At 47.8% G+C, this 72,089-nt stretch overlaps 1 protein-coding gene across 2 annotated transcripts; it reads right to left on the reverse strand.

Moving 5' to 3' along the window:
- Positions 1 to 26,655: 26,655 nt before the first annotated feature.
- Positions 26,656 to 49,403, reverse strand: ALOX5AP (arachidonate 5-lipoxygenase activating protein). 2 transcript variants are annotated; one of them, XM_061434842.1, is made up of 5 exons: positions 49,261 to 49,403; positions 42,074 to 42,173; positions 35,455 to 35,525; positions 32,480 to 32,561; positions 26,656 to 27,094 (listed from the first exon to the last, which is right to left on the reverse strand). In XM_061434842.1, exons 1-5 carry the CDS (start codon positions 49,328 to 49,330, stop codon positions 26,932 to 26,934), a joined length of 486 nt encoding a protein of 161 aa, XP_061290826.1. In that variant the 5' UTR covers positions 49,331 to 49,403; the 3' UTR covers positions 26,656 to 26,931. The 2 variants fall into 2 exon arrangements, with proteins under 2 accessions (XP_061290826.1, XP_061290827.1); XM_061434843.1 differs by lacking the exon at positions 49,261 to 49,403 and adding an exon at positions 42,733 to 42,842.
- Between the last annotated feature and the right edge of the window lie 22,686 nt (positions 49,404 to 72,089).

A 72,089-nucleotide genomic window follows, 5' to 3' on the forward strand; every position in this document is an offset into this window, starting at 1 on the left:
CCCACGTCCAACCACCAGGAGAAATGCAGATGCTGTCCCGCCACTGCCACCATCCCCCCCACCATCGCCCCACCATCCCCACCACCACCACCCCCCCACTATCCCCCCCACCATCTCCCACCACCCCCCACCACCACCATCCCCCCCACCACCATCCCCCCCGACCATCATCCCCTACCACCACCATACCCCCACCACCACCATTCCCCACCACCACCATTCCCCACCACCACCATCCCCACCACCACCATCCCCCCCACCATCCCCCACCATCACCATCCCCACCACCACCATCCCCCCCCCACCACCCCCAACCACCATCCCCCCCACCACCATCCCCCACCACCATCATCCCCACCACCACCATCCCCCCCATCATCCCCCACCACCACCACCATCGCCCACCACCACCATCCACCCCCGTCTCCCTCTATCACCATCCCCCACCACCACCACCAGCCCACCCACACCACCAGCACCCCCACCAGCCTTCCCACCACCAGTCCCACCCCCACCAGCCCCCAACTCCCACCACCGGCCCCTTCCCCACCTCCACCAGCCCCCCTACCTACAAAGTCAGATTCTTCCCAGGATTGGAGAGCCCCAGGTCTGTGATACAGGGAAGAGACCTAAAGGGTTTCTGCACCGGCCTCCAGGCCCCTGAAACAGGCTGCCCTCCTGGATTGCCATGAGAGTCTGAGCAGACTTTCCTTCCAGGTGCAGAAATGTGGGCTCCCTGGGCTGCAGGGCCCCCAGAGGCGTGCCCTCTGGATGCAGCAGTCCGCAGGTGGCACCTGCCTCCCCTCCCAACTCTGAAACCTTCTCGTATGTTGTTTTCACTCGATGTTCCTGGATAGGCTCCAAGAGAGAATCGAATCCTTCCAGAAATCCCTCGATAGTGCAGATTTCGGTTACCCTGGCAATGGCCGTGGTCCCCCTGGCTGCCTGTTTGGCATTGGCTCTGGCCCTATCTTGTCCACCTCCCTGAACACACTGCTGTGACCATCTCTGAAGGAAACTGACAGAGAGGCCTGAGGATCGGGGCTGCTTTTAGTGGACGGAATTTCCTTCCTCTGACTGTCAAGTAAAACCAGGGCCTCTAGGCCACCCAGGTGGCTCTTGAGGCCTGTGTTCTCAAGGAGACTTTCGAAAGGATGTTGGGACGCTCTTCTTGTATGAGTCTTTCCTCTGTGCATGCTTTAAAGGCCAGGAGCCAAAGGCCAAACCCTGGCCCTGCCTCTCATTCTGGGTGGCCTTGGGTACATTACTCACCTTTTCTGAGCCAGAGACTTTCTTCTCTGTAAAAGAGAAATAAGAGGGCTTCTCTAGTGGTTCAGAGCTAAAGAATCTGCTGGCCAATGCAGGAGACACAGGTTCGATCCCTGATCTGGGATGATCCCACATGTGGACCTACTAAGCCAATGTGCCAGCAGGGAGTAGCTAGAGAGCAGCCCTACAGCAATGAAGACCCAGCACAGCCCCAAATAAAATAAATACATTTTTTTAAAAAGAGAAATAATAGTGATTACAAGAATGTTCCTGCAGCATTGAGATGATGCTGAATCATGTCTGTTCCTCCCCCTCCTTGCCTGTAGCATTCTCACCAGGCATCCACGCCAGGAACTTACGTTCTGGAATACTCAGTGAAATGGTACCAGGGAGCCATTCTAATTGCCTACGTTTGACATCCGATCTGTCACGCCTGATATTTATTCCTGAGTTTGAGGGGCGATAATTGTTGTTAGTTTTTTAAAGCAACAGTGGCCCCGTCTGTTGACAATGCCTCCCGTCAAGGCATCTGCTCCACCAGGCGAGGAGTGGTTGATGCCAAAGCTGTCTTGCTTCTTGGACTTTCTCCTGAGCCCCGCCGTGCTGGGGGGACTCTGTGCATAGTAAATATTTAAGCACATGTCTTGTGTAATGGTCACCAATCTGGATGCACATGGAGTCGTGGAGCCACACGCCGGCACCTGCCTGAGTGTCCCCACTTCGAGAGACCCTTCCAGAAGTCTGTTGGCTATCAGCAGCAGCTGAGAGGTGGCAGAATTCTGTGGCCTGTTAATTGTCTTGGAAGCAAATCCTTGAGTTGGGAGAGAGAAAAAGGAACTGTAATTAAAGCTTCCCTTGGGCACAATTTTCCAATGATTGGCACATTTCTTGTGTGCCTGTTAAGCTCCAGGCATGCACTGAGCTGGGAACTTTACATATACAGATCTTCCTTGACTTGCAGTGGGGTTACGTCTGGGTAAACCCATTGTAAATTGAAAATATCTTAAGACGAAAATGCGTTTAGTACCCTAACCTCACAGTTTTAGCCCAGCCTACCTTCAACGTGCTCAGAACACTTACATCACCTTCAGGTGGGCAAAACACTAAATCTGTCTCATAACAAAGTGTTGAATATCTCATGCAATTGATCAAACATTGTACTGACAGTGAAAAGCAGAGGGACTGTCTGGGTCTGGAAAAGTTGTGAGTCTGTCAGTCAGTGGATCGAATGGCTGACGGGGAGCTGTGGTCGCTGCCACTGTTCAGCATCATGAGAGAGGCCCGCACCGCATATCACTAGCTCAGAAAAATTTTGAGCCACGCTCAAAATTTCTACTGGTTTCTATGGAATGCATCCCGCTTTTGCACTACTGTAAAGACGAAAAGAGACTTGAAAGTCCCTTGGACTGCAAGGAGATCAAACCAGTCCATCCTAAGGAAATCAGTCCTGAATATTCATTGGAAGGACTGATGCTGAGGCTGAAACTCCAGTACTTTGGTCACCTGATGCAAAGAGCTGACTCCCTGGAAAAGACCCTGATGCTGGGAAAGATTGAAGGCAGGAGGAGAATGGGACGACAGAGGATGAGGTGGTTGGATGGCATCATCGACTCAATGGACATGAGTTTGAACAAACACCGGGAGATAGTGAAGGACAGGGAAGCCTGGCGTGCTGCAGTCCATAGGGGCCGCAGAGTCAGATGTGACTGAGCTACTGAACTGAAAGAAGAAAAATCATTAAGTTGAAACATCGTAAGTTGGGGACCATCTGTATTGGATCTTTTCATCCTTACAAGAGATGAGGGAATGCGTATTATTGTCACCAAGAAATGAAGGCTCAGAGAGGTTAAATGATCTGCTGAGAGAAGGGGCTTGAAGATGAGGCCAAAGTCGGGAGCTCTACTGACGGAGAGAGGGAACCGGTGCAGCCCTTTTTAACCCTGCAGCCTCATCAGTAACTTACTCTCAGAGACTTAGAGAGAAGGCTCGTGTTGGTGGGGACGCCTCCATGTGTCTCCCAGGTCAGTGCTAAACCTCTGATGCCTCCTGGGTACCCCTGGGCAAACACATTGTGTATTATCTCAGTGTATGCATTTATTAAGACTAAAAGGCTTGAAAGACATCAGGGACAAAAGCAAATAGGACAATGCGCAGTGTACAGAGCCGATGCAGTCAAACTGTCAGAGGTGGCACCCACTTCACCCTCATCTCCCCCACATCTTGCCCCCCATGCCCACTCCCTCCTGGGCATCTTCTTCTGCTCCTCACAGACCTCAGGGTTCGCCAGCCACAGGAGACCCTTCCACCTCTGTTCCCGGCATCGCTCACAGCCACACCTACCTCCACAGTTCCTTCTTACACGTCTTGGTACCTGGGCTCCCTGGACACCCCTGGTGAGGAGTACAGCCTGCAGTTCCCTCCTGGTTTATACTCCTTTCGTGTGGCATCATAATTGCATGTTTGTCCATTTGTCCTCCTCTGTGAACTGCAAGCTCGTCAGAGGATGGAACTTCTCATGTCCATCAGTGCTCCTCGCGTATGTCATCCAGGGCTTGGTGCATGAAAGACACCCTATAGATGCCAAACGGCAGATAAATGTATGCATGAAAGTGAAAACTGAGTGTTAGTCGCTTAGACTCTTTGTGACCCCATGGACTGTAGCCCGCCAGTCTCCTCTGCCCACGGGATCTTCTAGGCAAGAATACTGGAGTGGGCTGCCATTCCCTTCTCCAGGGGATCTTCCTGACCCAGGGAGCAAACCTGGGTCTCCAGCATTGCAGGCAGATTCTTTACCATCTGAGAACCAAGGAAGCCCAAATGCATGCATGCTGCTGCTGCTGCTAAGTCGCGTCAGTCGTGTCCGACTCTGTGCGACCCCAGAGAGGGCAGCCCACCAGGCTCCCCTGTCCCTGGGATTCTCCAGGCAAGAACACTGGAGTGGGTTGCCATTTCCTTCTCCAATGCATCAAAGTGAAAAGTGAAAGTGAAGCCACTCAGTCATGTCCAACTCTTAGCAACCCCACCATGGACTGCAGCCTACCAGGCACCTCCGTCCATGGGATTTGGCCTGGAAAGAGAGACTGTGTATTTTCAATCCATATTATGTGACAGAAAGTGTCTGATCATTGCTTTCATTGCAATCTTAATGCGGTATTGACTCACTCAAAGATAGAATGACTTTGCTTCTTCAGATGGTAAATAAGGTTACACTGCCTCACAGAGATCACCTAAGGAATAAGCAAGAACTAAGTGATAACCTAATGTTCACAAGATCATAATAAAATGAGAATAAAAAGACCCTAGAATTATAGAATTCAAAGATCATTTTGCAAGATTGGAAAACTAAATGTTAAAATCTTCAAACAGGCACTTTAATAGATGCTGGGACAATTCACTTTACTTTAAAGGAATCACTTCCACTTCAAAGTGTTAATTGAATATCTCCCAAGTGCTTGATGCTATGAGCAACACTATTATAATCCCCTGCTTACAAAATGCTTTACACTTAGCACTCTTCCACAGAATTGCTTCTGTATTTCTCGGTTTCCTCATTGTGGTTGGCAGAGTAATGGCTCCCATAAGATGCCCCTTTCTTAATTCCTGGAAACTGTGACTAGGTGACCTCACAGGGGAAAGGGGACTTCGCAAATATGATTAAGGATTTTGAGATGGAGATAATCCTGATTTATCCAGATGAACCCAGCATCATCACCAGGATCCTTGTAAGAGGAAGGCTGGGGGTCCGGGTCAGTCCCAAGAGATGAGGTGAGGGAAGCCGGCAGCTGGAGGGACATAGCTGGGAGCCGAGGAACACAGGCAGCTTCTAGAAGCTGGATAAAGCAAGAGATGGATTCTCCTCAGATCACTCATGACTGCAGTCCTGCCGACACCTTGCCTTTAGACTTCTGATGTCTAGGACCACAAGGTAATGGATGTGTATTGTTACAAGCCACTGGGTTTGTGATGACTTATTATGATTTACGGAGAAGGCAATGGCACCCCACTCCAGTACTCTTGCCTGGAAAATCCCATGGATAGAGGAGCCTGGTGGGCTGCAGTCCATGGGGTCGCTAAGAGTTGGATACGACTGAGCAACTTCACTTTCACTTTTCACTTTCATGCATTGGAGAAGGAAATGGCAACCCACTCCAGTGTTCTTGCCTGGAGAATCCCAGGGACGGGGGAGCCTGGTGGGCTGCCGTCTCTGGGGTCGCACAGAGTCGGACACGACTGAAGCAACTTAGCAGCAGCAGCAGCATTATGATTTAATCCAAGCATCTTTATGATGTAAGTAACAATGGTCCTTATCTCATGGACTGTGCTGTCAGATGAGACACGTAACAAATATGAAGCCCTTTTGTTACTTGCTATTCAGTTCAGTTCAGTTCAGTCACTCAGTCATATCAGACTCTTTGTTATTATCATAGAATTATTATTTCATTGTTATTTATTTGGGAGATCTTATTCTGTGAGGTTGGAGAGGAAATGGCAACCCACTCCAGTATTCTTGCCTGGAGAATCCCACGAATAGAGGAGCTTGGAGAGCTACAGAGTTGCAAAGAGCTGGACACGACTGGGCAACTAAACCACCACCATCATCCTGCGAGGTAAGCAGATTCACCTCATATTCATGAAATGAGCTGTGTTACATCTTTGCCGGATACCAGGCCCTGCAGCAACACTGGGGACCCAAGAGGAATCTGGGAGCTCTTGACAAACGGGGAGGCGGACAGCATAGCAAAGCCAGCCAGCACGGGTGACAAGACCAGTTAGGGGTGTGCCCAGGATGGGGGGGGACCCTGAGGAAGGAGACTGGAGCTTACTGGGAGGTCTAATGATGTGAGTCTTGGGCTATAAACAGCAGACAGCAGAGGCCACCAGGCAGACCAGGGGAGGGTGCAGCAGGTCGGGGAGCCAGGGACACCCCATAGAGTGGGGAATGGGCCCAAGGTCCCACAGCAGAGACTGGATCCTAGACCTTCTGCCCCTTGCCCTTTCTCCTGCTTTGAGGACACTGCCCACAGGACATAGCTGCTGGTGACCCTCAAGGAGTACAGTCTTCAAAGGGCAACCAGATACATGCCCAGTCTAAACGAATCGCAGAAGTTCCTGTTTGAGAGAGTTTAAATGTAAATGGTGGAGGGGACTTTCCTGGTGGCCCAGTGTTTAAGATTCTGCACTTTCAATGCAGGGGGAGTGGGTTCAGCCCCTGGTCAGGGAACTAGGATTCCCATATGCCAAGCAGTGCAGCCAAAAAAAGAAAAAGTAAATGGTGGAGAAATTCTACCATTCCACCAGGTTCATGCAAAAGAAGGAAACTGGGGAAGAAGTCAAGATGGAAGGAATGTGAGTTGGCCATTATGGGTGTATAGGATGTAGACAGCTGGGGGTAGGGGTTAAGGAAGAACCTTCTCAGCCTGGAGGCTGGTCCTCCCAGAGGCTGGCAGCTGGGGGATTGTAGGGAGCAGCTCAGCAGAGCCCCAGTGATTTCCGGGGATGGTGGGGATGGCAGGCTGGGTGCAGAGGTCCTGTAGGGCCTGAAAGCTACCTGAAGCCAAGGCTTCACACTGAGGGCATTTGGGTGGCCTGCTAAAGGGTTTTTGAGTAACAAGATGAGATCAGTGTGTTAGGATCACTTATGGGTCTGACTGTAAGACGGAGACTTGCCTTAATGGTACTTGCTCCATTGGACTGAATTAAGATTTGTAGGATGGACTTCAAGAATGGGGAAATCTGACATCTGATCTCAATCCTACATGCTAACTCCTTACTGGAAAAGGAAGCTCATGATTGTCAACCTCCATACGGACCGCAAACCCTAGAATTCCCAAGAGGTCATAGAGTCATCTCAGGTTTATCTTTCTTGTTGTTGCCTTTCATCTTTCCTGGTAAATACTAAATGTTTCACTAAGTGCAAATTGAAATAACACTCGTGATACTGAGCACTGGCTATTTATAACCAAGTATAACTGAGTCTTGACCCAGTTATAAAACAGGAGCTTGAATGTATTATTTCAATGTCGGATTCTGATGAGAAGAAGCAAAGTCTTGCCTGTCTTCTGAGCCTTCGCTTGGGATGACCCCTTCCCAAGCCCACCTCACGTGTTGGGAAGTGTGAATTGAATGGGTGCTCAGAGGCCGAAATATGCCCCAAATTGTGCACCAGAAATAATAGTGACATCTCCTAGATGTCGCCGCCTGGGTGTGCAGGTTGTGTCCTGTTGCCCTTGAGCTCTGCCAAGCGACCCCACTTACCCTCCACTTCCTTGAGTCAGTCTGCCTTGGAAATCCGGCCCCCTCCACGGAGATAACAGCTGACACAGCAATGCGAAACCACAACAGAGACAAATAAAGACCTCATACTCTGGTCAAAGAATCACAGAAACCTCTAGCTTAACAACATCCCATGTGGGTGAAATCAGAGGAGGAGAGTTATCAGTGGCCCTTCCGAAGCTGACAGATGCCTCCCCTAAATGACTGTGACTTCTGCACCCACGGCAAAGGGTAAGTGATGGAGTTGGTGGTCATTGTACGGACCAGTGGCTCAGACTTAGCCACAGGCAATCCTGCTCGTGGAGAAAAAGGCCTTGCAGGATAGGAGTGGGAGCAGGGGGAACGTTCCTTTAGGGACCGCACGATTGTACCCGTGTACTCTGCATTCCTCTGCTGTTACAGCAGAGCCTGCGCTGCTGTCTGCAATTGTTTTAGATGCTCTGGCACCATGGATCCCTAATTGACCCCAGATTCCTGAGCGCCAGGAGCGGCCCTGACTTGTGGCCGGCTGGCCGGCTGCGCATGTGTCCATTGGCTCAAAGGCCGCCCTCCGAGCGTGAGTCAGCCCAACCCAGGGACCACACAACCTCCTTGTAGCTCCAACACGCATCTCCTCTTTAGTGAAGCCGTTTAACACGCGGGCCTTCATTTTCTGGCTCTCTGACCGATAGAAATTCTCTCGGCTCTTCATTATGGGATAGCTGGCTGTTACCACTGGGTTGGCTGTAACCTAGAGAAGTGTTCACTGCACTCAGACAGACTCTTTCTTTCATGCCAGGGTGCACCCTGAACCCCAGCCAGTGAGCTTTCAGAGCCTCCCATGGGTGAGTGGATGCCTGGCTGGGATCTATAGCTCATTTGCCTCCCCATCCCTGGTGACAGGTGGTCCCCATGTCACCTGGTACACAGAGCAGAATGCTTACTGGAGAGAACCCACCCGGCACACGAAGAGCAGACTGTACCCGCCTCTGCTGCCTTCTGGGGCTTCAGGGAGTCATGTCTGTGTGGACCGCAAGCAGTGATGTGGTCAGAGGCACCCTGGCAGGCTGAAGCGGGCTACATTCAATCCCTGCCCTGAAACAACAGAGCCTTGAGGCCGGCGGTTTATTGGGTGTTTTCAGCAAAGACGCAGAGTCCTGCGCTCCCTGGGGAATCCACATGGTGCACATTCATCTGGCCACATCTGCATGTTTAAGATCGGAGGCAGATCCAAACTGGAGAGGTGGTGAGGGGAGAAGGGGGCCCCATGCCCCTCCCAGCATCCTGCCAGCCTGTGTCTGAAATCAAAGCCGGACCGTCAGGTTTAGACCGGAGGAGGAGTGGTGCTGAGCCTCAGAGAAGCATTAAACACCCAGAGGGGGACGGCTCCTCAATTATAGACAGAAGTGTGCTCTCCTCTTAAACCACGGGCCTGGAATGTGCCCTCTGACAATGATTACAGGCCGACTCAGCACTCCAGCGATGGGAACCAGGCCACTCTCTGCTCTTGCGTCCAGGCTGCCAGACAGCTGTGGCCTGATGAGATCCAGGAGGCCTGCCGGATGGAGGAGAGCACTTGGGGGAGAGGGGCTTCCAGGCACTGTCCTTGAGGGGCTCCCTGCTGGCCTGGGGGCTCGACACCTCCACTGCTTGACCCCAGGGCTCTGCCGGTGGGCACCAGAGGCAGCTGCGCCCACCCACGGACACCTGGCTCAGGGCACAGGCCCAGTGTAGTACTGAGGTCGGGACTTTCCCCAGGACCACCTCCCCAGCTCGAACCCGACCTTCTGACTCTCTCATCACACGCTAACTGTGTCTGCAAGATCTTCAGATAGAGTTTGCTCCATCTGCACTTGGCAGAGATGTCTTTATTCCATACATAATGAAGTCCCAAGATAACACGTCTCCCATAATGGAAGATCAGATGGCTATAGAGAGAGGGGTGATTGATTTCTTGCCCTTAGCACCAAGCTCGCCTGCTCATTCCACATACCCCATTATAACACAAGCCTGCATTTTATGAGACTGAGTTTGGGGGGCCCTGCTTGGGAATTTACTACATTTATTAAGAACCCAAAGTGTGCAGAGAAAAATGCAAAGCACACAAATCCACCTTCACCTGCTACCTGGGACGCTCTGGTGAGATGCTACCGTCAAGGACAAAGAACTCAAGCTTGAAATGCCTGTGGTCACTGTCCAATAAGTGGCCACTCCAGGCGGAGGCCCAGCAGGTGAAGAGGATGCAAGTGGCCCTAGGGATGACATTTAACCATCAGGGCCACCCAGGTGAGGGGTGGAAAGATGGCCCAGTGGAGAAGCCGAGCAGAACACTATTCCAGTCTCCGGAGGACAGAAGATCTGGACCTGGCCTTGTTAATAAGCTGTCTCTTCACACAGCCTCCTTGCAATGGCTTCTCTTGTTGCGGAGCACAGACTCTAGGGCACTCAGGCTTCCCAGGGTGCTCCAGCTTCAGTAATTGCAGCACGTGGGCTTTAGTAGTTGCGGCGTGGGCTTCAGCAGTTGCAGTTCCTGGGCTCTGGAACACAGGCTCAATAACTGTGGTGCACGGGCTTAGTTGCTCCACAGCATGTGGGATCTTCCCAACCCAGGGATCGAACCTGTGTTCCCTGCATTGGCAAGCTGATTCTTTACCACTGAGCTACCAGGGAAGCCCTGAAGGTGCTGTTTAGACCAAACCTTCCTCTTTCCTCCTGAAACCTATTCATCCTCTTGCCTCTCGTCTTCCCAGAGTCTTCCCACCCACTCCTTCCTGCCTGGGTCACATGGGCGCTGCTCCTCTGCGTGGAGGTTTGTCTAACAACCCCTCCAGGCCGGGAGCCCCGCCAAAAGGGCCAGTGACCATCTTCTTCTCAGTTCTGAGCACCCACAACAGTGTCTGGCATACAGATGCTCAGTAAATGTTTCTTTCAATGAGACAGAAACAGAGCTATTCAGGGCCTGCTGGTAATGGAAACAGCCTGGCTTGAAAGGCGCCCTGCACATTGTGGCCACAGGCGGCTCCGGGCTTACTCAGCTTCTAGCCAGGGCCACAGTTCCTGGCTGTTGTGAAGGCCACCCCACAGTTGCCATGGGAACCAGCCACTCACAAAGCTTTGGTGGTTGGCGGGGGTGGGGGGGACTCTGTACTCCACCCCAACTCCCTGCTGCTGAGCCTCCTGAGATGCTGCTATGGGAACTGCCCAGGTGCCAGGGCCTCCCTGCAGCCCACCCCTTAGGCCAAAAGATGGGGGCTGGGCTTTGGTGGGCATCTAACCACCCCACCTACAGCTGCTTCTATAGAGAAAGGCACTCAACGTTCCCAAGACACCAGCCAGTCAATGCACTGCTGGAGTTAGATGAAGGGTCTTCAGTCTCAGCAGCAGGTTGAAAAGGGCAGAACCAAGAAGCAGGCAGGATGGGGAAACAGAACAGGGCTCAGTTCTCCTTCACCCACAGAGTGGCTTTGGCAGGGTGTAGGGAGGTCTGACATCAGGGAAGGGATACCAGGGACTGTTGTCAGACCTGCAGACAGTGGGTCCCAGCAGAGATTTTGTCAACCAACTTTGAGGAACATCAGTGGAGTATTTCATAGATGAGGAAGCCAAGGTTTAGAGAAGTTAACCAAATCCATGTTCCAATCATCTTCCTGGGCACACACTGCCTGGCGTCCCCTGCAACTAGGCATGGCCATGCGGCTAGTAGCTAAGGGATCTGAGTAGAAGTGATGTGAGCCTCTTCCAAAGTGGGTCTTCAAAGTCTCCCATGCATGCCACCATGCTCTCTGAGCTGGCTGGAATGATGATGACTCTGGGCAAGCTTAGAAGTGACCACTGACCTGATAAAGAGGGAAGAACTCTGCCAAGCCAAGCCCCTGAATAACTGTGCTGAGTTGGGTTGCCCGTCAACCTCTGCCCCTGCCCAAGAGTATTACCTGAACAAGAAGCAAGCTTCTCGTGTGACTACACATGTTGAGGTCTGTTTGATACAAGTAGCCTTCCCTGACTGATACAATGGGATAGGGCGCTTTCAGGGTCTCTGTACTCCATTTCACAGGACCAGTGCCAGGGCAACTGGTAGCATCTGAGGTATGCAGACTCACCTGCAAAGGTCCAGAGATGCTGGGATCAGAGCTGCTCTGTTCTTCACAACAGCTGCATCCGAGAAGTTAGCTCCAAGACAGACCATTCATTGTTCACCTAATGTGTCCCCAGAGACATTACGGCTTTGCTGCATGACGCCTGGTACTTAGAAGATGTTCTGTAAATACTTATTGAATGGTTGGATGGATGGATAAATGGATGGATAGATGGATAGATTAATGAATGGATGGATGGATATATAGATGGATGGATGGATAGATGAATGGATGGATGGGTAGATGGATAAACAGATGAATGGATAGATAGATGGGTGGATGGATAGATATATAATGGCTTCTATTACAGGGCAGAAAAGGAAGGAATGTCCTAAATATAGACATGGGAGTCTGAGACACAAGAAAGATGGTAAAGAGAGAGAGTTGCTCACTCCAGTGACAACAGCCTCTTGCTGTATGTTGGCAAGACCAGCTGGGTAGAGAAGAGCAGGTGAGCAGAGATGGACAGGCTCAAGGAGGCAGCAGATACGTGGCATGAGTGTCTGCGGCTGCCGGGAATGCTTCCCACCCAGCTGCAAGCATGGCTCAAGATGCCACTTAATCAAATAAGAGCACAGACTGGGTGCCCAGTTCAATTTTAATTTCAAATAAATGACTATTATCTGCCCTTGTGATGTTGGGGACACACTTATACTAAAATACTATTCACTTTTTAAAATCTTAAATTCAAATTGAACTTTTGTATTTGACCTGACAACCCTCATCCTGGCTGCCCAATAAGTGATGTTATAGGGACAAACGGGGGAGACCTCTGACGTGAGCTGATCAAAGACCACTGCTTCGGAGATCAGCAGCGGTTCACTTTGTCTCAAGAGCCAGAAAGCAGAAGACGTCTAGAAACTCCACTGGACCTCTTCCCTGAATTTCGGAAAGTATTCTAAGTACCCAAAATGGCTGGTCTATAAATAGTGGTGTAAATTAGAACAGAAAAAAAAAACCTCATATGAAAGTGAAAGTCACTCAGTCATGTCTGACTCTTTGTGACCCCATGGACTGTAGTGTGGCAGGCTCCTCTGTCCATGGAATTTTCCAGACAAGAATACTGGAGTGGGTAGCCGTTGCTTTCTCCAAGGGATCTTCCCAACCCAGGGATCAAACCCAGGTCTCCTGCATTTCAGGTGAATTCTTTACCATTTAGCCATCAGGGAAGCCTGTACAAACCAAACCAAAACAAAACTAAAAAATCCCTTTGGCCTTTGGTCTACTAGGGGGAAATCCCATGGACAGAGGAGCCTGGCAGGCTACCGTCCATGGGCTCGCTAGAGTAGGGCATAACTTAGCGACCAAACCACCACCACTACTAGATCCAGAAAAGAAATCCTTCCAACCCAGTTACTGTTTATTAAATGTGAAACGTAAACTCTTATTCAGAATAGAATTTATAAAATGGGGAGAACAAGCAGCCTTTCTGCTTATAACCTTTGGAAGAAGTCTCTGTGTATTTTTTTCACGATTCTTACACGTTTTCTACATGTAGTTGTCACTGTCAAGTTTTTGATATTTATTTAATAAACAAATCCATTGTCAGCACAGAATTCTTGGTCAGCGATTGTAAAGATGCTTTTTTCTCCCTTTAGATTCAACACTATTTTAGTTTATTTTCTTATTAGTCCTGGGAGCCATGGGAGAAAGTTCTAGAAGTAAAGGGAGTCTAGCTTCACTCTTTTTCCCGATGCCGATCACATTATAATTTTACTTGGAAATCTTCTTAGGGGTGGGAGGTGGGAGGGAGGTTCAAGAGGGAGGGGACATATGGATACCTGTGGCTGATTCATGGCAGATATATGGCAGAAACCAACACAATATTGTAAAGCAATTATCCTCCAATTAAAAGGAAATAAATTTTAAAAAATTTTCTTGGGGAGAAAAAAGGCAAGAGGCCAGAAGGGCTAAGTCCGGCTCCCTCGGGGTCAAGAGGACAAGTCGGGTACCTGTGCCACAGCCTCACTGGTCACTGACGCCTCCTGTCCACGACAGGACTGAGAGCCTCTGAGCGTCTCACAGACAGGACCTCCGCCCTCGTTGCGCCCACCACTCACGTGCTTTCCTTGTCACGGTGCCCCGTGGGAGCCCCAATTTTCACGTGTGCCCCTCTGCAGTCTGTTCCCCACCCAGCAGCCAGAGGAGCCTTTGGAAAATGCCATCTCCTTGCTATAAACCTTCCAGTAAGTCCCCAGCCCTTGAACAAAATAGCCAATCCCTCTACTGTGGTCTCTGGTGCCCCCTGACTCCGTCTCTCTGACTTTATTCCCTCCCAGTCGCCCCATCACCCTCATTCCACCCACCCCACTGACCCTGGCCTTCTTTCTGCTCCTCAAATACATGAAGCTCCACCCCTGCTTAGGGCTCTCCATGAGCTGGCTACTGTCCTTGGAAAATCCTGACACCCCGGTGTTTGCCTGTCTCCTACCTTGCTGTCATGCAGAAAACAGCACAAAAACTGCCTTTCGAAGTTATTTGTCCAGATCATGAAACCTAAAGCAACTCTCTCCCTTCATCCCTCACCATGTTATCACCCTGGTGTTTTTTATTTATTTTTTTTTCTTTCCAAACTTTAAACTTTTTACTTTGTATTGGAGTATAGCCGATTAACAATGTTGTGGTCATTTCAGGTGAGACCCAAAGGGGCTCAGCCATACATATACAGGTAGCCATTCTCTGAGAAGGCAATGGCAACCCACTCCAGTACTCTTGCCTGGAAAATCCCATGGATAGAGGGGCCTGGTGGGCTGCAGTCCATGGGGTCGCTAGGAGTCGGACATGACTGAGTGATTTCACTTTCACTTTTCACTTTCCTGCATTGGAGAAGGAAATGGCAACCCACTCCAGTGTTCTTGCCTGGAGAATCCCAGGGATGGGGAAGCCTGGTGGGCTGCCGCCTCTGGGGTCGCACAGAGTTGGACACAACTGAAACGACTTAGCAGCAGCAGCAGCAGCCATTCTCCCCCATCACCCTGTTTTATTTTTATCATAGCACCTACTACCATCTGATCTTTTTTGTTTATTTGCTTGTTGGCTATATCCTCAAAACAGGATGCAAACTCCAAGAAGACAGGGACCCTGTTTGTCCTATTTGACTCATTTCCCCAGCACCTGGAACATCATGGCACATGGCAGGCTGTCAATACCTGTAGACTGACTGAACGAAGGTTTTGCAGAAAGTTTTGGAAGCTCGTCTTATTACCAGGCAACAAATCCTCATATACACAGACTTGGAACAAGTATTTATCCAGGGCTCACTACCTGGCTAAGCACTTTACATGTGTGATTCAATCCCTTAATCCTCACATCCGCCCTGGGAATTCTGTCATGTCATCATCCCATGTCAGAGGTTAGGGCCTGGGGCACAGATAGAAGATGTCCTTGCCCATGAGCACACACGGGGTCAGAGGATGACTGGATAGACCCTGGCAATCCACCTCCACACTCACTAAGCTGTGCTGATGACTCCAAATAAACCCAAATCCTGGGACACAAAAACCCAGGTGGCACTAGAGGTAAAGAACGTGCCTGCCAACGGAGGCGATGTAAGAGACCCAGGTTCGATCCCTGGGTTGGGAAGATCACCTGGAGAAGGAAATGGCAACCTGCTCCAGCATTCTTGCCTAAGGAATTCTGCGGACAGAGGAGGCTGGCGGGCTACAGTCCATGGGGTCGCAGAGTCGGACACGGCTGAGCACGCACATGGTATGGGGGGACACAAAGGGACCCGGTTTCTGGAAGGTATTCCCCGTGAGGGTTTCGGTCGTCTGTGTTCTTTCTTTGATTCCGTTTGTTGAGTTCTCGTCATATTTCAGAGTCAAGAGGAAACAGAACCAGGGATTGACTTGGCAAGACTTAGGAGCGAGCCAAAGACAGAAGGTGGAGGGGGATCTGGGGTAGAACCACTGTCTCCAGTGCTCACCCACCCAGAGGGGGATCTGGGATAGAACCACTGTCTCCAGTGTTCACCCACCCATCCATGGCCACTCACCCAACACCGAACACCTCCAGGCACCATTCTGGGCGCATCTGTCTATGAAGAGGCGGCGAGAAGAGCAGAGGCACAGAGAAAGGGAGGGGTAGGAGCTGAGGATAGAACAGAAGCTCCACAGGCTCCAGAGGGAGCCCAAGAGCAGGGTTTCAGCCTGTGGGATGGCAAGTGGTGAGGTCTTGAGGCAGGAACGTGCCTGGTGTGTCTAGAAGACCAGCAGGACTGGGTCTGAGACAGGGCAGCAGGGGGCAGGGCCGGGGTCAGGGAAGAGAGAGGACTTGCAGGTGCCATGAGGTGCTGGGATTTCACTCTGAGTCAACATGAAGCCATGGTTTGACTGACAGTTTCCGAGAGTCACTCTGGCTACTCAGGGACTGCAGGGGATGAGCATGCAAGGGGAAGACGGGCCAGGGCGGTGGTTCTGCCCCGCTAGTGGACACCCCACAGCATCTGGACACAGGTTTAGGTCATCAAGTTGGGGAGGAGGGGACTGGACAGCTGGCAGCTGGGTGAGGATCGGTCAGGGACACTGCCAACCCTCCTGCACTGCACACAGAGCCCCCCAACAGAGTTATCCAGCTCCAAACGTCAGTCGTGCCAAGGTTGAGAAATCCAGAGTTAAGGGATTACTGCAAACATCCAGGGAAGAGATTTACTCATTCAGTAGTGGCTGAGCACCTACTATGTCCGGGCAGTGTTTCAGGAACTGAAGATACAGAGACGAACAAAACAGACCAGGTCTGTGCCGTCAGGAGTCTACAGTGTGACAGTGGAAGCTCCGAACAGAGTGGAGGTGGCAGAGGGGACAACGTGGCCCAGTTTTTCTCTCTTTTGAAGGTAAAAACCAACAGGATTTTCTAAGGAGCGGATGTGCAGAATAAGAGAAAGAGGAGTGGAAGGTAATCCCAAGGCTTCGTCCTGAGAATTAAGTACCGAGTTGCCATTTACTGAGGTGAGGACCATGGGAGTGGGGTGGGGTGAGGGGAGGTGATTTGAGGGTTGGGGACATCAGGAGTTTTGTTATGGATGTGCTAAGTGGAGATGGGGGAAATTGGAGATTTAAACCGGGTTTTCCTTTTTTTAAAAGAAAGGGTCTTTTTTGGTAGGAAAAATTTTTTTTTTTTTTAGTAATTGACTAATGTAAATAAGCACACCAAGGAATTCTGCGTAGATGTAAGAGTACATCCAGTAGATTCTCCCCCCAGGCTGAGCTCTGCTTCTTGAGAGTAGCTAACCTCCAACCCTGCAGAGGCTGGGGAGGGGCAGGATGAAGCAAGAAGAAAGTCAAATGAAGAAAGTGTTCCGAGAGACGAGCATGATCAAACCACGTCAGGGAAATACTCCCACGCCAGGAAGAAAAACTAAAAACCACCCCTTCCCCATTTCACAATGTTAGAAATTGATCTGGTACAGTCTCCCTCAATTCGGTCCACTCATCACTTCCCTATCTATTGCAGTCTCTCCACTCATTCTGATAGATAATTAAATTGGATTTTTGTACAAGATGCAAAAATGATTCATACATGCTTCCCGTCCTCATGAAGCTTTCCATCTGCTAAGGAAAATACAACATGCACAAAATCTCCTGCCACATCAAAGGAAGGAATTAATCTATCAGTACTCAGTGGGTGTCTGCTGTATTCACAGCTTGTGGCTGAAATAACACATGAGAAAGGCGAGATAAAGGCTTCTGTCTCATGGAATTTACAATCTAGTTGTGGAGCTTGGGTATAAACAGAAATGAAATACTTAGAGGAGACATAGTGGGGAATGGAAATGCTCTAAGTGTGGGAAGAAGGAGGAAGCCATTCATTTTGAAAGGCCATCTTACTGTCTTTCAGCCTGAAATGTTTCCCTTTTTGCTGGGGTTCACATATGTGTAGGGACCGAGGGTCCCAAGGAAGTTGGGGATCAAGAGGATGTGCATGAAGCAGCATCAACCTGAGCAAGTGACCCTGATGCCTACTGGCCACGGGCTGACTGTAGGAGGAAACTTTTCCCAGGAGCTCAGACTCAGGACCAGCGTTCCCTAGGGCTGGTGGTGGAAGGGGAATTAGCGCCAACATGGAGCCCAGATATCTCCATGTCTCTTCCCATTTATTACCTCCCAGCTGTTATTTCCCCAGAAGTAACCAGATAAAAGCAGTTTTGCATTTGAAATGTGGAAGCTTTGGAAAAATCGATTTCCACACCAATTTCTCTCTCAGGTCTGATCTACTAACCCGAAATAGTTTTCAATTCTGCATACCCAGTATTAGAGTAGGAAATTCATGAATTTCTGCATTAATATAACCAAATCCTCATATTATAAGGAGCAAACCTCCAGTGTTCACAGGAATTCTTGGTATAAGGGGTTGATGAGCCTCAAAGGACAGTCAGGCATTTACTTTGTTTTAACCTCTTTTCTAGAGTATAAGCCAGGTGGTAAGGTGGATTGCTGGGCAATATGCTTCAAGTCTTTGCAAAATTTTTACACCTTTTTCTATAAAAAAATCTTAGGCAATTTTTAAGATAAATGTGTGTAACTTGAGAAGAGATCAAAGAAACCATATATTTTCTTTTTGTACTAATTCCTGAAATACTGTTTCAGGAAGACTCAAGAGACCTCAGAAGGAAGATAGAAGGATAAAGTACTTTTTCAAAAAGTTTACTTCTTCTATTTCTACTTGTCTTCTTTTTCAAGTCAGTTTGATTTTTAGTGACAGTGCATGCTTAGTAGCTCAGTTGCGTTTGACACTTTCTGACCCCATGGACTATAGCCCACCAGGCTCCTCTGTTCATGGGGTTCTCCAGGCAAGAATACTAGAGTGGGTTGCCATTTCCTTCTCCAGGGGATCTTCCTGACTGTAGGATCAAATCCAGGTCTCTTGCATTGCAGGTGAATTCTTTGTCATCTGAGCCACCAGGGAAGCCCTTAGTGACAGTAAGATATCTCAATTATCTGTTCTGTCAATACCTCACCAAAGGAAGGCAAACATAATCATTTTGCTTTGGTATAAATAAATATGGGAATAGGTTATTTTTTCAAACAGCCAGGAACCATATAAAGTTAGAAATCCCTATCAGGTCTGGAAGGATTGCAAGGTCATTATCAGGAAAATTCCTTCAAGCCCATTTCCTTAACAAACAGTAAGAAAAAGACCTGGGTTTTTGTTTTTCACCTGTGAGGGGCCATCCCATTCTTTGAGTAAGGTCCTACACTGGGAAATACAAAGAATCAATTGACTTCTTATGAATGTGATTTTTCTTACCTGACATATTTTCCATAAATTAGGACAACGATGCTGGGTTTTTAGACTAAAAGACCCAGCTCAATATGCCTGTCTGCGGAAGAGGAAATGAAGCATCGGCTTCGAGCCTCCATTAGGAAGATGACTTACAATGGGCAGCTGGATCCTGGCTGAACTGATTCAGACCCTGTGGTGAAAGCCTTGAAGACCCTCTTCAAAGTCATAAACCATTACCGAGCCCCTGCCAACCCCCATCAGGGTGTGTGCTCAGTCATGTCTAACTCTCTTTGACCCCATGGACTGTATCCCGCCAGGTTCCTCTGTCCAAGGGCTTCTCCAGGCAAGAATACTGGGGTGGGTTGCCATGCCCTCCTCGAGGGGATCTTCCTGTCCCAGGGATCAAAGCTGTGTCTCCTGCATCTTCTGCATTGGTAGGTAGATTCTTAACCCCTGAGCCACCTGGGAAGCCATACCAGAAACAACATGAACAACACAGATGTCCACAGATGCACATTTTGAGCATAATTTCAGGGTTTTCAAACTTTCCCACCCTGGAGATCCAGACCGTGAAAACACATATATCAGTTCTGAGATCAGGATCACATCTCTCTAAGATTCATCTCTGTTGTGAAGTGGTGTGGGTTAATGACACCTCACTCATCTATTGATTTTGAAGATTACATGAACAGATGTATCTGAACCTCTCTGGGCTTCCTCATTGGCTCAGTGGTAAAGAACCCCCCTGCCAATGCGGGAGACAGACAAGGGTCTAATCCCTGGGACAGGAAGATCCCCTGGAGGAGCACATGGCAATCCACTCCAGTATTCTTGTCTGGAGAATCCCACGAACAGAGGAGCCTGGCGGGCTACAGTCCATGGGGTCACAAAAGAGTCAAACACGACTTAGCGACTAGACAACAACGATATGAAGCTCTCAGTGCAATGCCTTGCCCATAACAAAAGCTGGTCATCGTTATCTGTTAGTTTCTCACCTGGGCTATGAGTTTAAGGTTCCCTGGTCAAAAAAAATAATACAGGTACTTTATAGTTTATCTCTATCAATTTTTAAAAACCTAAATGGCAGGTTTTACAGAGTAGCAGTTAAGAGCATGAGTTTTTTTTTTCAGCGTCCATAAGTTACTTGAAAAGAGCTTGACACTGAGAATGGAAACATGAGTTTGGATGAGTTGAAGCCTTAACTCTCAGGGTGTTAAGTTGCTCTAATAGAAAATTCAGCCTCGGGGGGTGGTCAGCTGGAAACATATCAGAAAGCTGTCGGCTGTTCACATCTCCAGCATCACCTGAGGCTTTGTGAATTAAGATAGTGAATGTCAGAAATGAGTTTTTAATTGGCAAAAATGAGAGACTTGTTAGTTTACATGATGAATGTCAGAAATAGACTCGATGGTAGAATTAAAGGTATTCCAGTTTGGAAGGCTGGGTAAAAACCTGTATAGGTGCTCCCGATCCACGCTATAGTGTCCAGTACAGCCAGGGGTCATGTCCATAGGGATGGCCCTGAGGCCAAAGACGGTCCTGTGAGCTGCCACTGGTTAAAATTTCTGCTTGCCTAATGCCAACTCAATGGACAGGAGCTTGAGCAAACTCCGGGAGATAGTGGAGGTCAGGGAAGCACTATACTTCAAGTGCTTTCAAATGCTTCCAACAGAACTTTAATAAAAGTCTGTACTTATGTCCAGATTTGGCCTGATAATTGTTTTCTTAATAACATGATAATGGGGTCTGAGGATATAGCTAACTCTCACCCACCTTAAATATCTCAGTGACATCATAAACACAAATTACTGGAGTGGTGCTCAGCCCTGTTGGATAAATTCAGTTAACAATAGTTGGGGGTTTTTTGACCCCCACTGTGAGACCTGTGGGATCTTAGTTCCCCAACAAAGTTGAATCCAGGGGCCTGGTAGTGAAAGTGCAAAGTCCTAACCACTGGACCACCAGGGAATTCCCCATAATAGCTTTAAGATAAGATAGACAAATTTGACTCCCAGATGTGCTCCTCTCTAGTCATTTATCCTTGGGCAGATGTCCTCACCTGTGGGTCATTAAAGGATTGAATAAGATCAGGCCTGCAGAGCACATGCACAGCCCCTGGCTCACAGTGAGAGAGTGATAAAGATGTCATCAGGGTGATGATCAGGTAGTTAGGGATTCTCATTTCTCCTTATTATAAGTGGCTTTCCAGTGTCTTTTGATGCTTATTTCTCATGACAATTTTACACACAACCATAAGTTGAAACTGCCCCCTCTTGGGCTTTTGTGACCCATTATACTCCAGGCTTCCCTGCTGGCTCAGACGGTAAAGAATCTGCCTGCAATATGAAAGACCTGGATTTGATCCCTGGGTCGGGAAGATCCCCGGGAGAAGGGAATGGCTACCCACTCCAGTGTTCTTGCCTGAAGAATCTCATGGACAGAGGAGCCTGGTTCATAAGATTGCAAAGAGTCAGACACGACTGAGCGAGGAACACCTATACTTTGCTCTGATGCTTCTTCTATCCCTTCAAGTCTATAAGATTCCCACTGGGATGAACATCCCTTGAGGGCAGGGGTCTTGTCTCTTAGTCACTGCTGATGCCCAGCACCTAGACTCAGACCTGGAATGTGGTGGGGAATGACAGGGACCTAATTGAACTGTGTGTCTTCTTTCATCCAAGCTCAAAACCAGGAGCTCTTTATTCTCCCTCTCCATTCCCTGCTCTCATTTCAGCATCCATGGATTCCATTTTTTTATCCATAATGTTACATCTTCCAGCCCCTCAGCTATCATCTTAGTCCAGGTGCCATCTCACCTTTAGACCATTGACACCCTTGTGTGTGTGTGTGTGCTCAGTTTTGTCTGACTCCGTATGACCCTATGGACTGCAGCCCACCAGGCTCCTCTGCCCATGAGATTCTCCAGGCAAGAATACTGGAGTGGGTTGCCATGCCCTCTTCCAGGGGATCTTCCCAACCCAGGGATTGAACCTGAGTCTCTTACGTCTACCTTCCCTGGAAGGCAGGTTCTTTTACCAGTAGCACCACCTGGGAAGCCCATTAACATCCTTAAGCTAAGCTAAGCTAAGTCACTTCAGTCGTGTTTGACTCTGTGCGACCCCATAGACAGCAGCCCACCACGCTCCCTCGTCCCTGGGATTCTCCAGGCAAGAACACTGGAGTGTGTTGCCATTTTCTTCTCCAATGCATGAAAGTGAAAAGTGAAAGTGAAATTGCTCAGTCATGTCTGACGTCAGCAACACCACGGACTGCAGCCTACCAGGCTCCTCTGTCCATGGGATTTTCCAGGCAAGAATACTCGAATGGGATGCCATTACCTTCTCCATTGACATCCTTACCTACTGATTATTTCCAGCTTGTTTCTCCTCCCATGTCTGGCTGGTTCTTTTTTCAAGTTGTCTTCTACAAACCAGCCAGATTATTCTATTAAAACTCTGCACAAGTCATCATTCCCTCTCTCTCTCTCTCCTAAACAAACAAACAAACAAACAAACCCTTTTTCAACAACTCTCTGAGATCATCCAGACCCCACAGAGTTTCTGGCAACTGAGTCTCCACGACCTAACCCATGGACCTTCCTTTCAGGAAATCTTTCTCTCTGGTCACAATGGTTTACTCATTTTCTCTGCTGATTCCCTGTGTTCACAGACTAATGTCTCTCAAACATATCCACTATAGACTCCTTAACTACAGAGGAGGGTGACTCAAGTACAAAGAAGGAGATGTTGCTTTCAAAATGTGTGTCTTATGTTAAGAACGCACACAAAAGTGTGCATTCCTAACATAATATATCCATCCATGTTTGTCTTAATATATAAACATCTTAGATCATAGCTACTCTGTAAAACTAGATGAGTCCAATCTCCAGGGTCTGGTAAGACGTACCCAGGTAAGCTGATGGTTTGTGGATCCTTCTAGTTCACCACAGAGCAGAGCACCATTTCCCCCAACAAACCCACAGTCAGTCCTCCTGGGTTCCCTCCTCCCTACCGTGACTATCTGGGACGGCAGTCACCACCTCCTCTTTGATCCTACCCACTATAGCTTAAACTATGGACCACCTTTTCATAAACAATTCTGTTCCCCCAAATAAAAGGTAGGCTCTTTGAGACTAAGAGTCTCTGTTACACCAGTATCTATTGCCTGGGTGTTGCATGAAGCTCTAAGCATAAATGGCTCTCAGCAACGTCTTCTGTATTCCTCAAATGCTTTAAAGTGTCTCTTAACATTTTCATTTTATATTGATTTTTTTTCTCTCTTCTCTTTTCTTTCTCTCCTGTCTTTTGATGGCATTTCTTTCCTCCTTTCTCCTGTTTCATGTCTGAATGAATCAAACACTGACATCTCTCAATGGTAGGAGTTTTTCTGTGCCATGCTTTCAAATGCTTCCAACAGAACAATAAACAGAGTGAAAAGAATAACGAAGAATGGCTTATATATGTATTTGTTTGTTTGTTTTTAGCATTTTATCAAAGTCAGGCCCTGTGCTCAGAGATTTATTTGACTTGTTTCATGATAACATGCCTGTTGAGAATCCCTTACTAAGGAAAGGTGGAACATTCCAGAAAAGCAACTCTCAGCTTCCTGGAGACCCACTTCCTGTCTCAGTAACAGCCCCACCACATGTAAGAATGAAGGCAGAGAACTCATGAGAGGAAAGGCTTTGAAACAGAGGGTTAACATGAGACGAGGGTCACTCATTAACTCTGCTCTCTGTGGTCCCCATTAACCAGGTGATCGAAAGGGTGACAGAAAGGGTGTGTCAGCTGAATCACAGAACACTGTTGTGGTTGTCTTCCTCTTATTGGGCACGCACGCATGCGCACACACACACACACACACACACACACACACTTCCCTCCAACCCTCCCCCCGCCCCGCCCAGCCTTTTTCAGAGGCTGTAAATAACAAGCCTCTCCAGCCTCATGGCATCAGTCACGCAAGCAACACTCTTTTCATCTGTCACTGGCTGGGTGCATCAGTGAGTATATAACTGGGGTGGGGGAGGGAGGCTGTGTGCCCGGTGGGCATGGTCTCCTGGCTCCAGGTGAGAATCGACCTTTCTAGTTGATGATGTGGCCACGTCCAGGTGGCCATAGCATTGATGATGAGAACCCGAACGTATAAATACAGAATCAAGTAATCACACACCAAATCATTTTTTTCCCCTCTTGTTGACTGGCTGAGCAGTTATTAGTTGGAATTCTGAGAAGGCTTGTGTTTCCTTTCATTATGTTTATGGTTTCCAGTCTATTAATAGCAAGTCCATTCTTTGCAGCAAACTTCTTCAACCATTAAGGCCAATTTCCATTAAAAATTGTTTTCAAAAATTATCCAAAGGGAGACAGAGTTGTTGCTTTTCCATAGATAGGAAGTTTTTGAAGTCTGTGCTGACTTCTTTAGGCAAGCGGTAATGTGCCAATTTGAGGGGCTGCAGTAAATTTTAATACATTTGCTCTGTACAGTCAACCTGCACTACCTATCAGCCCAGCATTGAAACGCTTAGGCCAGGATAACAAGAAAAAAGGAGGATAAACCTCCCCTGGGACTCTGGTCTATTGGTGTGCCAAGCCAAGTTTTTAATTTGGAGAGCAATTCTGCAGAAATGAACAGAAACTGCTACCTAAACATTTTAATAAGAATAAGCCCCCAAGCCAATATGCAATCGAGTGCACTGCTTTCTAGTAATTTCATTTATACAACAGCTCCACAAGCTGTTTTGCTCTCCATATTCAGATAACCCTCGCCTCTAGGGTGACCGGAAAAATGATATTTTAATCATGCGCCACATCTGTGATCAGAAATACTTAATGAAACACTCTGATGATCGTATGGTAACAAGCTTCAAAGAACTCTTTCCCAGATTTAGGCAGGATCTGTTTGCTTCTTGTGACAATTTTAGCAGTGTATTTTTCAGTATCCTCTGCAGGAATCATTACCCGGAGACATGTGCTTGGGATGAGGTCCAGCAGTTTTTTTCAGTTGGGGGATTTTGCTAGCACCCACAGAACCTCGGGATCAGTGCTGTCCAATAGAAATACAATGCAAGTTGCACATGTAATTAAAAATTTTGTCATTATATTAAGAAAAGTAGAAAGAAATAGGTGAAATTAATTTTACTAATACATTTTATTTAACACAACGTATTAACAATATTGGGCTTCCCAGGTGATGCAGTGGTAAAGAATCTGCCTGCCAGTGCAGGAAGCACAGGAGATGAAGGTTTGAGCCCTGAGCTGGGAAGAGTCCCTGGAGGATGGCATGGCAACCCACTCCTGTATTCTTGACTGGAGAATCCCATGGACAGAGGAGCCTGGTGGGCTACAGTCCATGGAGTCACAAAGAGTAGGACATGACTGAAGCAACTTAGTGTCAACAGCATCCACAAGATTATTGTTTTGATGTGTGAAAGTGAAAGGGTTAGTTGTTCAGTCCTGTCCAACTCTGAGACCCCACAGACTGTAGCCCACCAGGCTCCTCTGCCCATGGAATTCTCCAGGGAAGAATACTGGAATGGGTTGCCATTTCCTTCTCTTTCTGACTTACTTCACTATGTACACCAGGCTCTAGGTTCATCCATCTCACTAGAACTGACTCAAATTCGCCCCTTTTACGGCTGAGTAATATTCCATTGTATATATGCACCACATCATCTTTAACCATTCACGGTCAATGGACATCTACGGTGTTTCCATGTCTTGGCTATTGTATATAGTGCTGCAATGAAAGGTATGTGATTTTAAGCCATAAAATGTGTGGGATTTCATTATGCCACAATAGAAAATGAATACAATAACATCCCAATAATAAATATAACAATAATAGATCATAGTATTCAGCACTTACTACGTGCTAAACATAATCAATTGCTTTATCTCATTATTCCTCACAGCACCTCCTAAGTCTGGCACTGTTATTACCCCAATTTAGCACATGCAAAAGCTGAGGCTCAGGACTGAGGATGTGGGGACAGGGGTCCAGCCCAGGGCTGGAACTCTGAAGAGTCTGGTCACTATGCCACACTGCCTCCTATTCAGAGAGGGGCCCCTCATGGAAGGACTGATGCTGAAGATGAAGCTCCAAGTCTGTAGCCACCCGATGCAAAGAGCAGACTCATTGGAAAAGACCCTGATGCTGGGAAAGATTGAGAAAAAGAGGAGAAGGGCATGACAGAGGAAGAGATGGTTGGATGGCATCATCCAACTCAATGGATATGAGTTTGAGCAAACCCCGGTAGATAGTGAAGGGCAATGAAGCCTGGCGTGTTGCAGTCCATGGGGCCCCAAAGACTGAGCACAGCACAATATTCAAGAGCTGATGATTTAGTGGGGGCCAGTGGTGCAGACTAAGAAACAGCTTGCCATTGTGGTGTGAATTTGCTGCAATTGAGACATGCACAGGGTGCTATGGAGGGTCGGGGGCAACATTAGACCAATCTGGAGTTAGGGAAGGCATCTTGGAAAAGGCAGTCTTCAGTTGTGTCTTATTCATTTGTTTAGTGGTATTTATTTGCTCCTTAAAATTTTCCAAATAATATGTAAAAATATAAATAAGAGAGTAAAAAACATATCCGAAATCTCTTCACCCAGAGATACTCACAGTTGACCATTGGTGACCTTCCAGGAGTGTGTGTGTGTGTGTGTGTGTGTGTAGATAGCATATTTTTTATTATCATCATTAAGGTTGAGGAAAACAGCGCCTAGTTATTCAACTGTAGCAGTATACCCACCCAAAACTCAACCACCAGCCTCAAACATATGTCTGCATTTTATTTTAGGAAAACATAAACTGGGTCACAAAATGTCTTCAGAAAGCAGGATAAGTCACGAAACACACAGAAGGGATCTGAATTTGCAAATGTGGGGCCTCAGCCTTGTTCAGAGGCTGAGGCTGATGTGAAAATTTCCTCTTCCAGGAAAAGCGAGGTTCACTCAAGCTGCAAAGCCCAGCAGGTCATTAGATTTACAGCCTCTTTTAAATGGCTTCTAGGTATCGATTAGCTGAGCACACCCACCCAGAATTCAGCAGAGACTCAAGGGATGAGAAGGAGAGGGGAGATGGTGGTAGTGACGGTCTTGATGTAGTTTTCAAAGTCACTTCCGAAAAGGGCGATGAAGAAATAGTTGAGTATCCCAGCGAGGGACATGGCAAATAGGAACAGGATAATGCGTTTCCCAAATATGTAACCAGGCGTGCTGGAAAGGAAGGAGAGAGAAAATTGGAGAAGAGCACAAGTGACGCCAATTTAACACGAAATATTATCGCTTTGAAATACATGGGGTTCAAAGGATACCTGGAGAAGGAAATGGAAACCCACTCCAGTATTCATGCCTGGAAAATCCCATGGACCGAGGAGCCTGGTGGGCTACAATCCATGGGGTCGTAAAGAGTCAGACACGACTGAGCGACTTGTGTGTGTGTGTGTGTGTGTGTGTGAAAGGATACCTCCTTTTACTCAAGAATGCTCCATTTACTTCATATGAAGGATGGACATGTCTTAGCTGCTGCTGCTGCTGCTGCTAAGTTGCTTCAGTCGTGTTCGACTCTGTGCGACTCCATAGACGGCAGCCAACCAGGCTCCCTGGTCCCTGGGATTCTCCAGACAAGAACACTAGAGTGGGTGTCTTAGCTAGTATTAGTCATTGAATCTAGTTCAGAACCAAGCAAAAAGAGCCTTAAACCCATCACCATCAGGGCTCTGCTCTCTGGTTTCTCTGTGCCCTGGGAATGCCAGCTCCTGGATGGAGTGAAGGTGGTGGCTTCCGCTGGTAGCTGAGGTTCTGACCGGGCGTTAGGAACCCATGGATTCACGAAAACCCTCTCAGGAGTGCCTGTAAGAGCCATGCTGGCAGCTGTGTGTAATGTGGATTTTCAGTGCCTCTGTGTGGGAAGGGATGGTATACATGAACCAAGAAGCCTGTTGGATTCTAAGAGATGCTCTCGCATCCAAGGGCTCAGTCTCCTGAGGCTGCCTGGGAATAACTCAAGTTCCCACTAATGAGAGCTGGCCTCCAGGGCTGGAAGGCGAGCCCTTACATATGAAGTGAATCAAGGAAGGGAGACTTTTTGGTACTGGATGATTTCGTCTCCTTCTCTCACAGGCTCTAAATCCTGCACTGCTTGCACAGAGCACCCACTGGGGTCAGGAGGCATCTCTCCAGTGACACGTGACCACACCATTGTGTTCAGCAGCTGCCCTGGTTCCCCTCCTCTGTAGCATCCTTCTGTGATGGCTCTGGATGGTTAATTCCTGCAGCACTGGTATGTTTTGAAAGTTCAGCCAAGTGGGACACCAAGTGAAAAGTGAAAGTGTTACTTGCTCAGTTGTGTTGTACTCTTTGCAACCCGATGGACAATAGTTCACCAGGCAAGAATACTGGAGTGGGGTGCCATGCCCTTCTCCAGAGGATTCTTCCCGAATCAGGGATCGAACCCAGTTTTGCAGGAGGATTCTTTACTGTCTGAGCCACCAGGGAAGCCCCTTGGATCACCAAGGCTGTTAGTTGCTGAGGCTGTTAGTAAAGACCCCAGCAAGGGGACTCCTTGGCACTCAGGAGGGCTCCCCAAGAACAGCCAACTCATTTAAACAGGGGCTTTAAGGCTGCCAGGCCCTTGCTTGCTATAATCTAGAGGGTACAATGTGGTATCCATAGGTTCAATGTTAGAAATTTTATCTTATTGAAAGGGATCCCAAAGGTTCATGATGCAACTCCTAGTTTTCCTGTGTCAAGAGTTTGAAAATAGTTTCACAGCTGAGTATCAACCTCCTCACTCCTCACGGTGCTCCATGGACCAGCAGCACAGGACCTTGTTGGAAATGCAGATGCCCAGGTCCACTGGATCAGAACCCACACTGTGGACAAGCTCCCCCTGGGACTTGCAGGCACAGCAGGATCTGAGAGTCACCCCCAGTTGACAGCTCCCTGCTCCTTGGCCAGTGTGTTCCTCTCTCCTTGGTTTCCTGCTTACAGTCCTGCTCCTGAAGTGACCCATTCTAGCTCTTTGTTAGGGAAAAAAGTGTGGTCCCCAAGAGAGCATTCTGAGCAGAACTGTGTGTGTGCCCTGCCCCCACATCCATATGGTGTAGGCCTAAACCCCAGTACCTTAGATGACTGCATTTAGAAAGAGGGTCTTTAAAGAGGTGATACTGGTAAAATGCAAACACTAGGTAGACCCTAACTCACTATAACCAGTGTTCTTATAAAAAGAGAAGGTCAGGGACTTCTCTGGTGGTCTAGTGGTTAAGACTCCATGCTTTCCAATGAAGGAAACTCGAAGCAAGGTGAAAAGACAGCCTTCAGAATGGGAGAAAATAATAGCAAATGAAGCAACTGACAAAGAATTAATTTCAAAAATATATAAGCAACTCCTGTAGCTCAGTTCCAGAAAAATAAGCGACCCAATCAAAAAATGGGCCAAAGCACTAGAAGACATTTCTCCAAAGAAGACATACAGATGATTAGCAAATACATGAAAAGATGCTCAACATCACTCATTATCAGAGAAATGCAAATCAAAACCACAATGAGGTACCATCTCACGCTGGTCAGAATGGCTGTTATCAAAAAGTCTACAAACAATAAATGCTGGAGAGGGTGTGGAGAAAAGGGAGCCTTCTTACACTGTTGGTGGGAATACAAACTAGTACAGCCACTATGGAGAACAGTGTGGAGATTCCTTAAAAAACTGGAAATAGAACTGCCTTATGAACCAGCAATCCCACTGCTGAGCATACACACCGAGGAAACCAGAATTGAAAGAGACACATGTACCCCAATGTTCATCACAGCACTGTTTCTAATAGCCAGGATATGGAAGCAACCTAGATGTCCATCAGCAGATGAATGGATAAGAAAGCTGTGGTACATATACACAATGGAGTATTACTCAGCCATTAAAAAGAATACATTTGAATCAGTTCTAATGAGGTGGATGAAACTGGAGCCTATTATACAGAGTGAAGTAAGTCAGAAAGAAAAACACCAATACAGTGTATTAACACATATATATGGAATTTAGAAAGATGGTAATGATGACCCTATATGCGAGACAGCAAAAGAGACACAGATGCAAAGAATAGACTTTTGGACTCTGTGGGAGAAGGAGAGGGTAGGATGATTTGAGAGAATAGCATTGAAACATGTATATTATCATATGTGAAATAGATCGCCAGTCTAGGTTCAATGCATGAGACAGGATGGTCAGGGCTGGTACACTGGGATGACCCAGAGAGATGGGATGGGGACGGTGGTGGGAGAGGGGTTCAGGATGGGGAACACATGTACACCCATGGCCGATTCATATCAATGTATAGCAAAAACCACCACAATATTGTAAAGTAATTAGCCTCCAATTAAAATAAAAAAAAAAAATTACAGGAAAAAAAAAAAAAGACTTCGTGCTTTCAATGCAGGGGGTGCAAGTTTGATCCCTGGTCAGGCGAGCTGGGATCTCACGCAGCCAATAAAAGTGGTTTTATAATTTTTTTTAAAGAGAAGGTTAGCAGGGTTTCCCTGGTAGCTCAGTGGTAAAGAATCCACCTGCCAGTGCAGGGGACATGGGTTCGATCCCTGATCTGGGAAGATGCCACATGCTGTGGAGTAACTAACCCTATGTGTCACAGCTATTCAAGCCCGTGCTCTAGAGCCCAGGAGCCACAGCTACTGAGCCCAAGCACCGCACCTACTGAAGCCCACACACCCTAGAGCTGAACTGAGCTCCAGAATAAGAAAAGTCACCGCAATGAGAAGCCCACACACCACAGCTAGAGAGTAACCCCTGCTCCCCGCTAGAGAAAAACCCGTGAAGCAACAAAGACTCAGCACAGCCAAAAATAAATAATACCTTTTAAAAAATGTTTTACAGAGAAGGTTACGACATAGACACACACAGTGGGAAGACCCTTGAGGACATAGGGAGAAGACGGCCAAGTACGAGCCAAGGAGAGAGACCTCAGGAAAGAACAACCCTGCCATTGTCTTGATTTTGGACTGCCAGTCTCCAGAACGATAAGAAAAGACATATCTGTTATTTAAACACCCTGGTCTGCATGGAGCACTTTGTTCTTGCAGCCTCAAAGACAAATACAGAGAATTACCTGCTAATGTTGGTAAAGAAGTGGAAAGAAAGTAAAGGAGTCTATTTTTTTTTAAGCCAGAGAATAGAGGCTTCAGAGAAATTAAATTGTTAAAAGTCAAATATTGTAGTGAGTCAGATTTATCACATGAATGAGGCCACCATATGTTCATTACAGAAAGGAGGGAAAGTGATTTGTGAAGCTATTTCAGAACCTGTTCAAGATAAATCTGCGGTGAAGGATGAAACAGGAGTGCCTCCCGATGAAATAGGGGTGTTCTTGGTCTGGGCAGGATGTTTCTAAGGACTCGAGGTGTAGCGCCCTCAAGGAGGTGCTTCTCTGGGTATTTAACTCTTCCCAGACAACTTCTCCAGGGATGTCACTGCCTTTGTCACTGCTGAAGAGGGCTCTCTGATCACTTCTCCGCCTTTTGGCTAAGATCAAGTGAAGGAGGAGGCTCTCTGAACTGGGCGGCCTTATCCAGCAGAAAGTGAAAGTGAAGTTGCTCAGTTGTGTCTGACTCTTCTCAACCCATGGAATGCAGCCCACCAGGCTCCTCTGTCCGTGGGATTCTCCAGGCAAGAATACTGGAGTGGGTAGCCTTTCCCTTCTCCAGGGGATCTTCCCAACCCAGAGACTGAACCCAGGTCTCCCACATTGCAGGCAGATTCTTCACTAGCTGAGCCACAAGGGAAGCCCAAGAATCTGGGTAGCCTATCCCTTCTCCAGCAGATCTTCCCAATCCAGGAATCAAACGGGGGTGGGGGGAGGGCGCTATTGTGAGACATGGAGAGGGACAAGAAGTGGAATAGGGGGGTGGGCGCTGGGGCCAGCACGTAGGCAGCAGCCCTGGCAGCATCTTCCCCACCCTTGGAACCCATCGGCGATTCTGATCGCTCCAGAACTGGTGGCAAACTGTAACTCGAAACTTTCTTCTCTAAGTATCATCATTTACTTTACTAAAACCCAGCTTTCCCAACCCAGGTCTAAGGAGAGGACAGTCGTTGCCTACACTGCCTCTGTCCGCCACCGGCAGACGTGTCTGACCTTCTCAACGTTCTTTCCGAAGGTCCCTGATGTCTGTTACTCAAGAGAACTTATCACCAGGTGCAAGCTTTAGTTCTCCTTCCCCTAAGCAAACAATGGCGTGCTTCACTCGCAGCAGGCTTTGGGAAGCCAGACAGGGGGATGTAATTCAAGGCCCAGATGCGGCAGGGTGGGAGTAGAGGCTGTGGTTTTGCAAGGCATGCTTTTAAAGCATCCTTTGGGAGCCCAGCACCACGTGGAGGAATTTTTTTTTTTTTTAATGGAAAAACTAGTCAAGGCCCCTAGCTGTATTTCCAGAACCAGCAAAGTTCAGGGAGGAAAAAGGATGAGGGATTGAAGTCGCCCTCCCCTTCCAACTCCTCGTGGTCCCTCCTGGTCAGCGGAATATTGAATGACCACTCTTCCGGCTGGAAAGTGCCACTCCCTCCATGGTTCTTACGCCGTCCCAGCGGCCTACCTCTGAGTTCTCTCCCCGAGGTAGCCGACAAAGTACTTCTGCCTCACGAACAGGTACATCAGTCCAGCAAAGGCAGCGGGAACTAAGAGGAGAAAGGACAACACCCGTGTTAGTGTCCTAGACACCAAAACTAAGTACTAAGTGAACCCAGTACTAATACAGCCAATAGGTGATCAGTGTTGGTTGCAAAATCGAGCAGAGGCCTCAGCTTCTGCCAGTCAGGGCTGAAGTTCAGCAAAGAGCCAGGGACAGGAAGCATCCTGAGAGCCTTAAGAATAGTTACACTACCTCATGTTGGCATCACAGTGTCGTTTCATACAAAGTCTTTTCATACCCTTCATCTAATCTGAATCCTTTTCACATGACTGGTACCATCACTTTCTTTATTATGTATTTATTGTATTTTTGGCTGTGCCGGGTCTTCCTTGCTGTACCTGGACTTTCTCTAGTTACAGCGAGTGGGGATTCCTCTCCAGTTGCAGTGAATAGGCTTCTCATCGTGGTGGCTTCTCATGTTTCAGGCGCACGGGCTCAGTAACTGAGGCACACAGTCTTACTTGCCCTGCAGCGTGCTGGATCTTCCTGGAGCAGGGATCAAACCTGTGCCCCCTGCACTGGCAGGCGCATCCTTAGCCACTGAACCACCAGGGAAGTCTTGGTATGGTCTTTTCTATTTCCAGATGTGGAAACATGGATTCCAGCCGTCAAGGGACTTGTGTAAGATTGTCAGCTGGTAGGTGCGCGTACATGTGTGTGTGTGTAGGAGGAAAGCTAGACTTGCTCCCGAGCCCTGCTCTGAAGCTGGTCCTTACAAAGGACACCCTTCACCTGTGGACCTCCAGGAATCCTGATGCTCAACGTTTTCTGAACAATTGCTACGGTTTAGGAAAGATCTCCAGGGAAAGAAATGCCCTTTGCATTCCAACACTGTGAGAAATACACACAAGTTAAACAGCCCCATGGAGTCCTGAGCGCTTGGAGCCAAGAGTTGGAAACCCAGCCCCACCAGGACTGTTACAATCAGGAGCTAATGCTTAACTCATTCTATTAATACATTTGACAAAGGGCTGATTACACTTTTCCTACCTATCAGGAATTACTATGAGGGTGAAACAGAAGTACACCCCCCCTCCTCCCCAGCGTTATTCAAATACCAAATAAAGCGCATTAACTGAGCACTTATGTGTCAGGTAGCACTCCAGGCACTCTGGGTACTCGGGTCTCCAATCCTCTCTTCTCTGATGGTTCCAAAGTTGTGACAACTCACAGCTGTCTTGGACAAGGGTTTTCCTAGTTGGTCCCTTCCAGATGGCTCTGAGCTAACTTATTGGCCCACCTTTCTGTCACCAGGAACTGAACTGAACATGAGCTGATAGAAATCAGGGTGCAAAGTGACTGAACTCACTGCCCGTATTTGGGGGTCGGTGCCTGCCTCTGGCGTGGACCTGAGCTGCTTGAAACACCAGGAGGAATGTCGTGCGTTCAAAACCAGGCTCTAAAATTCTCGGGTTTGAGCAGGTTCCCCTGAAGTTTGGGCTCCTGCCCTGTAATGTGGTGGGTTTAAGCTGGTGTTCCTTTCATCTGAAAAATTATCCAATCTACCATATTTATAGGAAATGACTATTACACCGAACAGGAGTAACTGACCGTTTTTCTCCTGGCAATGCCAACACTTGTTTTGGCAGAAAATGCTTACTTCCAGGCCCTAAAACCTTTTTCAACTCCCTTTATCCAACCAGAATAACTCCAGATTCATCTCTATCAAGTATCATCTAAGAAGACATAAAAGGAATCATAACTCCTACTCTAAGTGTAGTTTGGCTTCATTTTCCAGGTGATGCCAGACATGTTTCTTATTTAACTGAGGATAGAAAGTGGGAGATTAAGACACGTTTCCTGACAGCCTTATGGATCACGTCGTGCTCCTGAAGTGGTTTATGCTCCCAGCCTTCACCTCTCTCCTCTCTCATTGCACCTGATTCTCTTCCTTCATGGCGTGTCTCACTCTTGGCAACGAACTTATCCATTCATTTATTTTCTGTGGTCCATCTGCTGTGTGCTTTGCCACTATCTCTGTCTTATTTACTGCTGTGTATCCAGGGAACAGGGCTTAGCACATAGTAGGTGTTCAGTGTATATTTTTATGGAAATGAATAAAGTAAGAGGACACATGTGAAAAACTCAGGATTTATCCTGAAACCCCTGGGAGTCCGTCCCGGCTGGTTACCCACCAGCTGAGCAACCTTGAATAAGTCACTTATCTCCCTGAATCAAAGGGTCCTCAAAAGTAACAACAGGGGGCAACAGTGTCCACTTTACCTACTTTATTGCGTGAGTGACCACAATAAGGATGAAATCATCTCTCACAGGACACTGGCAGCCTTTTCTCTCGCACGGCTGGGCCACAGCGTGGAAGCCGGCCAGGTCACACCAGACCTTCAGCAGACACAAGGCCAATCTCCAAAGGGGACCAAAAATACCACTCGGTTTCCACTTAATTTTAAATCAGTTCTGGGAATCCAACTTGCTGAAGTCAAGACTGTGGGCTGCTGGAGACCAGGGAGGCTGGAGACCTCGACCCATGCCGGAAGGAGGAGCACCATGCAGAAGGCAATGAGCAGTCAGCCAGATGACGGTCGCCCAGAACAGACACCCCACGCTCTCATTCAGAATGCCCTTGTGTCTGAGCTCATGCTGCTTAAGGCTTCTGAGTCACATTTAGCCTGAAACCACCCTTGTCAGCGCAGCCGCTCTCAACCAGCCACCGGGGAGCCAGCATTAGCGATGCATTACCGCCGGGCCCCGCGCCGGCACCCCACCCGCTGGCTCACAACCTCCAGAGGGTCTCACCTCTCCAGAGCTTTGCAGACTGGAGCTGGAGGGCAGACAAAGTCTTTTCAACAAAAATGCCTACACTCGCACCTCTTGGTGACACACATTTTGGAGCGAGCACACACGAGAAAAGCCCAAGTTACCTTGGCTGCAGAGAAGCCCGGCGCTCCAGAGCATGACGAGGAAGGTGGGGTAGGCATCCACACAGTTCTGGCTGCAGAATAAATAAACAAGGGGAAAAAATCAGAGGACGCAGTTTAGTCTGAAAATTACCTGAAACCCCAAATAATAATCACTGTCTTGCAAGGCAGGCTTCCCAGGTGGCCCTAGTGGTAAAGAATCCGCCTACCATGCAAGAGACATAAGAGATGCGGGTTCAATCCCTGGGTCAGGAAGATCCCCGGCAGGAGGGCATGGCAACCCACTCTGGTATTCTTGCCTGGAGCCTAGCAGACATGGACAGAAGAGCCTGGCAGGCTGTAGTTCATAGGGTCACACAGAGTCAGACACGACAGGTGACTTGGCACACACGCGCTCACGTCTCACAAGGCATGGACTCCATTCATAATTCCTCTCACCTCCAGAAACAGACAGCAGGTAGAACAGACACAAGCTTGGAATCCATCTACTCCCTTCCCCGGTGAAGCCATTTCTTAATGGATTCTCCTTGGCAGGGGTCCTGCTCCCGGCTATGCCAAAGCACTTCTTAGAATTGAAAAGTGAGTGACCCGGACATCAGGGCTGGGTGGCAGTCAGAATGGGGTCAAGAGAGGGACCCGACCAAGTAGGCCCCTCCAAGTAGACCTTCAGGTCAGACACACAAGTCAGCTGAGACACGTGGGCCAAGCTGAGGAAGGACAGGTTAGCCCCCACATTACAGGAGCCAGGATGGATTCGGCAAAGGTGGTGCTCAGGGAGTTATCCTGCTGATGGCTTTGTCAGGGCGCAGCCCTGGCCCCTGCGCCAGGGTCTGACACCCCTGGTCTCCTTTACGCTCACGGCAATCCTGCCAATACACGCAGTAACTGCACGGTTTCCTGGGGCTTCTGAGACAAGTAGCCACAAACTCAGAGGGTTAGGACAAATGTATTATCTGCAGGTCAGAAGTCTGAAGTCAGTCTCGATGGACCAAAATGAAGATGTCAGCATTGCTACATCCCTTCTGGAGATGCACTGCTTCTGTCTCTTTGCCTTTCCCAACTTCTAGAGGCCACCTGTGTTCCTTAGCTCAGCGCCCCATCCAACCTGAAAGCCAGCCATGGTTGATTACATCTTTGCAACCCCAGCTCTTCTGCCTTCTTCTTGAACTTCTGAAGGACCTTTGCAATGACATTGGTTCCACCCAGATAACCCCAAATAGTCTCTTTATTTAAACTCAACTACTTAGCAACCTTAACTCCCCTTGCCATGTAACATAACCTATTCACGTGTTCCTGGGATCAGGATGTGAACATCTTTGGGGGTCATTCTTCTGCCTACCACAATGTTCTCATGTGTCAGATGAGAAACTGAATCTTGGAGAAGCTGAAGATAACTTACCCAGGATCACCCAGCTACAGAGTAGCAAAGCCAGGACTTAATACGACTCTAAAACCAGGACTGTTACCTCTTCAACCCTACAGGCACACCTTGGAGATAGCATGGGTTGAGCTCCGGACCACCACAATGAAGCAAACACCGCGGTAACACAACTCACAGGAATGTTCTGGTTTCCCAGTGCACATAAAAGTTATGTTTATGCTACACTGCAGCCCATTAAGTGCGCCATAGCATGATCTCTAAAACACAAAGTACATGTCTTAATGACAAATATTTTATTGCTAAAAAATGCTATCCATCATCTGACGATGTAGGGCTGCCACAAATTTTCAGCTGGTGAAAAACACAGTATCTGTGAAGTATGATAAAACGAGGTATGCCTGCACTCAATTAAATAGTGAGTGTGCTCTTGAAAAGCTTCAGTTGAGATCAGGACAATCTCTCCGGACATCCATGGAGACACAGCATAACAAGACCCAGAAGCATGAACAGGGAAAGGCGATGCAACAAAACGGGAGGGGCACAGGATGAGGACTGGTCCCCAACCTGACATTAACCAGCTGTTCGTCATTGGCAAAGCAATTTCTCTGGACTTGGATTCCTTACTAGTAAAACCAAGAGACGAATAATGAGTAACTCTGAGATCCACTTAAGCTCCAACAGTCGATGGTCTAATGTACTGGTTCTCAAGGTGTGGTCCCTGGATCAGCTGTATCAGAATCACCAGGGACCTTCTTAAAAATGTAAATGTTAATGCCTTCCTTGGACCTACAGAATTAAAAATTCTGGGGGCTGCCCAGTAAGATTTTAAAGAGTCCTCCAGGTGATTCTGACGCACACTCAAGTTTGAGAACCAGTGATCTAAGGTAATTCAAACTACAGAGGTAAACTCAAAGATGCAATTTTCTTCAGACTTACCTGGCAGTTCAGTGGTTAAAACTCTGCGCTTCCAATACAAGGGTTGCAGATTCAACCCCTGGTCAGTGAACTAAGATCCCACATGCTGTGCAGTGCAGCCCAAAAGGTATTAAAAAAATGTAATCTTCAAAATACATTTGGCCTTTTATCCAAATTCCTTTCTTAGAATCTTCCTCTGGCAGCTTCTTGATGTGTGTCTCATGATTTTTCTCCTAAATATCAACCTTCAAATTGATAGGGGCTCGCGATTGAGTTGGTACCACTGAGAACCCTAGAATGACCAGCCTTTGGTCTGTCCCTTACAGAGCCCCCAGGGAGGCTGGGCTGTGTCCCTGGCCACGGGGGCCTTCATGTCTTTCTGATGGTCACAAATTCTTTACTGGAGAAGTTGACAAGTAGAAAAGATAAGAAACCAATGTATCCTGTCCTGGGGTATGGGCATGGGGGAACCAACAAAGCCTGCTGACTCACTAGGTACTCTGGACACCCAGAACTTCCACTGCTTATGAACACAGTAATAATTCCAAAGGACAGGAGCCCCTTAAAGATCTACCATTTGGGGTGAAGCACTGAGTGAATAAGAGCCTCTTGATTAGGGTGAAAGAGGAGAGTGAAAAAGTTGGCTTAAAGTTTAACATTCAAAAAAACAAAAATCATGGCATCTGGTTCCATCACTTCATGGCAAATAGATGGGGAAAAAGTGGGAATAGTGGCAGATTGTATTTTCTTGAGCACCAAAATCACTGTGGAAGATGACTGCAGCTGTGAAATTAAAAGATGCTTGCTGCTTGGAAGAAAAGCTATGACAAACCTAGACAGTGTATTAAAAAGTAGAGACATCACTTTGCAAAAAAGGTCTATCTAGTCAAACCTATGGCTTTTCCAGTAGTCATGTATGGATGTGAGTTGGACCATAAAGAAGGTTGAGCACTGAAGAATTGATGTTTATGAACTGCGGTGCTAGAGAAGACTCTTGAAAGTCCCTTGGACAGCAAGAAAATAAAACCAGTCAATTCTAAAGGAAATCAACACTGAATATTTATTGGAAGGTCTGATGTTGAAGCTGAAGCTCCAATACTTTGGCCACATGATGAAAAGAGCCAATTCACTGGAAAAGATCCCAAGGCTGGGAAAGAGTGAGGGCAAGAGGAGAAAGGGACAACAGAGGATGAAACGGTTGGATGGCATCGCAGACTCAATGGACATGAGTTTGAACAAACTCCACGAGATAGTTAAAGAAAAGTCTGGTGTGCTGCAGTCTACAGGGTCACAAAGAATCGGACACAACTTAGCAACTTAGAATGTGTGCATGTAACTGAATCACTTTGCTGTATGCTTGAAACTAACACAACATTGTAAATCAACTCTATTTCAATAAGACTTTAAATTAATTAATTAATGAAGCATATATCATTAATAACAGTAATAGGATCAATACCAATCAATAGAACCAATGTAGATGGATCACGTTCAAATCACTGGACAAGTCCACGCTACTTAGAAGTGACCCTAGGGTGAGAGGAGCAGGGGAGAAGAAACCTTAGGGTGTCATTTACTAAAATGCATTTTTGTGAGACACCAAACCTTTGATACACTTCTTTTTTTAAGGAGGGTTTTCTGTAGTTCAGTAAGACCTCCCCTTCTTGGAGAACCAAGCATCACAGTGTCTCTTAGCACTTTAAAGGGTCTCAAAAGTCTTGCTGTGGGGAACCTGTTTCCCTGTCACACCTGTTAACAGCCCACGAACTTGTAACCTATGGGACCCATTTTGGAAAATTACACACCTCCAGAGACCCATCTTTTCTCCACAGTCTGTGCTCACCAGCACCCCTGGGGAAGAATCTTAGGTCCCTTAACTGAGACTTTTCTCCAAAACTCAAACTTTGACTGCTCTGCCTGCACTCATCAGCTGGGAACAGAGCTTCAGCCTATGTGTTAGACACAAGATAAGACAGTCAAGGTCTTTTTCTCTCTCAAAATCAGGCTCAGCTCTGCCCTCAAGGGAGATAGGTGGTAGGGCAGCCAATTAACCGAACTCCATTCTGAACTAACGGCGTAACCTAGCTGGGATGTCTTGTTTATCGACAGCCCCCGAATCTTGAACGGTCTGTATCAGTCCACAGCCAAATTTCATGCTGAAAAACATGCATTAGTCTTTTCAGTCCATCAGCATCATTTATTCTTTATGCTATCTTCCCTTTCTATGGTCTCTAAACATTCATGATCCCACACTCCATCAACCAAGACTTTTGATGGTATAAGCCTATGACAGGTACATTTATGTACAAATTATACACACACATGCCTCTCAATCTGTATATTAAAACTGAGTAAAGCTTAGTTTCCTATAGATAGCAACAGTAAATACATGTTCTCTTCTTCTTGCATCCCCATGGCTCATCACACACCCCTTTTGGGTGCTTTTGGAGGCCCCTGGGGAAGCTCTCATTGGGGATGACTTTCTTCCTGGTAGCTTCCTGGTGGAGGCACTCAGATCGGAGGCCCTAGGGGTGGCCAGTGGACAGTAACAACTGCTGCATTATCTCCAAAGCCTTCCACAACCCACCTCAGGCACATACAGGGTACTGCAAGCTGGCCAGGGAGGAAGTGGTCTTTGTAACAGAACCATGGCAGTGTCTGGATGACCTTTATCTTACAGAAAATTCTCCTCCACCCCTGCCATAGGTCCAACCTCTTCACAGCTCACTGTCCTCCCCTCGGTCTCCTTCACCTCTCTTGAAGGGTAAATAGCAAAGTCAGGACCCTCAGGCAGCACTGATTGCCCACCACTCTCCTCTAGCATCTTCTGATCTCAGAGACTGCACGCCATTGCAGAACTTCCAAACTGTCTTTCAAATGACAGCACAGCTACCCCCATAGGGCACTTCCACAATCTGGAGGCTGGCCATGGGGACCAAGTGTCAGTGCGGTGGCTTTGTCTTCTTCTTCTTTTTTTAATTTATTTTTATTTATTTGGTTGCTCCAGGTCTTAGTTGCAGCATGTGGGATCTAGCTCCCTGACCAGGGACCAAACCCGGGCCCCTTGCATTGAGAGCGCTGAGTCTTAACCACCAGGGCAGTCCCATGGCTGCTTCTGAGAAGGAGAGCTGGTTCACTCCTGGAAGAAAAGGCAAAAACCAGGCGGCCTGGCCTGCTGTGGCTCTTCCTCATTGCTGGCAAGATGGAAGCTTAACTTCCCACCTGGCACAGAGAAATTCCCCTGCCTCCACTTCTCCAATACTGACCAGCTGTGTTCATAAGAGCACAGTGCTGCTGGTGAGAATGCAGTGATCTGGGTGGGAAGAAGCTTCCCATTCCAGTCTGTCTGTAGAACACGATTCCTGGTTTTTGGATTCCATTTTGAAGGAGGTTCTGTCACCATCCCCAGTGGAGCATCCTGTCTTTGCTCCTCTCTGCCGGCCCCTACACAGAGCACAGAAGTAGTGGGGGTGCCCCGCACACGGTCCCCACCTCCTATAAATGTAAACATCTTACATGGTTTAAAGCCGCACCTTTTGACTTCTCCCTACCCTTCTAGAACTTTCCTTGTGTGGCCCTAAGCCCTGTTTTAGAAGGCTGTCTGGGGAATATCAAAGTCACCTCCAAGCCGAGACTGAAGGCCAGCTCCCTGGCGGCTTGGGGCTACAGCTGCCCTTCCTAACAAGCCTCCAGTCACAGGCATGGAGAAGCCCACCACAGGCTGATGCCTGAACCCTTTGTCTAAATGCATTTGACAGAGAGGAAAAATGAGTGTTTGAATAACACCGTTCAGATTTGCATCCCAAATAGCATCCCTCCTCCTTCCCTGAGTTGTTCAGGTGTTTTCTAGCAACTTTTCCCTGCAGAAGTAAAGAAGGAGAGGTATAAAAGCAAGTACATAGTCCCCTCATGCTCTCTGTCCTGGTCACTCCAGGAGACCAGGCTTAAGTGTCCGCGGGGCAGCAGGCAGCTGCCTGCCAGTCCTGCCTGTTGCTTCTGATGCCAGCTGGTGAGTAATGGCTGGTTTGCACGGTGGCACCTCAGGACTAACCCCCCAGGAAATTGGTCAACTCCATGACCGAATGACTGGCTGAGAGGTTTCCTGACCAGGCAGGAGCTGTAGGTCTACTCCCCCACCCCCAACACCTCTGCTTCCTCTCTTCAAACACCAGCACCTGCTAAGATGATGAAAAGTACCCCCAAAGTCTCCCAGGTGAAGTTCAAGCTTCCCTGGAACCTACCCCCCACCCCTGCCACACCCCAGCCTCCAGAAGGTTGTCCCAGGCCCACTCTGGGTCAAAGAGCAGTGTCAGAGTTTGGACTCACTTGGCAGTGTAGACCCGCTCAAAGGCCAGCGTCCCAGTCCTCTGGAAGCTCCGCCCATTGTGGGTCTTGCTTTCGTGCTCCACCTTGTGGGCAAAGAACCCTGCCAGAAGGAAAGGTTTGGATTTATAATGAGAACGTATCCCGAGCCTGGTATCTTAATATTTTTCCTGGAACATTAAATGTTTCCTTCTCTCAACCTCTAAACAGCCCTAATTGTCCTCCATCAAATGTCACTGAGCACAAAGGTATTCAGCAGCTACTGCTGCCACTAAGTCGCTGCAGTCATGTCCGACTCTGTGTGACCCCAGAGACGGCAGCCCACCAGTCTCCCCTGTACCTGGGATTCTCCAGGCATGAACACTGGAGTGGGTTGCCATTTCCTTCTCCAGTGCATGAAAGTGAAAAGTCAAAGTGAAGTCGCTCAATCGTGTCTGACTCCTAGAGACCCCATGGACTGCAGCCTACCAGGCTCCTCCGCCCATGGGATTTTCCAGGCAAGAGTACTAGAGTGGGGTGCCATTGCCTTCTCCGATTCAGCAGCTACTCTCAACTAACTGCTACATTTGGTATTGGTGAGGCAATTGTGAGCAAGACACACCCCCAACTTTCAAGGAGGCTACCACCAGAAGAAATAGACAACCGAGTAAAGAAAGGCCTACAGAGAGACGCGTGCTGAGACTGAGAACTTGGAGCCATCGAGGGTCAAAGAGGGGTAAAAATTCAGTGTTTGGGTTACAGAAGAACTCCTAGAGGGAGTGACGTGTAAGATAAAACCTGAAGGACAAGCAGATGGAGGGGGCCGGAGACAGCTGAGAAGACCATTTCACTCTATCAGAATGGAATATGCAGAGGTCCAGCAGCAAGACCCTCTGGGGTTAGTACATCCAGTTGACTGGGAGATGGTGGGTGGAGGGTGGTAATGGGGAGTATTAACCTGGTAGAATTGGAGAAGGTAATGGCAACCCACTCCAGTACTTTTGCCTGGAAAATCCCATGGACGGAGGAGCCTGGTAGGCTGCAGTCCATGGGGTTGCTAAGAGTAGGGCACGACTGAGCAATTTCACTCTCACTTTTCACTTTCATGCATTGGAGAAGGAGATGGCAACCCACTCCAGTGTTCTTGTCTGGAGAATCCCAGGGACAGAGGAGCCTAGTGGGCTGCTGTCTATGGGGTCGCACAGAGTCCAACACGACTGAAGCGACTTAGCAGAAGCAGAATTACAAATGAGGCCGAAGAGAGGCAGGCAGTGAATTGCTCTTTCAATGCCATTTCTCTGTTATCACTCGCCGTGTGCCAGACACTCAGCTTGTATCAGAGAACAAAACACACACACAGAGCCTTGGCCTCAGGAGCTTATGTTCCAGCGAGGATACAAGGAGAGGAGACAGACCATACACAGTAAACAATATGCAAGAATTAAAATCACACGGTGTGCCGAGCTGTGGACAAAAGCGAAGGCGGAGCAGGGCAGGGGCCTCCGGGGGTGCTGGTCAGGGTGGCCAGGAGGAGCCTCAAGGAAAAAGTGGTAAGTGAGCCAAGGCTGAGCAGATGGTGGCAGGGATGTAGCCCTCAGACCAGCAGCGTGACCATGACCTTGAGGACAGCCACGTTAAGAACTTCTGAATTTATTGCCATCTTGAGGAAACATGGAGTTACAGACAGGTGTAAGCTGATGAATGGCTTCGCCAGAAAGCCACTCTGTCTTAGCGTGGTGAGGGCGTACAGGGGTGAGACCCAGGACAGGGGGAAAGACAGCAGGGAGCTGGTGAGGGTGATGGCTGTGGGATGCAGAGATGCTGGGGAGACAGAGTCTGTCTTGTCTACAGGCTGGATGATGGGGAGGGGGGAACACAGTCTCTCCCTCCCTCTCGCTCTTTCCCCCTTTCTCTTACTCTCTCTCCCATCCCTCCTATTTTATTCCTTTCCTCCTATTTCAAGAGTGAAAAAAGGAAAAAGGGTGCCAGTCAGGTATCTCACTCACAGGATTTCTTTTTATCAGCTTCACATTAGCCTCCTGGAAAAGACCTGAAAAGGATGCCTCATCCATTGTGTCCGTGGATAAAAGCCTCTGTGATTTGCTTTTTGGTGAAAGCACATTCCTCCCCTAGGGCTGTGCCCACACCGGGCAGAGCTGCAGGGCTGGCTTCATTATGGCACTCCGGTGGACGCCAGACCCATGCTCTGTGAAGCACATCTCCATGCTGTTGACAAGGGCACTGGGGCTCAGAGAGGTTAAATAACCTTCTCCGTCCCTCCACTGGGGAGCAGGGGGCTGCTGGAACTCGAGTCCAGCTGGGCTTGCGATAGTGTGTTCATCCTCTTATTATCACATGGAAGCTCACTGCAGGGACTCCATCAGCAATGTGGGGTCTGAGTAGCCAACTGTCTGCTCTGGCTGTCTCTTCTCCCCAGAGAATACAGTGGAAATTCTGATCACTGTCTTTCCAGAACCCAAGGTGATGCTCGTGCCTCTGAACACATAAGCAGGGACAGTATTAAGAAAGTCCAAGGTTACTTCTGCAACCAGCTGCACGGCAGGGCCCTCCTCTCAGCCTGTCTCTCTTCTTCCTCTCCTTGCCCAAGAACAGCTCCTTCCTCTTTTTTAAGTCTTAGTCCTCCACCTGCGACCTTGACCGTGCTTTGGCCAGCCTCTCGGGGTCTTGCTTCATCGATGTTTGCCCTACTTTGTAAATCTTCGGTCTCTGTTTTTCTCCTAATCTTTACCCTTGAAACATGCTCAAATCTCTCCTAACCTCAAAACAAAACAAAAACAAGCCTGCCTTTCTCCTGAACCCCCACTAGGGTCTACCTCTCTTTCCTTCCAAGCTAAACTTGAAAGAGTTGTCCACTCCTCCAAATACTGACACTCCATACTCCATATCCTTGACCATGTTACAGAAACTATGCTTACAGAGAGCATTCACACACTGCTCTTGGCTGGCTGCTAACATCAGGCCAAACCAGAGGGACGGAGAGAGACCAGAGGGAGAAGGCTGCAAACGGTCACCAAGAAACTACCTCATGCTGGCCTCTGCCAGCGACTCAAGGATCATCTCAGGCAACACCTTCAGCCACCACACGTGGACAGGATTAGAACCCCACCTCTCTGTTGAGGAAACTGCAGGTCAGAGAAGGTGAATAACTTTCTCAGGATCACAGAAAAAGATTCTGAGATTTTCATTTAGTATGAGTCAGCCCTGTGAGACACAAGAATAGCTCACACCTCCATCATTTGAACAGAACTGGTGTCTGAATTTCGGGAACAGATTTCTTGCATGAAAAACACCCACCTGCATCTTAGAAAGAAGATGGCAAGTTGGTGGTGGGTGGGGTGGGAAGGAGTAATCTGATGACTAGGGACTCTGGAAACCAAGTCGGCTGAGAAATGATATGTTGAATCAGGGATATTACAGGTGACTTTGGAAACACAGAAGCTGCAGACACAGTCTAAGCTTTTCCAAAGAACAGACGCACCAGTGGATAGAAATTAGAGGGCATCAGGCTTCAGTTCAATGTAACAGAGAACTTCCTGAGCAGTGAGTGAGTGAATGAGTGAATCCAAGACAACACACATTGTGTAAACTTCCACGTTTTGAAGTAGCTTTGAATCCCAGTTTCACCACTACTGACTCTGGAATCTCCAACTAACTCTCTAAGCTCTCTAAGCTCCGCTTAGTTATTCTGTGAAATAAGAGTAATAATAGTAAAATATTTCATAGGGTGCGAGGATTCAATGAGATCATGTTATGACCAGCAGGAAGCACCATACATGACACAAAGCAAATTCTCAACACACTTGACTACAGGAAGAGTGGGCCCAGTGTGTTGTGAGCTCTCCGTCCTGGGAGTGTTCAGCAGGGGCTGTTGAGGATGTGGTCTAGACTTCTGCTGTCACCATTCACAAGGTCTCCAAGTACAAGGCCCTGGGTCCCTCCCCTCAGCTCACTCTCTTCCCCTCCATCCTAATTAGTTTGGCTTCCCGTGGGAATCATCTTCTCCAAAGCCATGTTTCCCAGGTTTGCTTCATGTCAAAGCTGCTGGCACCCTGGCTGAGAAGTGGGAGGCCCTCTGGATGCTACGCAGAGGAAATGCATCTGTCTACACGACCTGGGAAACCAGGCTTTGGTACTTGTGGTCCAGGTCGCTCAAACTTTAAATGTGGTCTGCGTTCCCAAACGTGCATTATGCTGGATCAAGCTGGGAGGGGGCCTTGGGTTCAACCATCTTGATGACTCCTGAGCGTCTGGGAGGCAGAGGAGGAAGTTCACTGGGCCGGTGGGCTCTGCCTTTCCCCTTGGGAACTGGGAGCCAGAGCGCGCCCCCCTCACCCTCATACTGTCACAGACACAGGGGCCGAAACTCCTTGTCTTGGGACAAACCCGAAGTACACAGTGCCTGGCAACAGCATGTAAATCATTCCTAAAGCTAACAGGAAGGGTTTCAAATGTAACTGGGGTGGGGGCAGAGTTTTTGCATATTTTCTGCACTTAATATGGTAGGTAGACCTTTGACTGCAACCTCGAGGTTAATTAGAATTGCAAAGAGAGGTTCTAGACCTTGGTTGGACCTTTGTGCTTGCCTAAAAGCTCAAGGTTAAAACAAGTAGAGGTCTACTCCCGAGTCACTTGAATTTCTCTCGTTCCCCTGCACCAGCACATTGAACAGAGTTAAAAGGTGGTCTCAGCATGACCAGCAAGCCTTGATCTGTACCTCAGAGACTAGCAGGGCTGATCCTGAGCCTCTGAAGGGTGCCAAGGACTCCTTCTGTGGCTTCAAAACTGCCCCAACCTTTGCAAAATCACTCTGTCCACACAGTGCCCTTGCTGGTCACAGGGCCGGGGATGGGGAGGAACAGAGGCTGTGACATGGGCGCCGTGCTGTCCACACTGCCACAAACAAGCCCAATCGACAATGTGTCCAGGATGAAAAGTCTCCAGCCCAAAGCAAGAGCTGGTTCACTCTCGACTCCCTCCCCCCAGGAAGCGTCATCAGCTCACGGGACCATATCACAAGGCCATCGGGTCCCGTTGTCACCTATCCAAGATGACCAGCCGAAAGACTGTGGTTAGAGCTCAGACATGTGGCCATCTGTCCTCTCTCCTCCCCACGACCTAATCTCATCTGCCAAAAATGATTAGAAACCTCATCACCTCAAGTCTGCTCAGGGTTCCCTGCACTTCTACAGAAGAGCCCAGGACTCATCAGACACTCCAGGGCCAGGTCCCGGGGCATCTCGGGGGAGGGATAGAGACTCTGTTCTCACGGGGAGAACCACACGGCGTCCCTCTACTCAGCTCTGGACCGGGGGCCAGAAGCTCAGGGTGGATGCAAACCTCTGCATGGGCGGCTGAGGGGACCCTGGCTCCCGTCCCCTGTCACCGATCTTGACGGCTATCAGGGAGGGCCGGAGGGGGCACCCGAACGACCAGCACCCATGCAACTGCCCTACAGGGACTCGAGGTTTCACAGCAGGCTTCCTGCTTCCTGCCACCCATCTTCTCCTGCTACCCTCCCGCCTCCTGGGGGCAGAAACCTGGTTTCCCTGTTTGCTGCTGCATCCCCATGGATGCGGGACCCTTCCTAGACCAGGCAGAGTCCCCGTTGGGAGTATGCAGGTTAAATGAATGATCCTTTGGAGATTTACAGAGACTAAGAGAGCCCCAGCATGGCACCCGCATGAAACAGCAGTGGCTTGGGGACATGGCAGCCTCACCCAGAGCCACTCGTGCCCTATCAGAGCTGCAGCTCTGTTGTGTGACACTTACTATGAAAATGTTCAGGTCAGAAAGCTGCCAAGTATTGTTCCACAGAGGAAACAGACTTGGAGTATGCAAAGTTGGTCTCTCTGGCGCCAGGAGGCCATGGGGAGCCTCACTCTGTGCCCAGAAGGCTCATCACCAACCTAAGGCCACACTCAAGCTGGGGGAAAATATCAGGATATCCCAAATTGAATGAATACCCACATTTCCAAATGGCAACACACTCCAGTGTTCTTGTCTGGAGAATCCCAGGGATGGCGGAGCCTGGTGGGCTGCCGTCTATGGGGTCGCACAGAGTCGGACACGACTGAAGTGACTTAGCAGCAACAGTATATGAACACTCAGAAATTACCGTTAAGTTACAGAGTAAGTCTTCCCCTTTTTTTCTCTGTCTTCATAAACTGTAAATCCCAAAGATACCAGCCATGCTGATAAAAAGAGTCTGAGACAGTCCTAACTTAGGAATTTAAAGAGAAATTCCTCCCTGTCCTGCCTTTCTCAGTTCTAGGTCCCTTGCTTGGGTTAAGTGACACAAGGGTTAACGGAAATCCCCTGGAGAAGGGATAATCTACCCACTCCAGTACTCTTAGGCTTCCCTGGTGGCTCAGATGGTAAAGAATCCGCCTTTAATGCAGAACTGGTTTCGATCCCTGGAGGAGGGCATGGCAATCCACTTCAGTGTTCTTGCCTGGAGAATCCCATGGACAGAGCAGCCTGGTGGGCTACAGTCTATGGGGTCGCAGAGAGTCAGACACGACTGAGCGAAAGCACAGCACAGGGTTAATGGAAAGGCAACCCTCAAACAAGGAAATCCTTCTGACCCTCTCTCCCCTATGTAAGTACATGATGTCTACCAAAGAATGCTTCAAAAATCACACATTGCTAAAGAAAAGGAAGTATTGCAAAGAACATATTTCATCAAAAGAAATAAAAAAGCAATACAGAGGTAAAATAATGAAAAAGTGAAGTCCCCCCTCACACTGGCCAGATTTTTTTTTTTTTAGCATACAGATAACAGGTAACTCCTACTGTGCTGAAGTCAGCCCGCTGCATGGGGTATAACCCTGTATCTGGGTGAACATATATCTGATTGTCGCTTTCAGGCTTCCTGCCCTCCAACTGGCCACAGTAATTAATAGTTAAACTGCTGATTGCAAACACTTCAGTGATAGTTTCTATACAACCAACTTGCTGCTCCAGCTCTACAGACGTGATTAATCATCCCCATTAAAGCAAAAGAAAGATGGGGAGAAGGAAAACTCCCAGTTCACACAGAAGTCCACGCATCCCTGTACAGTCAAATAAAGACACAAATACAGATAAGAAAAAAATGTACACACATATACACACACAAACATACAAGTGTGTAAGCCTGACTCTCAAACACTGAGACACCAAGCAGACCCCAAGGGAGGGGCCTCCCTTACCATTCTGGACCACACTGATGAGGGTAACAATGGCCAGCAGGACGATATTGCCCACGGCTTCTTGGTCCATGGTTGTTTCGGGTTCCTAGCAGGACCGCTCCGCTCCCTGGCACCCCAAGCCCGCACTGTGCAGGAAGGGGAAGTGGGAGCCGGACTCTGCCTTTCATCATTAGAATTTCCGAAGGTCCCAGCACAATTACAGGCCTTCTTCTGCTTCCTTTTTTTTTTTAAAAACTAGCCACCGAAGTGCCCCGGGCTCAGCCTCTCCTGCCAGAAGAAGCAGGGCTCAGGAGTAGAGAAGGAAGGGAATAAAAAGTGAAACTTGTTTTTTATTCATGGAGCACCTAAAGGTCTGTGTCCAGGGTACCATCTTTCTTTCTTTCTTTCTTTGAATTCCTAGGAAAATAAATACTTGACACATGACAGAGCCCAGAGTAGCAGCCTCCTAAGCCCTGGATGAATGAATGAACGAATGAAGAAATGATGATGTTTCTATGGGAAACAAGCAACAAGAGAATGACAACTAAACCAAGGGGCCTTCCCTGGTGGCTCAGTGATAAAGAATCTTCCTGCCAGTGCAGGAGACACGGGTTCGATCCCTGGTCTGGGAAGATTCCACATGCCACGGAGCAACAAAGCCCGTGCGCCACAATTACTGAGCCTGTGGTCTAGGGATCGCTAGCCACAAGTACTGAAGGCCACACTCCTTAGATCTGTGTTCCACAAGAGAATCCACTGCAATGAGATGACTGCACACCACAACTGGAGAGTACCCCTGCTCACAGCAACTAGAGAAAAGCCTGAGCAGCAAGGAAGACCCAGCACAGCTAAGAATAAAATAAGGAAATAAATAAAATTATTAAAAAAAAATAAGGAGCAGAAAGAGGGTCACAGGTGACTCCCAAGGAAAACCTCCACACAGGAAGGATTGCTCAACACCTCAACTGGCTTCTCTGAGGTCATTACTGAGATGCTCCCCTGGAATCTTCTTCACATAATGATGAGTAGAGAAAAGGTAAAAGAGGGAACCTGCTGAGTGAAGTAGGCAGTGCCTGTTATTTTACAGCAGGTTTCTCCCTGTAAACAGCAACCACTCAGAAGTTACACAGAACATGCAAGATTCTGTGATCTTCATCCCAGACTCAACATCTATTTGGCAGTGATAAAGAGAAGTGTTTTATCAAAACCTCACTTTGAAAGAGAACGCTGACCACTCCACTTGGTGGTGGTGGGGTTTTCATCTCGGTGTGGGAGAGGCTGGTGCAGGGAAGAGATCACACAGGCCTTGTATTTGAGTGGCTGCAGCTGGCTGGAGGGAAAGAGGGCCTTGGAGGTGGCGTGTGGAGCTTGGATGCACAGAGGCCAATTACAAGGGCAGCCCTGAGCCAGTTCACAATGCTCCCAGGAATCAAGCACCTGGAACACTTTGCACCACGTGGAGTCATTACATGATTTGATTGTCTAGGGGCTCAGCACTAGCGAGAGGCATGTGTTCACCTCAATGGGATCTGATGTGTAAATTTCAGGGAACACTTGGGTCCCAGCCGACAAGGGGTCTGCCTCCATAAAGTTGGCCCTTCTAAGACTCCTCCTATTTTAGTAACAGTGCATCAGAAGTGAAGGTCAGACCCTTGAAAAGTTCTCTAGTTGCAAACAATAGAAACTCAGCTCTAGCTAGCTTGAGCCAAAAGGGAAGCCTTTATTGACTCAAAGACTCCATGGAACCAAACAGCCAAGCATTGAAGCGAGCAGAGATGAGATTGGGCCTCTCAGATGAAGTTTCCTGTCTCAGTCTCTCTCTCTCTCCACTTGCTTATAGATTACCAGCCTTCTTCGCTCTGCAGACCACACAGTGGACAATATCTCCACCTCTACCTCTGGAGTTTTATATCTTACAGCTCTGTCATCTGTAAAGGACTGACTTTTCTCAGTGAACCCATTCCAATATTCTTGCCTGGGAAATCCCATGGACAGAGGAGCCTGGAAGGCTACAGTCCGTGGGGTTGCTGGGACAACCAGCTGGCAGAAAAATGAGAGAACCTGGGGGTTTCCACAGTCTCCTGTGGTTAAGGGAAACTGTTCCCTAAAGAAAGACAGGGGTCGGGGGTGGGGGGGGGGTGAGGAGTGCTGGGTGTGTCTACTGTCCTGTTGAGACTGTTCAGGACTCATAATCCCACATTAAAATGCCCAGCTTTAAAGAAGTTTCTGTAGCCTATAGTCTCCTGTATTTAAGACTTATTCTAATCTCCTTCATGTTTGTGGTGGGTAAGTTTGTGCCAAGACCTGCAGGCACACAGACATGGTATCAACATAGTCCTACATGGTCTGCCCAGGGCTCTTGTGCAAACCTCATCAGACCCCAGGAATGCAGGAAGGAGCAGCCTCTGCTGCTGGTTTCCCAAGCCTCAGGAGCCCCACAAACAGGGTCGGTGGGGGGATGCCCAGCCAGCCCCACTTTAGAAAGCTGAGAAGGCAAGGAGGGACCTGTGATGGGACCCCCGCCCCCACATCTGAGCTCCTGGAGTCACCCTGCCTGGATGGGGCACATGTGCCACTGGGGTGAGTCCACTTCACCCGGGAAGAGAGCGTTTTAATAGTTAGCCGAGATGGCCATTAAATTACAGCTGCACATTAGGATTCTGGCTGCAGCTGCAGAGGAGCACTTACTTACCAGAGGTGAAGCCTCTGGAAATGCCATTCATCTCAATAGAGAGCTGCTGAGACAGAACAAAAAGGGAGGGGTGCCAGGGGCATGAGAGGGGACGGGGCTCGAGCTGGATTCCGGATTCCTAACAGGACAGTCTCCAGGCCTGCAACAGGCCCTGGCCCAGCCAAAACCAGACCAGACCCAGTCCAGGACCCAAGGCAGTGTGTAGCCATGTCCTGGGGACCTAGCTTGTGCATTTTCTCCTCAAAACACCCCTCTGGGGACAAACTATCCTTCCCATTGCTCAAAAGATGAGACAGAGGTGAAGGGGCGTTAAACCACAGGAAGTAAGGAGCAGACCTGGGATTCAAATCCAGGCCTGTCTAGCTCCAACATCTGAGGTTCTAACCACACTGAATTCTGCTTCTGGAATAGCCTCCAGAGCTCAGGGCTCCTGGCCCTTCTGCATCCTTATTTGGCAACCCCTTCAGGGGTTAGTGAAGTGACCAACAGCTGCTCAATCCCTAAAGAGATGTTTTTTTTAAAGAAAAGAAAGGAAAACGTATACATTTTGCAGGAAATAGTGTATTCCCTGGACACCTGACCATTCAGTAAAGGTAATTTAACAGATACAGCCCACTGTTCCCCAGTTGTAAGCCCACCCACTCTGCTCCCTGGACCCCTGTCCTCAGTGCCCTCAGCGCTCATGCAGACGCTGAACTTATCCTCGTGTGACAGGTTAGTTAGACAAATGTGCTGGGAGTTTCGAAGAATAATTAGCACGTTCATTAATTAGAGCACTGTTAGTAGTTTGACTGTGAAGGACAACCATTTGTCAACAGAGATCAGGACAGCCAGAGCCAAGCAGTGACTCAGGGGGGCAGCAATTCAGCGAAGGTGCTGGCACTGACCAGCTGCTATTAAAATCCACGGGAGCTGCTGCTCATCCACTTAGCATCAGCGCCTCCGTCACCATGGCAACACTGGTCCACTACAGACGAGAGCACTCTCTCATCCTTCATCTCACCTCGAGCGGCGTGTTGCCGGTTCATGACGTCTCTTCCTTTTGCTCTCTGGCCAAGGTTGCCCTCAGCGTCCGTTAGGAGGAGGACTTCCCTGCATATAGATGTTGGGTGTGAGAGAGAGAGTGCAGAATGCTCCCGGGGTGCAGGCCACCCCTAGACCAGCACGGAGATATAGCTCAGGTCTGTCTGTAGGCACACACAGGAAGTGGTTACAGAGTGCTTCTTAAAAAAAGAAAGAAAGAAAGAAACACTTTTGTATTGGGTTGATTACAAAACAAGTGCTAGTTTCAGATGAACAGCAAAGGGACTCAGCCCTGTGTATACATGTATCCATTCTCCCCTAACCCCCCATCCAGGCTGCCACATAACATTGAGCAGCATTTCCAGTGCTCTACAGTAGGTCCTTCTCGGTCATCCATTTAAAACATACCAATGTGTTCATACTCATCCCAAACTCCCTAGCTATCTCTGTGCCCCATCCTTTCCCCAAGCAACCATAAGCCTATTCTCTAAGTCAAGCACTTTCTTTTAATTTCAGTTAATCTAAAGGATATTCAGACCAATACTGATCTGAACAATAAATGATAGGAGCATAGACCAGGCCACAGCCTGTTACAGATGTCACATGGAGATAGTTGCCAAGAGAACCAGCCAGCCTGGTCAAAATGTCATGTCTCCTTCCCCAGCCACAACCTGATGGCCTTTCTTTTTTTTTTTTTTAATTTAATTTTATTTTTAAACTTTACATAATTGTATTAGTTTTGCCAAATATCAAAACGAATCCGCCACAGGTATACATGTGTTCCCCATCCTGAACCCTCCTCCCTCCTCCCTCCCCATACCATCCCTCTGGGTCGTCCCAGTGCACTAGCCCCAAGCATCCAGTATTGTGCATCGAACCTGGACTGGCAACTTGTTTCTTACATGATATTTTACATGTTTCAATGCCATTTTCCCAAATCTTCCCACCCTCTCCCTCTCCCACAGAGTCCATAAGACTGTTCTATACATCAGTGTCTCTTTTGCTGTCTCGTACACCGGGTTATTGTTACCATCTTTCTAAATTCCATATATATGCATTAGTATACTATATTGGTGTTTTTCCTTCTGGCTTACTTCACTCTGTATAATAGGCTCCAGTTTCATCCACCTCATTAGAACTGATTCAAATGTATTCTTTTTAATGGCTGAGTAATACTCCATTGTGTATATGTACCACAGCTTTCTTATCCATTCATCTGCTGATGGACATCTAGGTTGCTTCCATGTCCTGGCTATCATAAACAGTGCTGCGATGAACATTGGGGTACACGAGTCTCTTTCCCTTCTGGTTTCCTCAGTGTGTATGCCCAGCAGTGGGATTGCTTGATCATAAGGCAGTTCTATTTCCAGTTTTTTAAGGAATCTCCACACTGTTCTCCATAGTGGCTGTACTAGTTTGCATTCCCACCAACAGTGTAAGAGGGTTCCCTTTTCTCCACACCCTCTCCAGCATTTATTATTTGTAGACTTTTGGATCGAAGCCATTCTGACTGGTGTGAAATGGTACCTCATAGTGGTTTTGATTTCTCTGATAATGAGTGATGTTGAGCATCTTTTTGTGTGTTTGTTAGCCATCTGTATGTCTTCTTTGGAGAAATGTCTATTTAGTTCTTTGGCCCATTTTTTGATTGGGTCATTTATTTTTCTGGAGTTGAGCTGTAGGAGTTGCTTGTATATTTTTGAGATTAGTTGTTTGTCAGTTGCTTCATTTGCTATTATTTTCTCCCATTCTGAAGGCTGCCTTTTCACCTTGCTAATAGTTTCCTTTGATGTGCAGAAGCTTTTAAGTTTAATTAGGTCCCATTTGTTTATTTTTGCTTTTCTGACGGCCTTTCTTTACATGAACAGCCTGTGGCTCCACACTGAACTGAGCTGGACAGAGAGGAACCCTCATGCCACTGAAGGGTGAGGAAACTGAGGGGTAGTGCGTGTGCTGCAACCCCAGTGCTCCTGATGAAAGTCCATATGTGCTCAGGGCAATCAGTGAGATGGCTCACAAATCAAAATCACATGGACAGATATGACCTCAGTTCTCTAGAAGCCCAAGTTACAGGATGATAATATCAGTGCAAGGAAACACGTAGAAGCAGAAGTTAAAAATTAAAATTAAGCAAGTAACTCATGCCTGCAGCCATGAAATTAAAGACGCTTGCTCCTTGGAAGAAAAGCTATGACAAACCTAGACAGCGTATTAAAAAGCAGAGACATCACTTTTCCGACAAAGGTCTGTATAGTCAAAGCTATGGTTTTCCCAGTAGTCATGTACAAAAGTGAAAACTGGACCATATAGAAGGCTGAGCACCAAAGAATTGATGCTTTTGAGCTGTGGTGCTGGTGAAGACTCTTGACAGTCCCTTGGACAGGAAGGAGATCAAACCAGTCAATCCTAAAGGAAATCAACTCTGAATATTCATTGGAAGGACTGATACTGAAGCTGAGGCTCTGATACTTCAGCCACCTAATGCAAAAAGGTGACTCATTGGAAAAAACCCTGATGCTCGGAAAGATTGAAGGCAGGAGAAGAAGAGGGCGACAGAGGGTGAGATGGATGGATGGCTTCACTGACTCAATGGACATGAGTTTGAGCATCTCCGGGAGATGGTGAAGCACAGGGAAGCCTGGCGTGCTGCAGTCCATAGGGTCGCAAAGAGTCAGACACGACTGAACGACTGAACAACAACAGCCCGTGAGAGCAGAAGATATCATGCTGTGTTCTGTGCACAAAAACAGATGTTAGACATAGGTTTTGTCACCCAAGTATCAGCTTAATCTGCCTTATAAACTCTCCAGGGGAAGGAGATCAGAAACAGTATGACCCAACTTGGAAATATTCAGTTCTAACAGCACTGAAAATTGTGATGCTCACATATGCTCAGCTGATTTTTGACAAACAAATTCAATGAGGAAAGAAAAGTCTTTTCAACAAAGGGTACTAGAACAACTGGATATTCATATGTGGGGAAAATGAACCCTGACCCCATCCCCAAATCATATAAAATATAACTAGAGATAAGTCTTTAACCTAAACATAAAAACTAAAATTATAAAACTTCTAGAGGAAAACATAGGAGAAAGTCTTTGTGAATGAGGAAAGCAAAGAATTTTTAGATAAAACAGAAAAATGGTGAACTAGATAAGAGGGAAAATAATCAATAAATTAGATGTCATCAAGATTGAAAACTTCTGCACTTTAAAAGACCATTAAGAAAATAAAAAGGCAAGCCACACAGAGACAGGGAGAAAATGTGTGTAATATATAAATCTGATGAAGGATCAGACTGTATATTCAGAGTATTCAGAATACATAAGGAACTTATTTCAGTCAGTGATAAGAATATAAACAACTTGTTTTTAAAATGAGTAAATGACTTGAACAGATATTTCACAGAGGACGACAGACAAATAGTCAATAAGTGCATGAAGAGGTGCTTAACACCATAACCACCAAGGAGAAGTGGTGTGGGAGGGCCTGGGGGACCACACGGCAAAGGGCCATGTAGGTGCCCTCAACGAGGTTTGAAATGATCCTGGAGGCAAAGAGAAGCCACTGGGGGATGTTAAAAAGATTGTCTCATGGCTGGATTTGAAGTTCTGACGATCACACTGGCCACAATGTAGAGAACAAGTTGGAGGAGCCAGCATCAGCACGGGAAAACAGCTGGGGTCCATTCCAGATATCTATGGAGAAAAGATGACGACCAGACTCCCGTGGTGGCAATGGAATTAATCGGGCAGAAGTTGCTGGATTTGAGAGCTAATTATCAGATGGTAAATAATCTTCCTGCAATGCAGGAGGCCTGGGTTCAATCCCTGGGTCAGGAAGATCCTCTGGAGAAAGCAATGACAATCCACTCCAGTATTCTTGCCCAGAGAATCCCACGGAGAGAGAAATCTGATGGGCTACAGTTTGTGGGGTCGCAAAGAGTCAGACACGACTGAGTGACTAACACTGCTACTGCTATTAAACAGTATCTATAAGATGTCTTTTTCCTTATAGGGGACTGGAATGCAAAAGTAGGAAGTCAAGAAACACCTGGAGTAACAGGCAAATTTGGCCTTGGAATACGGAATGAAGCAGGGCAAAGACTAATAGAGTTTTGCCAAGAATATGCAATGATCATAACAAACACCCTCTTCCAACAACACAAGAGAAGACTCTACACACGGACATTACCAGATGGTCAACACCGAAATCAGATTGATTATATTCTTTGCAGCCAAAGATGGAGAAGCTCTATACAGTCAGCAAAAACAAGACTGGGAGCTGACTGTGGCTCAGATCATGAACGCCTTATTGCCAAATTCAGATTTAAATTGAAGAAAGTAGGGAAAACCACTAGACCATTCAGGTATGACCTAAATCAAATCCCTTATAATTATACAGTGGAAGTGAGGAATAGATTTAAGGGACCAGATCTGATAGAGTGCCTGATGAACTATGGAATGAGGTTCGTGACACTGTACAGGAGACAGGGATCAAGACCATCCCCGTGGAAAAGAAATGCAAAAAAGCAAAATGGCTGTCTGGGGAGGCCTTACAAATAGCTGTGAAAAGAAGAGAAGCGAAAAGCAAAGGAGCAAAGGAAAGATATAAGCATCTGAATGCAGAGTTCCAAAGAATAGCAAGAAGAGATAAGAAAGCCTTCTTCAGCGATCAATGCAAAGAAATAGAGGAAAACAACAGAATGGGAAAGACTAGAGATCTCTTCAAGAAAATTAGAGATACCAAGGGAACATTTCATGCAAAGATGGGCACAATAAAGGACAGAAATGGTATGGACCTAACAGAAGCAGAAGATATTAAGAAGAGATGGCAAGAATACACAGAAGAACTGTACAAAAAAGATCTTCACAACCCGGATAATCACAATGGTGTGATCACTGACCTAGAGCCAGACATCCTGGAATGTGAAGTCAAGTGGGCCTTAGAAAGCATCACTACCAACAAAGCTAGTGGAGGTGATGGAATTCCAGTTGAGCTATTTCAAATCTTGAAAGATGATGCTGTGAAAATTCTGCACTCAATATGCCAGCAAATTTGGAAAACTCAGCAGTGGCCACAGGACTGGAAAAGGTCAGTTTTCATTCCAGTCCCAAAGAAAGGCAATGCCAAAGATGCTCAAACTACTGCACAACTGCACTCATCTCACACGCTAGTAAAGTAATGCTCAAAATTCTCCAAGCCAGGCTTCAGCAGTATGTGAACTGTGAACTTCCTGATGTTCAAGCTGGTTTTAGAAAAGGCAGAGGAACCAGAGATCAAACTGCCAATATCCGCTGGATCATGGAAAAAGCAAGAGAGTTCCAGAAAAACATCTATTTCTGCTTTATTGACTATGCCAAAGCCTTTGACTGTGTGGATCACAATAAACTGGAAAATTCTGAAAGAGATGGGAATACCAGACCACCTGATCTGCCTCTTGAGAAATTTGTATGCAGGTCAGGAAGCAACAGTTAGAACTGGACATGGAACAACAGACTGGTTCCAAATAGGAAAAGGAGTACGTCAAGGCTGTACATTGTCACCCTGCTTATTTAACTTCTATGCAGAGTACATCATGAAAAACGCTGGGCTGGAAGAAACACAAGCTGGAATCAAGATTGCTGGGAGAAATATCAATCACCTCAGATATGCAGATGACACCACCCTTATGGCAGAAAGTGAAGAGGAACTCAAAAGCCTCTTGATAAAAGTGAAAGAGGAGAGTGAAAAAGTTGGCTTAAAGCTCAACATTCAGAAAACGAAGATCATGGCATCTGGTCCCATCACTTCATGGGAAATAGATGGGGAAACAGTGGAAACGGTGTCAGACTTTATTTTTCTGGGCTCCAAAATCACTGCAGATGGTGACTGCAGCCATGAAATTAAAAGACACTTACTCCTTGGAAGGAAAGTTATGACCAACCTAGATAGCATATTCAAAAGCAGAGACATTACTTTGCCAACAAAGGTTTGTCTAGTCAAGGCTATGGTTTTTCCAGTGGTCATGTATGGATGTGAGAGTTGGACGGTGATAAGGCTGAGCGCCAAAGAATTGATGCCTTTGAATTGTGGTGTTGGAGAAGACTCTTGAGAGTCCCTTGGACTGCAAGGAGATCCAACCAGTCCATTCTGAAGGAGATCAGCCCTGGGATTTCTTTGGAGGGAATGATGCTAAAGCTGAAACTCCAGTACTTTGGCCACCTCATGCAAAGAGTTGACTCATTGGAAAAGACTCTGATGCTGGGAGGGATTGGGGGCAGGAGGAGAAGGGGATGACAGAGGATGAGATGGCTGGATGGCATCACTGACTCGATGGACGTGAGTCTGAGTGAACTCCAGGAGTTGGTGATGGACAGGGAGGCCTGGCGTGCTGCGATTCATAGGTTCACAAAGAGTCGGACACGACTGAGCGACTGAACTGAACTGATAAGGTTTAGTGAGGGATGTGGGGTAGGGAAGAGAGAACAAGTGTGATTCTCAGATTTCTGACAACACTCTGGATCTTGATGAGAGGTTGACTCAACTCCTTGAGAAGTTCCTCTCGAGACCCTTTCTCTATCATCATTCTTATGGTCCCTCATCAGGGGTCATTTGGGTGCATAGCTGAAGGCCCCAGTGCTTGGCTGACTTTGGCTATTTTTGAGTGAATTTTGATAAGCATCACAGCTCCCAAATGATCCACCTGACAGTACTACTGAGATGTAGCAAAAATTAGACTTGATGCAGATGTACATGTACTAAAAATGGATGCTCATCTCCTATGGTGTCCTGATAAAAGGAGGAGTGGGGGGAGGTGTGCCCAGCTAGCAGAAGGAAGGCGTATGGAGTAGACTAAACAGAGTCCAAGAGCCTAGTGTGATGGCTGGAGAACTGAATTACAAGCTTCATTTCCCCCTAGATACACAGCCACAGGGGATTCCCAGTTCTAGATTAGAGGTACCGCATTCACACCAAAATACACCCCCCACAACCAAAGCGCATCGGTGCCCGCAGAGAAGTGGGGAGAGAAGTCAGAATGATGCTTCTGCTCCCTGGAGGGGGCCCTCAGGCTGCAGACTCCCCCTTCCATTAGGGAGCAGCAGACAGAAGAGAGAAAAACTCCTTTGTCTGTTGTTGTCTCTTTTTTTTTTTTTTCTTTCTTTCGAAGACATTTCTTTTCTTTTTTTTTTTTTTAAACTTTACAATATTGTATTGGTTTTGCCAAATATCGAAATGAATCCACCACAGGTATACATGTGCTCCCCATCCTAAATCCTCCTCCCTCCTGCCTCCCCATACCATCCCTCTGGGTCGTCCCAGTGCACTAGCCCCAAGTATCCAGTATCGTGCATCGAACCTGGACTGCCAACTCGTTTCATACATGATAGTATACATGTTTCAATGCCATTCTCCCAAATCTTCCCACCCTCTCCCTCTCCCACAGAGTCCGTAAGACTGTTCTATACATCAGTGTCTCTTTTGCTGTCTCGTACACCGGGTTATTGTTACCATCTTTCTAAATTCCATATATATGTGTTAGTATACTGTGACAGAAATTATGCACCACGCAAGTATATAGAACTCAAATTAAATGACTGGGCATTCAAAGATTCAAAAGCTAAGATTCTTCTTCTGGCAAAACTAGCCTGACCACATTAACAGAGTATAGCAGTAAGGTGTTTTTGTTCCTGTTTTTCTTTCGCATAAACTAGCTGAAAACATTACTGTTTGTGGTGTTAAATGGATTTCATAACTAATACAGAATGTGGCTAAATTCATATTACTGTGATCATTTTAATTGAATTTCCTGACTCCTACACGTTTAATTGTCAACTTTTAACACTGCATTAAACATAAAGTTCCAACATTATTGATATAAAATGTTCACATTTCCCTACGACTGTGATTATATTTTGCTTATCATTCCTGAATGTTGCATTAAGTCTATTTAAAAGATATCCCAAGGGACCCTTATATGTTTACTGCATTAGAAGAAAAACAGATGTTCTCACATATCCTGAGAGATATTACAATTTAAATTGTAGATGAGGGGTGTTGAGAACCACTTAGAAATCTTCTTAGGTGGCCAAGGCTTCAATAATGCTTAGCATCTGATTTTCTGTCATATTATAAAGTTAGAAAAAAAATCTGTAATATAAAGTTAGAAAAAAATACCAATCACATTTTCCAAGTACAAGCACATATTTTAAAAGCATCCTTGAGAAAAATCGAAGCATCTGAACCACAGCGCTATTGTTCTTGAATCACATTCTCAAGTTAGAACTGACAGGAGTTCATGAACAAAACATCCCGAACAGTCACTTCTCACTCGCCTGGAACTTGCCCATTTAACCGCACAGTGAACAACCCTGAACCATTCGAGCAGGTTTAACAGAGAATACTCAGTAAATGTCATCTGACTCTTTGAAATGCCCTAAAGAGCCTGGTCATTGTATGCAGGATTGTAATGCTTCTTTCTCTGAAGTCCACACCTACAGGGAGCAGACAAGGAGGAAGGAGCATGAGGCTTTGGGAACAAAAGCAGCTAAGAGAAGCAATAGCAGCACATTGTTTAATTTTGACAAGAACCCTACGAAGAGGCATTATTGTCCCATTTTAGAGCTGAGAACACAGGGTAAGAGAGGTCACACAAGCACACGGTAAAGCTGAAACCTTAGCCTTAGGTTTGCTGGAGCCTAGAGAATCATGACAGTAATAACTGTCATTGCTAACATTTATTGGATGTTTTCTATGGGTGCCAGATATGGTCCCAAGCACTTTATATACATTATAACCCTTAATCCTTACAAAAGAACTCTAAGGGACCCTTCTTTATCGTAACCATGTCACAGAGGAGGGAACGGAGGCTTGTAAAGTTTCAATCACTTTCCTACCATCACGCAAACAGTCAAGAGCAGAGATGGGCCTCGGATCCAGGACAACGTGACTCCAAGCCCATTGGGTTCCTGCACTGACCAGGAGGAGGAACAGCTGGAAGCAGGTACCATGGCAACAGTAAGAAGGGGCAACTTGATGGCAAGGGAGAATAAAGAAAAAAAAAAATCAAGAAGCAACCAGAGCACAGAAATAAAGCTGCCCAGGCTGAGGGCGTCCAAAACATGCTGCTGTCACTCAGGAAGAGGGCAGAAGCTTGGGGGAGGAGAAGACTGTGAAGCCCATGGCCACATGAGCGGTGAACTTAGGGGAGGAAGAATTGGAAGGTTGGGGGACAGCCAGGAACATCGGAGGAGGGGACTGTCGCAACCTCAAAACCCAGGGATTTCACAGGAGGTCTGGAAGCTGCACTGGGAAGCCAGGGCCACCCTGACTCCCCCACCTCCTGGTATGACCTCAAGCCCCCACTGTAGCCCCACAGGTCTGCTCATGGTTGGGAAACGTGAAAATGAGCCCAGGCCCTGTGAAACTGACCAAGGAGCGTGTCTCCATCTGGGGCTCCCCTGGCCCCTGCCAATTGCTCGCCCCAGGCTGGTAGCTCCCATCACCCCAATGCCACATACCCAATGACTCCGACCCTGGAAGCAGCTCGGCTCTGACGGAGCAGGGGGTTGGGGAAGAGGGCTCGATGTCATGAGTTGGCAGATGTTGCTGCCAACTCAGCCTCACACTGATGCTCAGGCCCTTTGATGCAGACATTCCTGTTTGTGAACAAAGTTTTTTCTTTCCCTTATCACTGGATAAGAATGCTGGATTTGATGGTCAGGAAGGGATCACCCTCGAAATCGAAGGGCGACTTGCCTGAACCCTAGTTCCTGAAAAGAAGCCCAAGAGCAGAAAGGGATGCTAACATCTGACAGAAGGAAGGTTGATGGGAAGCTTTTCAAATGTTCTGGGCTCTAAACACATCTTAATCGATGGGCCCTTCCCATCATGAGGGCAGCTTCCACAGAGGCTCACATCAGGAGGGGCCCCCAGGGCGGGGCGCCCAGACCACTTCTCACCCCATTAGCGTGACCTTGTCTCCCCGTTCTGCCAACAGGCCCCGGAGGTTCTGCTGCCTTTTCCTCTGTGTGTGCTGACAGGGAGGCCTTTGGCTCAGGAGATGTTCCCTGCCCCTAGTGCACAAGGGGGCCTTTACCACCTTCACTCTGGCCAGTGCCACGTGGACAGCTATGTGGTCATAGAATATTCCTCATAATAAGAGCTAACACATGCAAATGCACCAGACGCCTCACCAAGTGCTTTGCATCCAGTGCCTCATTCAACACGGACAAAACCCTACTGTTAACGCCCTTTTTACAGAGGAGGGAATTAAGCTCAGAGGACCCGTCACTTGGCTAGACTGTGTTACTCGCTCAGTCGTAGCCAACTCTTTTGCCATCGCACTGTAGCTCTCCAGGCTCCTCTGTCCATGGGATTCTCCAGGCAAGAATACAGGAGTGGGTGGCCTGTCCCTTCTCCAGGGGATCTTCCAGGATGGGAAGTGGCAACATCTTCTATAACCTACCTAGTCCGAGAGGCCACGTACTATCACTTCTGCTATATTTAACTGGTGACACAGGCCAACCCTCACACGGTGTAGGGGGGACTGTTTAAGTAAGAGCATGAATGACTGTAGCCGAGGATCACTGGGAACCACCTTGGAGGCCAGCTACCATGATCTCCCAACTTGACCCTCAGCCTCTGTCCTGTGCACCCTGCATGATATAGCCACTCCAAACGACCGTCCTCCACTCCTGGCCGCCAAAATCATTCCGGTCCCACCAAAACTCACTGTTCCATAAAGGTACCCAGAGCGCACCAGCTTTGATAAACTCCTGGTTCAAGGGCACTGTTACTTCTGTTACAGGGCTTATCATGCTCTGTCTTGTATTACATGTGCTTGGATGTTGAGTTGCTTCAGGCGTGTCCAACTCTTTGCAATCCCATGGGCTGTAGCCCTCCAGGCTCCTCTGTCCATAGGATTCTCCAGGCAAGAATACTGGAGTGGGTTGCCATGCCCTCCTCCAGAGGATCTCCCCGATCCGGGGACCAAACCCACATCTCTTACAACTTCTGCATCGGCAGGCAGATTTTCTTTACCACTAGTGCCACCTGGGAAGCTCCACCTTGTATTATAGTTGGGTACAAATGTATCTACCACCAAAAGATTGAAAACTCCTACAGAGAGAATCTATGACACTCACATTTTCACCTATTCTTGGCAAAATATCTGAAGAAGATGCTCTGTACAAAACTGTGTGGCATTGGATTGAATGTGTCTTTCTTCCTGCCAGGGTTACTGGTTGGGAAGAGACTATTTCATTTGACTTTGTACTATGTGCCTACTAGGTGCCAACTCTTGGGGACAGACATGGTTCTTGTTTCCTCGGAGTTTCCAGTCGAGTGAAACATTGATAAATTCTCACAAATGATCAGACAGGTGGCCCCACATTGAAAAATCTCTATTCTGTCAACTCAGTGCCTTAGAATATTCCTGAAAGTATTTTAGAATAAGATTTTATAAAGATTTTATGCCCCAGTCCTTCCACTTAATTCTCAGCCCCCCCCCCCCTTTTTTTTTGTGATGGTTCCTATTTGTTCATTCACTCATTCTTTCACCTATTCACCCATTTATGCACTCAAAAAATGCTGAGGAAGTCACTGCGGGGATTCAAAGAAAAACAAGAGAGTTTCTCCTGTTAGGACTGTTGTAATCCAGGGGAGGAGACAAGAGTGTGCAGAGATGACTCCAACACAGCCAGGAGCACCGCAGGAGCAAATTTCAGCAATGATTCAAGAGACGGTCTTCTGCAGCGTGTGCGGGGCAGGGCTCTGGCTTCGGCTGTAGGAGCTGCTGAGAGCGCAGTAACCTCCACAAACTTCATCAGAGAGCAAAGGCTGTGTCTTTTTCATCCAGCAAGATCTGGATCATTCCCTGATCCACAGAACTAAATATCCATGCCAATCTCTGCCTCTTTCTATGCAGGGAATTGAGAACCAGGAAAGGAAATAGGATCAAAGGTACATTGAAGCTCTCTCGGTAAAAAGTCCATCAGTGTGCTCTCTCTGGGAAAGCAAGCAGGCCAGTCCTCCCCTTGGACTGCCCAGGGCTGGATGTCCCCACTCTGGACCATGCTGGCTGGCCTGGAGAGGATGGGCACACCAGTGATTCAATGCTAGTGGCTCCAAGGAATCTAGAACCTACCGATCTTCTAAGCAAAAAAAAAAAAAAAGGAAAAAAACAAAAACATGCTCAAATTAATTCCCAGGGAATCAGGACTATTCTTATTGTTACCATATTTCTTTTGATCCCTGAATAAGAACACCTGGGCAGTCCTGCTATTTGGCACATGGGTTAATAATCAGGTGGAATATTTTCCTTCATAGCTTCCCTGGAACCCTGGGACGCATGATTGCTAAAGCAAACCTCATAAATGCTCATTTATTTTTAATGCGTGTGTTTTAATGTATGCAAAATATATGATACACATAAAAAGGATTCGTAAGATATATGCACGGTTTGAAGCTTAATAAAATGAACACCATGGACCCACTACCCTGCTGAAGAAATATATGTCACATTATTAGTAATAAGAAGAGTTAATATTTCTGAGCCCTTATCATGTGCCAGGCGCTGCTCTAAGCACTTTACATATGTTATCAGATGGGTCCTGACAACGGCCTCATCAGTCACGTGGAGAGAGCAGTGTGGAGGAGGGGCAGGAGGAAACCCTCATTTCAGGCTCTGCAGCCGACAGAGAGAGGGACTTGGAGAAGCGTGGACACACCAGTGGTTCAACACAGGTTCAATCTCCTTCTCCCTTTCTTTTCATGGTCCCGTCATAGATGCCAGAATTGTTTAGACTATGTCCTGAGTCCCATGAAAAGGTAAGATCACTGTCTACTAGCTTGAAAAACCATCAAAATTATCCCCAGAACTTTCTGACTTCTGCCCCCCAAAACGCCCCCAACACCCTCCTCTTTGCACAGACGAGAGCATCACGCTGTCCTTCCCCAAGACGTGTGAACAAGGGGCTTTCCAAGAGTCATAGGGTGAGTTGAAGGGAAATGAATTTTTGGCAACGTGGCCTGTTCACCTCTGTATATTGGCTCCAACATACAACAGCTCAGTAAAACATCCAGCCAACGTTTTTTCTTTAACACATTCCCTTCTACTAACTGGGGGGCATCCTGTGGAGGTGGTGGTAAAGAACCTGCCTGCCAGTGCAGGAGACCTAAGAGATGAAGGTTCGACCCCTGGGTTGGGAAGATCCCCTGGAGAAGGAAATGGCAAAACACTCCAGTATTCCTGCCTGGAAAATCCCATGGACAGAGGAGCCTGGAGGACTATGGGTCCATAGGGTCACCAAGAGTCATGACTGAAGCGATGCAGGACGGATGGATTTCCAATAATTGAGCATAAAGATTAATTTGGGGGAACTTGGTCCTCTCTGTTCCCCTCCTTGCAGAAATCACCTTCACAGAAAAAGTCAAGTTCAAGTCCCTGGAATAGTCAACAGCATCCTTGGAATTAATGTCCACCCACTCTACAGCATGGTGATGGGTTGTGAGACCAGAGATTCGTGACTTGGGTCTCATACCCCTCCAGGGTCACTGGGGCGGCCCAAGGCGGGGAACCGGGAAGGGAGCTCACCATTGAGCCCTGTCCAGTCTTTACAACAATGATTTGGAGGGAAAGGTGCAACGTCTTGAGAACCCAGGGCCTAGCGGGAAGCCTTGTACAGGGAAGTGGTGCCCTCCTTGTCACCAGGAGGTGGGACCAGACTGCGTCTCAGTGGAGGTGCATTCTTCTGTGAGGGGACTCTGGACACACAGAAGCCTCTGTCTGTCTGCAGGCAAGATGAGCCCAGCACAAGAGGGAAGCTCTCCTCTGCAGCAGGGCACTGGAGAACAGGAATGGCTGGCCAGTCAGGAGAGGAGGAAGGGATGATGAGAAAGGGATGGGGGTGGGGTGGCTGAGAGGCTTCCAGCCAGCATCCAGGGGGTCGCAGAGAACTGTGTGTCTAGGGTCCTGGGCCATCTTTAGGAGAACTCAACACACCTGCACGTCCCATGGTGGAGGAGAGGGTGGCCACACACTTTCTGTGGGAAGAAGAGCTTATGGACTGTTTCCACTTTCAGAAAAATTTCCCTGGGGCACATTTCAACAAATGAGGATCGGTGTTTAGGAAACATCCAAGAAAATCCTCACGTTTCTAGAGGGGGCTCGAACAAAGGGAAGAGCAGGTAGAGGCGATTCTTGCCCCAGGCAGGGCTGGTCCAGATGTTACAACAGCAGCCTTCCCCTGAGCTGGCCCAGGGCCCCATCCCAGAGCCAAGAGCCAGTTCACTCCTCCCAGAAAATTCCTGGGAAACCAGATCCGGGCTGCGGTTGCCAAACACCAGCACATGTAAAGGATGTGAAGGCAGAAACATGGGGCAGGAGAAGATGTCAAAACTCAATACCCATGTGCGTGGCTGGGTAACGAGACAGGTACACACTCACGTGCACCATGGTGGCATGCTCAGTCGCTCAGGCGTGTCTGACTCTTTAAGGCCCCATGGACTGAAGCCTGCCAGGCTCCTCGGTCCACTGGAGTGGATTGCTGTTTCCTTCTCCAGGGGATCTTCCCGACCCAGCGATCAAACCCATGTCTTCTGTGTCTCCTGCATTGACAGGCGAATTCCTTACCACTGGGCTACCTGGGAAGCCCTGTGTCATGATTATTTTGTATCAAATGGCAAACCTTATCCCTAAGAGTCAAAGATGACGTTAAAGCCAGAACAATCAAGGGAATTTTTAATTCTACGAAAGAACTTTCAAGAAAGAAAAATTGTTCCCATTGATGTATTTATTTTTATCTCAGTAGGACGGCATGCAAGGGCCATGACCTCTTACTACCAAACATCCGAAGTCAGAGTATTGGTGGAACTTAAGCAAAAGATCTTCTTCAAGGACCCAGCATTAGAATGACAGACAAAAGGCAGGACGGTCAGAGGCTGGGGTTTGCACGTCCACAGTAGGCGAGCTTGGGGCGGGGAACGGGTGAGTGTGGAGGCTGCTGCCCTGTGGGCTTGTGTCTCTGCTTCCTTCCCCTTTCTGTCCTCCCACTTGCTGTCCACCGGCTATATTTGTCATTCCTGCCACACCCGTTCTTAGAATAACCTTCCATTGCCAACACTCAAGTCCCTTCTTTCCACCCTTCGGGACTCTTGGAGAGCTCATAACAAACGCTTCTGTGTTGACAGCTGTTTTCAAATTCCCAAGCATCCAATATCTGTGCCCTGACATAGGTGGGCAATGTATGGGTGTGAACGAGATGGGCACCTCTCAGCCTTGGAGAACGACCAGGCCAGAGAAGGAAGCAGACAGAGGTCCGCATAACCAAAATCCAGGCTGAGCCAGCTAAGGTACTAGAAAGGTAGAGATAAAAATACTGGTGTGCAGGTGTAACGGGGCACCGAGATGAACTCCTCAAATAGACAGGGTGGTCCTGGAGCAGGCCTGGCGGGCTGTGGTCCATGGGGTCACAGAGAGTCGGACACGACTGAGTGACTGAACTGAAACTCCTGGGGAAGACAGAAACCAAGCAAAACAGCAGGGGCTTGCATTTCTTAGTTCTGAGGGTCCCTGTGAGGATGCTAAACAGAAAAGTTAGAGAACAGATGTGCGGATCTTCTCAGAGGGTTGATGGAGAGTTTCAGCACCCACTTGCACAACTGTGGGGGCCCCAAGCTCTGCACACACCCCAGCTCACGCTCAGCTTCATGTTCTCCAGGATCTTCATCTGGAGGTACAGCAGCCAGCCCAGACATCCCCCTACAGCTCAGAGGGAGACGACCAGAAGCAAGGCAGAGAGCTTAAAGATCTCCCTTCTCTGACCTGGAATCGAGACTCGAACCTCACCTGGGAACCCTCCTGGGCTATATGGCTTCCCCAGGCCCATCTGTGTAGGGCTTCCAACCAGCCTGTCCATCAGAACTGACTCGAGACAGAAGGGGAGGTGAGGAAGTACAGAGAGAGAGAGAGAGAGAAGGGAGATGAGTCTTTCCAGGACCTGCCCTTCACAAACCACTTCCCCTCCCCAGGCCTCAGTTTCCTCATCGGTAAAATGAGAAAGGTGGCCCTTGCTGGCTCCCACGTGCCAGGCTGGGTTCTGTTTCCTGCCCTCTCTCCTCCAGGACACCCTTCTCTTCCAATAAGATGGGCTGTCTCCCAGTCTCTGGAGCCCTTCTCCCCATCTGCTTGTCCTCCTCTCCATTCCTCCCCACCCTGCCCCCTCCTCTCCTACCTTCCCTTCCCTCCCCTCTCGCTCCCTTCCTGGGATCTCTGCTCTTTTCAATGCCCCCCTCCTTTGCTCATTCTGTCTCAAAACACTGGCTTTTCTTCCCCTGCTTGGGCTTCACTGGGGAAGTAGCCAGACAGGACGGTGCATACAGCTGCTACTTTGGGGCCGGCTTTTCTGAGGTTTCCCTCCTTCCTCTCCAGCAGACGCATACACACACACACACACACACACACACACACACATGCACGAGACAGGAAGTGGTCCTTTCAAACTGTCTGCTCAGCATTTGCCAGACAGACCTCGGATTTCTCAGTGGTGGCAAGCAAGAACCATTAACCCCAGCGTGACTTGCAAAAGCGAATTTAGAGTCTCTGAAAGGCCGGCAGACTTGGGTGGAGGAAAGAGCCTCCTTTCTTTAAAAAAAAAAAAAAAAAAACACTCCTGGCTGAGACATGAGCCACGCTCCTTGTCAGACAGAAGCCAGGAGGCACCTGGAACAGGGTCTGCTCAGCGGATGCAGAGAGATGCAGCCGTCTGCTGCAGAGCCCGCTTGCTCCCTTTTAGAACCGTTGTCAGAGAAATGGGCTTTTTTAGGAGACACTCCATCTGGGAAGACAGCGGAAACAATGCTATGCATGTAAAGTACATCTCCCTTTGGATCTTTTTGATCGGAGCTTTCTTCCTGCCTTCTTTGTCCTGGAATGGATCCTGAAAGAATGCAGACTGAACCCTCACACTGGAAGGGCTCACAGAGGAGAGGAGGTGGCCTGAGGTGACCATGTTCCCCTTCACTCCCACTGCCCTCCTCCCCACGACTACCCCCTCTTCCTTAGCCTCCCTGAAAACCAGTCTGAGGAGCCACTGCTCTTCAGAGCCCCCATCTCCCATCTCCCATCCCCCTTCCCCAGAGATACACCCCACTACATAAGGAGTGAATGTTAAATGCATGCAATAACTTTATCTATTCGTATCACTGAATGGATGATACCTATGACAAACCTGCTTTAGCAGGCAGATTCTTCACCACTAGTGTCACCTAGCTCAGTGGTAAAGAAATCATCCGCAATGCAGGAGATGTGGGTTCAATCCCTGGGTTGGGAAGATCCCCTGGAGAAAGAAATGGCTACTGGCTCCAATATTGTTGCCTGGGAAATCCTATGGACAAAGGAGCCTGGCAAAAGGAATTCATGGGATTGCAAGAGTTGGATACAACTTAGCGACTAAACCACAACCCTGACAAACCTAGGCAGAGTATTAAAAAGAAGAGACATAACTCTGCCAACAAAGGTCCATACAAGCTATGGTTTTTCCAGTAGTCCTGTACAGATGTGAGAATTGGATCCTAAAGAAGGCTGAGTACCAAAGAATTGATGATTTCAAATTGTGGTGGTGGAGAAGACTCTTGAGAGTCTGTTGGACAGCAAGGAGATCAAACCAAGTCAATCCTAAAGGAAATCAACTCTGAATAATCACTAGAAGGACTGATGCTGAAGCTGAAGCTCCAATACCTCTGCCACTTGATGAGAAGAGCTGACTCATTGGAAAAGACCCTGATGCCGGGAAAGATTGAGGGCAGGAGGAGAAGGGGGCGACAGAGGATGAGATGGGTGGATGGAATCATCAACTCAAAGGACATGAGTTTGAGTAAACTCCGGGAGATAGTGAAGAACAGGGAAGCCTGGAGGACTACAGTCCACAGGGTCACAAAGAGTCGGACACAACTGAAGGACTGAACAATAATGGCATTCCTATCACCTGTGTTAGTCTTGAGCTCTTCCTGCATGAAGCACCTTCAGCTTTTGTGCTCTGGGGCACTCACTCAGCATTTCATAAACACGTTTATTACTTTAATCCTTCTAAAGTGCCCGTCCAGTCTCCCAGCCAAACTGCAAGCTGCTCAAGCCTGGGACTGTATCTCATCCACCTCTCTCATCCTGGTACCTATTCATAGTCAGCGGATTCTGTGTTTATTTTTTATTTTGATCTATTACACAAATAAAACATGCTCACGGTAGGGTTGCATGTTTATTGGCAGAGTAAATCACCACAGTACACAATTCGCAGGCTCCACAGCAATTAAAGAAATGTAAACATTTAGAAAGAGAAGATATTCTTATATGCGTATTGCATGGCTGTTTTTGTTTAGTTGCTAAGTCGTGTCTGACTCTTTGCGACCCCACAGACTGTACCCGCCAGGTTCCTTTGTCCATGGAATTCTCCAGGCAAGGATACTGGGGTGGGTTGCCATTTCCTTCTCCAGGGGATCTTCCTGACCCAGGGATCGAACCCGCATCTCCTGCAATGTCAGGTGGATTCTTTACCACTAGGCCAGCTGGGAAGCCCGTGTATTATATTAAGACAAATCAATAAAGGTGATAAAATACTATGTGGAGACGATCATAGGAAAGGAGTGTGCTAAGACAGCATTGGAGGAATGCTGTAATCTGGTTAAAGACTTTGGGTTACTACCTGCTGACATCTAACAGGACGTATAAAGGTCCTCATGGTGAGACTTCCCTGGTGGCCCAGCGGTTAAGACTCCATGCTCTGAATTCAGGGGGCATGGGTTCAATCCCTAGTCGAGGAACTAAGATCCTACATGCCTTGTGAAACCGGCCACACTCCGGGAGTCACCACCCATGTCCAAGGCAAGGTGGCCATCCAGTCCTCTTGGGAGTGAGTGTGTGCAGCAAAACCCCAGAGCAGAGGGTCACAGGCTGCCCAGAGAGGCCCCACAGGCTGAGGCCAGCAGCTGTGGTGTGGACTACATCCTCCTACATAGTGAGGTGGTGCCAGGGAGGGCACCCCTGGACAGTAGGACGGGTGTGGCCTTGGGAGGAGAGGCGTGGACTCAGTTTTTTAAATTAAAACTAATGTTTGCAATTTACTTTTCTGATAATGAAATTGTACATGTTTATTACAGT

This window comes from Bos javanicus, chromosome 12 (assembly GCF_032452875.1).
Source record: "Bos javanicus breed banteng chromosome 12, ARS-OSU_banteng_1.0, whole genome shotgun sequence".
NCBI lineage: Eukaryota > Metazoa > Chordata > Mammalia > Artiodactyla > Bovidae > Bos > Bos javanicus.

Excerpts from the sequence above, each read along its gene's own strand:
- ALOX5AP (XM_061434842.1), bottom strand. The coding sequence starts at position 49,330 with ATGGACCAAGAAGCCGTGGGCAATATCGTCCTGCTGGCCATTGTTACC. Across the intron at positions 35,526-42,073 it reads GAGCGGGTCTACACTGCCAA|CCAGAACTGTGTGGATGCCT; the intron begins GTGAGTCCAAAC and ends TTTATTCTGCAG. Across the intron at positions 27,095-32,479 it reads CTCGGGGAGAGAACTCAGAG|CACGCCTGGTTACATATTTG; the intron begins GTAGGCCGCTGG and ends CTTCCTTTCCAG.